Source organism: Ranitomeya imitator, chromosome 5 (genome assembly GCF_032444005.1).
Source record: "Ranitomeya imitator isolate aRanImi1 chromosome 5, aRanImi1.pri, whole genome shotgun sequence".
Taxonomy (NCBI): Eukaryota; Metazoa; Chordata; class Amphibia; order Anura; family Dendrobatidae; genus Ranitomeya; species Ranitomeya imitator.
The window spans coordinates 303,639,193-303,711,114 of NC_091286.1; the positions used below are offsets into that span (position 1 = coordinate 303,639,193).

A 71,922-nucleotide genomic window follows, 5' to 3' on the forward strand; every position below is an offset into this window, starting at 1 on the left:
GCTCCAACACCGCCAGTTGCTGCTCAGAAGTGCGGTCTGCACAGTCAACACTTGCTGCCGTGTTATTGGGTTTCAGTAACGTCAGCTGATCCCCTGCTGTGTATCCGGCAATTTGTCCTGCTATCTCCATGCTCCAACTACAACCGATATTAAACTGCCTCTAATGTAGGCCTCAGCCTACACTCTGCTTCTCCTGTAATCCATGGGCTCCAACACTGCCAGTTGGTGCTCGGAAGTGTTGTCTGCATAGAGAAAAACACTAGCTCCTGTGTTAGTGGGGTTCAGTAACGTCAGCTGCTCCCCTGCTGTGTATCTGGCAATGTCTCCTGCTCCCTCCACATTCACAGTACATCAGATATTAAGCTTTGTCCAATTAGGCCTCGGCCTAAACCCTGATTGACCCTGGGCTCCAACAACGCCAGTTGCTGCTCGGAAGTGCCATCTGCACAGAGAAAAACACTAGCTCCTGTGTTAGTGGGGTTCAATAACGCCAGCTGCTCCCCTGCTGTGTGTCCAGCAATGTCTCCTCCTCCCTCTACATTCACAATACATCAGATTAGGGTTGAGCGAAACGGATCGTTCATTTTTAAAAGTCGCCGACTTTTGGCAAAGTCGGGTTTCATGAAACCCGACCCGACCCCTGTGTGGGGTCGGCCATGCAGTACGCGACTTTCGCACCAAAGTCGCGTTTCAATGACGCTAAAAGCGCCATTTCTCAGCCAATGAAGGTGAACGCAGAGTGTGGGCAGCGTGATGACATAGGTCCTGGTCCCCACCATCTTAGAAAAGGGCATTGCAGTGATTGGCTTGCTGTCTGCGGCGTCACAGGGGCTATAAAGAGGCGTTCCTGAAGACCGCCATCTTACTGCTGCTGATCTGAGCTTAGGGAGAGGTTGCTGCCGCTTCGTCAGAAGCAGGGATAGCGTTAGGCAGGGTCCATTAACCACCAAACCGCTTGTGCTGTAGCGATTTCCACTGTCCAACACCACCTTTTGTTTGCAGGGACAGTGGAAGCTACATTTTTTTTTCCTCAGCGCTGTAGCTCATTGGGCTGCCCTAGAAGGCTCCCTGATAGCTGCATTGCTGTGTGTACGCCGCTGTGCAAACCAACTGCTTTTTTCAAAGCACAAATCCTGCTGTTCCTTCCTTTCTGCACAGCTATCTTGTTTGTTTGTCCACACTTTTTATTGAATTTGTGCATCAGTCCACTCCTTATTGCTGCCTGCCATACCTGGCTGAGATTACTGCAGGGAGATAGTAATTGTAGGACAGTCCCTGTTTTTTTTTTTTTTTCTCCCTAAAAAAATAAGTTGTGGGAGATTAAGATTGGCATTTCTGCTAGAGTGCCATCCCTGTGTGTGCCATCTCTCTCACATAGTGGGCCATAGAAAGCCTTTGTATTTTTCTGTTTTTTTTTGTGGGGTTTATAAATTCTCCCTGAAAAAAAAAAACAGTGGGAGATTAATATTGGCCTTTGGGCTTGTGTGCCAGTCCTGAGTGTGCCATCTCTCTCTCAAATAGTGGGCCATAGAAAGCCTATTAATATTTTTTGGGGTGGGGGCTTCTAAATTCTCTCTGAAAAAATAATAAAAAAAATCAGTGGGAGATTAATATTGCCCTTTCTGCTTGTGTGCCACTCCTGACTCCTGGGTGTGCCATCTCTCTCTCTCTCAAATAGTGGGCCATAAAAAAGCCTATTTTTTTATTTTTTGGTTTCTAAAGTCTCCCTGAAAAAATCAAAAAAAATCAGTGGGAGATTAATATTGCCCTTTCTGCTTGTGTGCCACTCCTGACTCCTGGGTGCGCCATCTCTCTTTCTCAAATAGTGGGCCACAGAAAGCCTATTTTTTTTATTTTTGGGTTTCTAAATTCTCCCTGAAAAAACAAAAAAAAAACAGTGGGAGATTAATATTGCCCTTTCTGCTTGTGTGCCAGTCTTGACTCCTGGGCGTGCCATCTCGCTCTCTCAAATAGTGGGCCATAGAAAGCATATTTTTGTTTTTTATTTGGTTTCTAAATTCTCCCTGAAAAAATCATTTTTTTTAATTTGGTTTCTAAATTCTCCCTGAAAAAATCATTTTTTTTTTATTTGGTTTCTAAAGTCTCCCTGAAAAAATAAAAAAAAATCAGTGGGAGATTAATATTGCCCTTTCTGCTTGTGTGCCAGTCTTGACTCCTGGGTGTGCCATCTCTCTCTCTCTCTCAAATAGTGGGCCATAGAAAGCCTATTTTTTTTATTTTTTGGTTTCTAAATTCTCCCTGAAAAAATAAAAAAAAATCAGTGGGAGATTAATATTGCCCTTTCTGCTTGTGTGCCACTCCTGACTCCTGGGTGTGCCATCTCTCTCTCAAATAGTGGGCCATAGAAAGCCTATTTTTTTATTTTTTGGTTTCTAAATTCTCCCTGAAAAAATAAAAAAAAACCAGTGTGTTAGGTGTCGAGTTCCCGCTTCTGCACAAGGGGAATCTCGAGCCATCTCCGCTGCAGTCTCCCATTCTTATCCAGCCACAGTGGAGTCTGCTCAGCAGAGACGTCGGTCCCAGCATCTTGCTCAGTCTCACTCTGTACAAAGAGTTACTGCTGCTTTTCCTGCTTCTGCCATTGAAGTCAGTGTTGGGCAGCGGCGAGCAGATGCTTTTGGGGCTAAGTCCTGCTTTTCTCTTTCTGAGCATGCCCAGGGCAAGATCTCCCATTGGAGATCGAGGGTCACATGCTCAGGTACTGCAGCACATCCCATTGGTCCTCCAGGAAGGTCCTGAAAGGGCAAAACTTTGGTAGCAGCTTCCCATTGGTCCTTTATTGGAAGGTCCTGAACGTGCTGCAACTATATAAGCTGCGCATGACCGCACGGCCATGCGCTAGTGTACATTTGTAAATGTGTGTGTGTTGTGAGTGAAAGTCGGTCTTTAAATAACCCTCCCTATTGGATGACTGTTCGCGGAAGGTGTATGTTTGCTATCTAGCGCCCGACTTAGCCATCGGCACGTAAACACACAATACAGCGTCTTATTGCTGTGACCGCCAGTGCGGCGCCTTGTGCTTTCACAGCGCTTTCCTGACCCAAGCCTGGGTGGTTAGTGGCGTTCGCCAGTGCGACACTGCATGCACTCTCGTGCTTCTATTGCTGTCACTCTGACACCTCAGTAGTGGTGTTGAGCGCATGAGGTCTATGTACTCAAATCCTGTGTCTTGGGATTGAGTTCTGAGACTCGTTGCTTGCGCTCTTGGTGCGGTACCACGGCCCTGTGACGTAACAGGGTTCGCTTTCTTCACACAGGGTGAGGTTAGCCCATGCGTGTATTCACTTTGTACCGCCATATAGTCTGTCATTACTTGGCAGCAGGTTCCATCTCTGCACGGTGGACCCCAGGCTGCGAACGCATCATACTCTATCTGTCTTATTATTTGGTGCGTTCCGCTAGCCCTAACATTACACTAGTGCCAGGGTCTGGCTAGTAATGACAGACAAACAGCAATCCTTGCGGTATATCCAGCAGCTGGAGGGTAGATTGGCGGCTCTCGAGAGCTCAACCTCAGCTGTGGATGTTACCGCAGTTGCTGTACAGGCTGCTAGCGTGGTTGCAGCAACCTTGTCCATTGCCACCCCTGTTCTGACATTATCTCGCCTCCCGCTGCCAGAAAAATTTTCTGGTGATAGCAAATTTTGTAGGGGATTCGTGAGTCAGTGCTCTATTCACCTCGAGCTCCTGGCTGCACGTTTTCCCACAGAGCGGGCTAAGGTGGGATTTATAGTGTCTCTCTTGTCGGAAAGGGCGTTGGAATGGGCTACGCCGCTGTGGGAGCGTGGCGATCATGTGGTGCAGAGTGCTCCGCTGTTCCTGAGCACTCTGAAACAGGTCTTTTTAGGACCTCAAGTCACCCATGATACTGCGCTCCAACTGCTGGCATTAACTCAGGGTGAGTCCTTGGTCAGTCATTTTGCCGTCCAATTCCGCACTTTAGCTTCTGAGCTGGACTGGTCGGATAAAGCCCTTATCCCCATATTTTGGAGGGGCCTGGCTGATCACGTTAAGGACGCTCTGGCCACTAGGGAGATTCCTGCCACACTGGAGGAGTTAATAACTGTCTCCACTCGAATTGACCTCCGTTTTAACGAGCGGAGGTTAGAGCGAGCCCAGTGTAGGCAGAGGTTTCGGCTGGCTCCTACCTTCGCCAAACCTCTGGAATCTCCGGTCCTGGTTCCTGAGTCACATGAGGCCATGGAAGTGTCACAATCGGGATCTAAGTCCCGGACCGCTTGTGCACTCAAGGTCTGTCATGTTTGCCAGCAGTCAGGACATCTAGCCACCAGATGTCCTCAGCGGTCGAGGAAACGTCAGCGTCTAGTGGTAGTAGGTGGAGGTACACTAGACACGGCGACGTTTGCCTCTAAATTGTCCTTTAAGGGGACAATTATTATAGGCTCATTCTCCCACTCGGTAGAGCTCTGCGTGGATTCTGGGGCGGAGGGCAATTTTATGTCTTCTGCCTTCGCCCAACGTCACGCAATACCCCTGGTTATGCTAGCTCAACCAGTAACGGTACGAGTGGTGAATGGGTCGACACTGCCCTCACAGATAACACACCAGACCATCCCTTTTACTCTGTCCATGTCGCCATCTCATCAGGAAATTATATCTCTGCTTGTCATTCCTGAGGGAATTGATGAGGTCCTGTTGGGAATACCTTGGCTACGGTACCACTCTCCTCATATCGAGTGGTCCTCAGGCAGAATTCTGGGATGGGGCGAATCTTGTGGGGGTAGGTGTCAGAGGGAGTGCGTTCAGGTTGCTACTACAGAGGTACCCGCAGATCTATCCTCTCTCCCCAAGCAGTATTGGTCTTATGCAGACGTGTTCTCCAAAAAGGCGGCGGAGATCCTTCCGCCCGATCGCCCCTATGACTGTCCTATTGATCTCTTGCCTGGTGCTGAGCCTCCCCGGGGTCGAGTCTATCCGTTATCTCTCCCGGAGACGGAGGCAATGTCACAGTACATCCAGGAAAATCTGGCAAGAGGATTCATTAGGAAGTCAGTGTCACCTGCTGGGGCAGGGTTCTTCTTCGTGCAGAAGAAGAATGGGGAATTGCGCCCATGCATAGACTACAGGGATCTTAACGCCATCACCATTAAGAATAAGTATCCTTTGCCCTTGATATCTGAGCTCTTCGAAAGGCTTCGGGGAGCAAGGGTATTTACTAAATTAGATCTGCGGGGTGCTTACAACCTGATTCGCATCCGTGAGGGGGACGAATGGAAGACGGCTTTTAACACCAGGGATGGGCACTATGAATATCTGGTGATGCCCTTCGGGCTCTGTAATGCCCCAGCCGTTTTCCAAGACTTTGTGAACGACATCTTCCGGGATATGCTTTCCACCTCGGTCGTAGTCTATCTGGATGATATTCTCATCTACTCTCCAGATATTGACTCCCACCGGAGAGATGTTTGCAAAGTCTTCGACCTCCTACGGGCAAACTCCCTCTATGCCAAGTTGGAGAAGTGTATGTTTGAGCAGGAGTCCTTACCTTTCCTAAGCTACATCATCTCTGCCCAGGGATTGGCTATGGATCCTGCCAAACTACAGGCTGTGATGGACTGGCAGGAACCCCATTCTCTTAAAGCGGTGCAGCGCTTTATGGGGTTCATTAATTATCGCCAGTTCATTCCGCACTTCTCAACTTTGGTAGCTCCCTTGGTTGCCCTCACCAAGAAGGGGGCAAATCCCAAATTGTGGTCTGAGGAGGTCTCCAAGGCCTTTAACTCCATAAAGTCACACTTCGCTAGTGCTCCCATCCTACATCGCCCCGATGTTGATAAGCCATTTATCATGGAGGTGGATGCTTCTTCTGTTGGTGCTGGAGCAGTCCTCTTCCAAAAGGATGCTCAAGGTCGGAAGCATCCTTGCTTCTTCTTTTCTAAGACCTTCTCACCAGCAGAGAGGAATTATTCCATCGGGGACAGGGAGTTGCTAGCCATGAAGTTGGCTTTCTTGGAGTGGAGACATCTCTTGGAGGGCGCACGTTTTCCCTTCCAAGTCTTCACAGACCATAAACATTTGGTGTACCTGCAGACAGCCCAGCGGTTGAATTCTCGCCAGGCCAGATGGTCCTTATTCTTCTCCCGGTTTCATTTCACCCTCCATTTTCTTTCTGGGGAGAAGAACATTCGGGCCGACGTTCTCTCTCGCTCCGTTGTGTCATCTGCGGAGGAGGAAGAGGAGCCTCGGCTTATTGTCCCCACCGAGAGCTTGAGAACTGTGGCCCCGGTTTCGCTAGAGTCTGTGCCTCCGGGCAAGACTTTTGTACCATCCAGTTTGCGACCGGAGGTTCTCTCTTGGGCACACTCGTCCAGGGTGGGTGGACATTTTGGTTCCAAAAGGACATCTGAGTTACTGGCGAGGACATACTGGTGGCCGCATATGGCTCGTGATGTCGCAGAATATGTTCGGGCGTGTGTCTCTTGCGCCAAGAACAAGTCCCCTCGGCAACGGCCAGCTGGTTTGCTTTACCCTCTGCCGGTGGCGGACAGGCCCTGGGAGATGGTCGGGATGGACTTTGTGGTGGGCTTACCCAAGTCTCGTAACTGCACCATTATCTGGGTGATCACCGACCATTTTTCCAAAATGGTGCACTTGGTGCATCTTCCATGGCTACCTTCTGCACGGGCGTTGGCTGTCTTGTTCATCAAACATATCTTTCGCCTACACGGTATGCCAGACAAAATTGTTAGTGACCGGGGTCCCCAGTTTGCGTCTCGATTCTGGAGAGAGCTTTGTCGTCTACTCAGTATTGAGTTGAATCTCTCTTCGGCATATCATCCCGAGACGAATGGGTTGGTAGAGAGGGCCAACCAGACCTTGGTCACATATTTACGACATTTTGTTTCTGCCAGGCAGGATGACTGGGCATCCTTGCTACCGTGGGCAGAGTTTGCACTTAACAACGCCGTAGCCGACTCCACCGGTCAGACTCCATTCCTCCTAAATTACGGCCAGCATCCGCATGTCCCTGTGCCCATGCCTGTGTCTTCTGCTGACTCCAGGGTGGCAGACTGGGCTGTGGAGGCACGGGACATTTGGGACCGCATTCAGGATGCCATTCAGGCCTCCAAGGCGAGAATGAGGTCCTCCGCCGATGCTCATCGGCGTCCCACTCCGACCTTTGCTCCTGGCGACTTAGTGTGGCTTTCCGCCCGTAACATCAGGCTGCATGTTGAGTCCACTAAGTTTGCACCTTGCTACTTGGGTCCCTTCAAGGTCCTTGAACAGGTTAACCCTGTGGTCTACCGTCTGGCCCTTCCTCCACGCTTGGGTATCACCGACACCTTTCATGTGTCCCTCTTGAAACCCGTATACATGTCCTGGTTTTCCCAGTCATCTGCCGGGACATCGGGTTCGTCTACGGACGATTACGAGGTGAACGCTATTTTGGGGTGCAAGGTGGTACGTGGCAAAAAGTTCTATCTGGTGGATTGGAAGGGTTATGGCCCAGAGGACAGGTCATGGGAGCCTGCTGAAAACATTCGGGCCCCACAGCTCATTGCTGCCTTCGAGCGTAGCGAGGCCCAAGGAGGGGAGGGTCCTAGGAGGGGGGGGTAATGTTAGGTGTCGAGTTCCCGCTTCTGCACAAGGGGAATCTCGAGCCATCTCCGCTGCGGTCTCCCATTCTTATCCAGCCGCAGTGGAGTCTGCTCAGCAGAGACGTCGGTCCCAGCGTCTTGCTCAGTCTCACTCTGTACAAAGAGTTACTGCTGCTTTTCCTGCTTCTGCCATTGAAGTCAGTGTTGGGCAGCGGCGAGCAGATGCTTTTGGGGCTAAGTCCTGCTTTTCTCTTTCTGAGCATGCCCAGGGCAAGATCTCCCATTGGAGATCGAGGGTCACATGCTCAGGTACTGCAGCACATCCCATTGGTCCTCCAGGAAGGTCCTGAAAGGGCAAAACTTTGGTAGCAGCTTCCCATTGGTCCTTTATTGGAAGGTCCTGAACGTTCTGCAACTATATAAGCTGCGCATGACTGCACGGCCATGCGCTAGTGTACATTTGTAAATGTGTGTGTGTTGTGAGTGAAAGTCGCTCTTTAAATAACCCTCCCTATTGGATGACTGTTCGCGGAAGGTGTATGTTTGCTATCTAGCGCCCGACTTAGCCATCAGCACGTAAACACACAATACAGCGTCTTATTGCTGTGACCGCCAGTGCGGCGCCTTGTGCTTTCACAGCGCTTTCCTGACCCAAGCCTGGGTGGTTAGTGGCGTTCGCCAGTGCGGCACTGCATGCACTCTCGTGCTTCTATTGCTGTCACTCTGACACCTCAGTAGCGGTGTCGAGCGCATGAGGTCTATGTACTCAAATCCTGTGTCTTGGGATTGAGTTCTGAGACTCGTTGCTTGCGCTCTTGGTGCGGTACCACGGCCCTGTGACGTAACAGGGTTCGCTTCCTTCAGACAGGGTGAGGTTAGCCCATGTGTGTATTCACTTTGTACCGCCATATAGTCCGTCATTACTTGGCAGCAGGTTCCATCTCTGCACGGTGGACCCCGGGCTGCGAACGCACCATACTCTATCTGTCTTATTATTTGGTGCGTTCCGCTAGCCCTAACACAGTGGGAGATTAATATTGCCCTTTCTGCTTGTGTGCCAGTCTTGACTCCTGGGTGTGCCATCTCTCTCTCTCAAATAGTGGGCCATAGAAAGCCTATTTTTTTTTTTATTTGGTTTCTAAATTCTCCCTGAAAAAATCATTTTTTTTAATTTGGTTTCTAAATTCTCCCTGAAAAAATCATTTTTTTAATTTTGTTTCTAAAGTCTCCCTGAAAAAATAAAAAAAAATCAGTGGGTGATTAATATTGCCCTTTCTGCTTGTGTGCCACTCCTGACTCCTGGGTGTGCCATCTCTCTCTCTCAAATAGTGGGCCATAGAAAGCCTATTTTTGTTTTTTATTTGGTTTCTAAATTCTCCCTGAAAAAATCATTTTTTTTAATTTGGTTTCTAAAGTCTCCCTGAAAAAATAAAAAAAATCAGTGGGAGATTAATATTGCCTTTCTGCTTGTGTGCCAGTCTTGACTCCTGGGTGTGACATCTCTCTCTCTCAAATAGTGGGCCATAGAAAGCCAATTTTTTTTTTTTTTGCTTTCTAAATTTTCCCTGAAAAAACAAAAACAAAACAGTGGGAGATTAATATTGCCCTTTCTGCTTGTGTGCCACTCCTGACTCCTGGGTGTGCCATCTCTCTCTCTCAAATAGTGGGACATAGAAAGCCTATTTTTTTTATTTTTTGGTTTCTAAATTCTCCCTGAAAAAATAAAAAAAAAACAGTGGGAGATTAATATTGCCCTTTCTGCTTGTGTGCCAGTCTTGACTCCTGGGCGTGCCATCTCTCTCTCTCAAATAGTGGGCCATAGAAAGCCTATTTTTGTTTTTTATTTGGTTTCTAAATTCTCCCTGAAAAAATCATTTTTTTTAATTTGGTTTCTACAGTCTCCCTGAAAAAATAAAAAAAAATCAGTGGGAGATTAATATTGCCCTTTCTGCTTGTGTGCCAGTCTTGACTCCTGGGTGTGCCATCTCTCTCTCTCAAATAATGGGCCATAGAAAGCCTATTTTTTTATTTTTTGGTATCAAAATTTTCCCTGAAAAAACAAAAACAAAACAGTGGGAGATTAATATTGCCCTTTCTGCTTGTGTGCCACTCCTGACTCCTGGGTGTGCCATCTCTCTCTCTCTCTCAAATAGTGGGCCATAGAAAGCCTATTTTTTTATTTTTTGGTTTCTAAATTCTCCCTGAAAAAATAAAAAAAAACAGTGGGAGATTAATATTGCCTTTTCTGCTTGTGTGCCAGTCTTGACTCCTGGGCGTGCCATCTCTCTCTCTCAAATAGTGGGCCATAGAAAGCCTATTTTTTTCTATTTGGTTTCTAAATTCTCCCTGAAAAAATCATTTTTTTTATTTGGTTTCTAAATTCTCCCTGAAAAAATCATTTTTTTTATTTTGTTTCTAAAGTCTCCCTGAAAAAAATTAAAAAAAATCAGTGGGAGATTAATATTGCCCTTTCTGCTTGTGTGCCACTCCTGACTCCTGGGTGTGCCATCTCCCTCTCTCAAATAGTGGGCCATAGAAAGCCTATTTTTTTATTTTTTGGTTTCTAAATTCTCCCTGAAAAAATAAAAAAAAAACAGTGGGAGATTAATATTGCCCTTTCTGCTTGTGTGCCAGTCTTGACTCCTGGGCGTGCCATCTCTCTCTCTCAAATAGTGGGCCATAGAAAGCCTATTTTTGTTTTTTATTTGGTTTCTAAATTCTCCCTGAAAAAATCATTTTTTTAAATTTGGTTTCTAAATTCTCCCTGAAAAAATCATTTTTTTAAATTTGGTTTCTAAAGTCTCCCTGAAAAAAAAAAAAAAATCAGTGGGAGATTAATATTGCCCTTTCTGCTTGTGTGCCAGTCTTGACTCCTGGGTGTGCCATCTCTCTGTCTCAAATAGTGGGCCATAGAAAGCCTATGTTAGGACTGGCGGAACGCACCAAGACAGATGGTATAGATGCGTTTGCAGTCCGGGGTCCACCGTGCAGGTGTAAACCTGCTGCTAGCAATTAGCAGACTATATGGCGGTACACTAGAGTATACACGCGTGGGTTAACCTCACCCAGTGTGAAAGAATCAATCCTGTTAAGGCACAGGACCGCGGTACCGCACCTAAAGCGCGAGCAAGTAGTCAGCGAACACAACCCCAACTGGGATTGAAGTCCGATTAGACCCTTGCTGGCGCAACACCGCAACTGGGTGTGAAATGAAACAGAAGAGCATGCAGTGCCGCACTGACGAACGCCACTAACCACCCAGGATTGGGTAAGGAAAGCACAGAGGAAGTGCACGGCGCCGTACTGGCGGTCACAGCAACTGGACGCTATAATGTGTGACTAGTGCTGTAGGATAAGTCGGGCGCTAGGTAGCAGCCATACACCTTCCGCGAACAGTCATACTATAGGGTAGGGGTATCCAAGGACGACTTGCACTCACAACATACACACATTAGCAATTGTTTGACAATACTAGCGCATGGCCGTGCGGTCATGCGCAGTTTATATAGCAGCAGCACAGGAAGTGGCCACAGCACTTTTGCCCTTCTAGGACCTGCCAAGAGGACCAATGGAATGTGCTGCAGAGCCTGAGCACATGACCATCGATCTCCAACGGGAGACCTTACGCTGGGCATGCTCAGTACGTGCAGACAAGGACTTAGTCCCAGAGAAGTCTGCTCGCTGCTGACCAGCACAGACTTTAATAGCAGAGACTGGAGAAGCAGCAGTAACTCTCAGAACAGAGTGAGAATGAGCAAGACGCTGGGACCGACGTCCTTGCTGAGCAGACTCCACTGCGGCTGGACAAGAATTGGAGACCGCAGCGGAGGTGGCTCGAGATTCCCCCTGTGCAGAAGCGGGAACTCGACCCCTAACATGCCCCCCCCTCCTTGGGCCTCGCTACGTTCGAAGGCAGCAATGAGCTGCGGAGCCCGAATGTGCTCAACAGGCTCCCAGGACCTGTCCTCGGGGCCATAACCCTTCCAGTCCACCAAATAAAATTTTTTACCATGCACCACCTTGCACCCCAAAATAGCGTTCACCTCATAATCGTCCAAAGACGAACCCGATGTCCCAGCAGATGACTCGGAGAACCGGGACATATACACGGGTTTCAAGAGGGACACATGAAAGGTGTCGGTGATACCCAGGCGTGGCGGAAGGGCCAAGCGATAGACCACAGGATTAACCTGCTCGAGGACCTTGAAAGGACCCAAGTAGCGAGGTGCAAATTTAGTGGACTCAACTCGCAGCCTGATGTTACGGGCGGAGAGCCACACCAAGTCACCAGGAGCAAAGGTCGGAGCGGGGCGCCGATGAGCATCGGCGGAGGACCTCATTCTCTCCTTAGAGGCCCGAATGGCATCCTGAGTGCGGTCCCAAATATCCCGTGCCTCCACAGCCCAGTCTGCCACCCTGGAGTCGGCGGAAGACACGGGCATGGGCACAGGTACCCGTGGATGCTGACCATAGTTGAGGAGGAATGGGGTTTGTCCAGTGGAGTCGACTACGGCGTTGTTCAGTGCAAACTCTGCCCATGATAGCAAGGATGCACAGTCATCCTGCCTGGCTGAAACAAAATGTCGCAGGTATGTGACCAAGGTCTGGTTGGCCCTCTCTACCAACCCATTTGTCTCGGGATGATAAGCGGAAGAGAGATTCAACTCAATACTGAGAAAACGACACAGCTCTCTCCAGAACCGAGATGCAAACTGGGGACCCCGGTCACTGACAATTTTGTCAGGCATACCATGTAGGCGGAAGATGTGCTTAATGAACAACGCAGCCAAGGCCCGTGCAGAAGGTAACCGTGGTAGCGGCACCAAATGCACCATTTTCGAGAAATGATCGGTGATGACCCAAATGATGGTACAGCTGCGAGACTTGGGCAAACCCACAACAAAGTCCATCCCGACCATCTCCCAGGGCCTATCTGCCACCGGCAAGGGATAGAGCAACCCAGCTGGCCTTTGACGCGGAGATTTATTTTTGGCGCAGGAGACACACGCCAGAATATAATCCCTGACATCCCGGACCATATGCAGCCACCAGTACGTCCTCGCCAGTAGCTCAGATGTCCTCTTTGTCCCAAAGTGTCCACCCACTCTGGACGAATGAGCCCAAGAGAGAACCTCTGGTCGCAAATTAATGGGCATAAAAGTCTTGCCCGGAGGCACAGACTCAAGCGAAACCGGTGCTACGGTTCTCAGGCTCTCAGAGGGAATTGACATAAGGGAGCGAGAGAGAGCATCAGCACGAATATTCTTCTCCCCGGCGAGAAAATGAAGAGAAAAGTGGAACCGGGAAAAGAACAAGGACCATCTGGCTTGGCGAGAATTTAGCCGCTGGGCTGTCTGTAAGTAGACCAAATTTTTGTGGTCAGTGTAAACCTGGAAGGGAAACCGCGCACCTTCCAGAAGATGTCTCCACTCTGAAAAGGCCAACTTCATTGCTAGCAGCTCCCTATCCCCGATGGAGTAGTTTCTCTCTGCTGGCGAGAAAGTCTTAGAGAAGAAGAAGCATGGATGCTTCCGACCTTGAGCATCCTTCTGGTAGAGGACTGCTCCAGCACCAACGGACGAGGCATCCACCTCCATTAGGAATGGCTTATCCACATCGGGACGATGTAAGATGGGAGCACTAGCAAAGTGGGACTTAATAGAAGTGAAGGCCTTGGAGACCTCTTCCGACCACAATTTAGGATTCGCTCCCTTCTTGGTGAGGGCTACCAAGGGAGCTACCAGAGTTGAGAAGTGGGAAATGAACTGGCGGTAATAGTTAATGAACCCCATAAAGCGCTGCACCGCTTTAAGAGAATGGGGCTCTTGCCAGTCCATCACAGCCTGTAGTTTGGCAGGATCCATAGCCAATCCCTGGGTGGAGATGATATAGCCCAAGAACGGCAAAGACTCCTGCTCAAACATACACTTCTCCAACTTAGTGTAAAGAGAGTTTGCCCGTAGGAGGTCGAAGACTCTGCCAACATCTCTCCGGTGGGAGTCAATATCTGGAGAAAAGATGAGAATATCATCCAGATAGACTACAAGTGAGGTGGAAAGCATATCCCGGAAGATGTCGTTGACAAAGTCTTGAAAAACGGCTGGGGCATTACAGAGCCCGAAGGGCATCACCAGATACTCATAGTGCCCATCTCTGGTGTTAAACGCCGTTTTCCATTCGTCCCCCTCACGGATGCGAATCAGGTTGTAAGCACCCCGCAGATCTAATTTAGTAAATACCCTTGCTCCCCGAAGCCTATCGAAGAGCTCAGATATCAAGGGCAAAGGATACTTGTTCTTAACGGTGATAGCGTTAAGACCCCTGTAGTCTATGCATGGACGTAGCTCCCCATTCCTCTTCTGCACGAAGAAGAACCCTGCCCCAGCAGGTGACACTGACTTCCTGATAAACCCTCTTGCCAGATTCTCTTGAATGTACTGAGACATGGCCTCCGTCTCCGGGAGAGATAATGGATAAACTCGACCCCGGGGAGGCTCCGCACCAGGCAAGAGATCGATAGGACAGTCATAGGGGCGATGGGGCGGAAGGGTCTCCGCCGCCTTCTTGGAGAACACGTCTGCGTAAGACCAATATTGCTTGGGGAGAGAGGATAGATCTGCGGGTACCTCAGTAATAGCAACCTGAACGCACTCTCGGTGACACCTACCCCCACATGATTCACCCCATCCCAGAATTCTGCCTGAGGACCACTCGATGTGAGGAGAGTGGTACCGTAGCCAAGGTATCCCCAACAGGACCTCATCAATTCCCTCAGGAATGACGAGCAGAGAAATAATCTCCTGATGGGATGGCGACAGGGACAGAGTAACAGGGATGGTCTGATGTGTTATCTGTGCGGGGAGTGTCGACCAATTCACCACTCGTACCGTTACTGGTTGAGATAGCATAACCAGGGGTATTGCGTGACGTTGGGCGAAGGCAGAAGACATAAAATTGCCCTCCGCCCCAGAATCCACGCAGAGGTCTACCGAGTGGGAGGATGAGCCAAAGGTAATTTTCCCCTTAAAGGACAATTTGGAGGCAAACGTCGCAGTGTCTAGTGCACCTCCACCTACTACCACTAGACGCTGACGTTTCCTCGACCGCTGATGACATCTGGTGGCAAGATGTCCTGACTGTTGGCAAACATGGCAACCCTGGAGTGCATGAGCGTTCTGGGACTTAGATTCTGCTCGTGACACCACCTTAGGTTCCTGGAACTCAGGAGCCTGGACTGGAGATTCCAAAGGTTTGGCGAAGGTGGGAGCCAGCCGAAACCTCTGCCTACACTGGGCTCGCTCTAACCTCCGCTCGTGAAAACTGAGGTCAATGCGAGTAGATACTGCTATTAACTGCTCCAGTGTGGCGGGAATCTCCCTAGTGGCCAGAGCATCCTTAACGTGGTCAGCCAGCCCCCTCCAAAATATAGGGATAAGGGCTTTATCCGACCACTCCAGCTCAGATGCCAGAGTGCGGAAATGGACGGCAAAAAGGCTGACCAAGGACGAGCCCTGAGTCAGTGCCAACAGTTGGAGCGCCATGTCATGGGTGACACGAGGTCCTAGAAAGACCTGTTTCAGAGTGCTCAGGAATAACGGAGCACTCTGCACCACATGATCGCCACGCTCCCAAAGCGGCGTAGCCCACTGCAACGCCCTGTCCGACAATAAGGAAATTATAAAGCCCACCTTAGCCCGCTCTGTAGGGAAACGAGAGGCCAGAAGCTCGAGATGTATTGAGCACTGACTCACGAAACCCCTACAGGACTTACTGTCACCAGAAAATTTCTCTGGTAGCGGGAGGCGAGATAGCGTCGGTACAGGAGCGGCAGTGGCAAGGTAGCTGCAGTCACACTTGCAGCCTGAACAGCGACAGCAGTAACATCCACAGCTGAGGTTGAACGCTCAAGGGCCGCCAACCTTCCCTCCAGCTGCTGGATGTACCGCTGTAAACGCTGGTCGTCCGCCATTTTACTAGCCAGACCCTGGCGCTAGTATTCTGTTAGGACTGGCGGAACGCACCAAGACAGATGGTATAGATGCGTTCGCAGTCCGGGGTCCACCGTGCAGGTGTAAACCTGCTGCTAGCAATTAGCAGACTATATGGCGGCACACTAGAGTATACACGCGTGGGTTAACCTCACCCAGCGTGAAAGAAGCAATCCTGTTAAGGCACAGGACCGCGGTACCGCACCTAAAGCGCGAGCAAGTAGTCAGCGAACACAACCCCAACTGGGATTGAAGTCCGATTAGACCCTTGCTGGCGCAACACCGCAACTGGGTGTGAAATGAAACAGAAGAGCATGCAGTGCCGCACTGACGAACGCCACTAACCACCCAGGCTTGGGTAAGGAAAGCACAGAGGAAGTGCACGGCGCCGTACTGGCGGTCACAGCAACTGGACGCTATAATGTGTGACTAGTGCTGTAGGATAAGTCGGGCGCTAGGTAGCAGCCATACACCTTCCGCGAACAGTCATACTATAGGGTAGGGGTATCCAAGGACGACTTGCACTCACAACATACACACATTAGCAATTGTTTGACAATACTAGCGCATGGCCGTGCGGTCATGCGCAGTTTATATAGCAGCAGCACAGGAAGTGGCCACAGCACTTTTGCCCTTCTAGGACCTGCCAAGAGGACCAATGGAATGTGCTGCAGAGCCTGAGCACATGACCCTCGATCTCCAACGGGAGACCTTACGCTGGGCATGCTCAGTACGTGCAGACAAGGACTTAGTCCCAGGAAGTCCGCTCGCTGCTGACCAGCACAGACTTTAATAGCAGAGACTGGAGAAGCAGCAGTAACTCTCAGAACAGAGTGAGAATGAGCAAGACGCTGGGACCGACGTCCTTGATGAGCAGACTCCACTGCGGCTGGACAAGAATGGGAGACCGCAGCGGAGGTGGCTCGAGATTCCCCCTGTGCAGAAGCGGGAACTCGACCCCTAACAGCCTATTTTTTTATTTTTTGGTTTCTAAATTCTCCCTGAAAAAATAAAAAAAAATCAGTGGGAGATTAATATTGCCCTTTCTGCTTGTGTGCCACTCCTGACTCCTGGGTGTGCCATCTCTCTCTCTCAAATAGTGGGCCATAGAAAGCCAATTTTTTTTATTTTTTGGTTTCTAAATTCTCCCTCAAAAAAACAAAAAAAATCAGTGGGAGATTAATATTGCCCTTTCTGCTTGTGTGCCACTCCTGACTCCTGGGTGTGCCATCTCTCTCTCTCAAATAGTGGGCCATAGAAAGCCTATTTTTTTTATTTTTTGGTTTCTAAATTCTCCCTGAAAAAATTAAAAAAAAAACAGTGGGAGATTAATATTGCCCTTTCTGCTTGTGTGCCAGTCTTGACTCCTGGGCGTGCCATCTCTCTCTCTCAAACAGTGGGCCATAGAAAGCCTATTTTTGTTTTTTATTTGGTTTCTAAATTCTCCTTGAAAAAATCATTTTTTTAGTTTGGTTTCTAAATTCTCCCTGAAAAAATCATTTTTTTTATTTTGTTTCTAAAGTCTCCCTGAAAAAATAAAAAAAAATCAGTGGGAGATTAATATTGCCCTTTATGCTTGTGTGCCAGTCTTGACTCCTGGGTGTGCCATCTCTCTCTCTCAAATAGTGGGCCATAGAAAGCCTATGTTTTTTATTTTTTGGTTTCTAAATTCTCCCTGAAAAAACAAAAAAAAAACAGTGGGAGATTAATATTGCCCTTTCTGCTTGTGTGCCACTCCTGACTCCTGGGTGTGCCATCTCTCTCTCTCAAATAGTGGGCCATAGAAAGCCTATTTTTGTTTTTAATTTGGTTTCGAAATTCTCCCTGAAAAAATCATTTTTTTTAATTTGGTTTCTAAATTCTCCCTGAAAAAATCATTTTTTTAATTTGGTTTCTAAAGTCTTCCTGAAAAAATAAAAAAAAATCAGTGGGAGATTAATATTGCCCTTTCTGCTTGTGTGCCACTCCTGACTCCTGGGTGTGCCATCTCTCTCTCTCAAATAGTGGGCCATAGAAAGCCTATTTTTTTTATTTTTTGGTTTCTAAATTCTCCCTGAAAAAAACGAAAAAAATCAGTGGGAGATTAATGTTGCCCTTTCTGCTTGTGTGCCACTCCTGACTCCTGGGTGTGCCATCTCTCTCTCTCAAATAGTGGGCCATAGAAAGCCTATTTTTTTATTTTTTGGTTTCTAAATTCTCCCTGAAAAAATAATAAAAAAACAGTGGGAGATTAATATTGCCCTTTCTGCTTGTGTGCCAGTCTTGACTCCTGGGCGTGCCATCTCTCTCTCAAATAGTGGGCCATAGAAAGCCTATTTTTGTTTTTTGTTTGGTTTCTAAATTCTCCCTAAAAAAATAATTTTTTTAATTTGGTTTCTAAATTCTCCCTGAAAAAATCATTTTTTTTATTTGGTTTCTAAAGTCTCCCTGAAAAAATAAAAAAAAATCAGTGGGAGATTAATATTGCCCTTTCTGCTTGTGTGCCAGTCTTGACTCTGTCCTTTGCCTGTAGGACAGTATTGCAAGAGAGCTTGGCTGAGTAGATTACACAAGAAGGAAAACACACAGCAAGTCAGCAGGATCTAGGAGCAACATGGCAGATGTGACAACCTACATGGTGAGCTGCAGCATGTGCTACATGTTCACAGATCGACCAGAAGAAGAATCCAATTTCACCTGTCAGAAGTGTAGACTAGTGGCCCTTTTAGAAGAAAAGGTGCGGGGTCTGGAAGAAAGAATAGCAACTTTGAAACTCATCAAAGAGAATGAAGACTTTCTAGACAGAACAGAAGCATCTCTACTGGTCACAGAAGGTGCAAAAAGTGTCAGAGAACCTCCAAAAGCAGATGAGTGGAAGCATGTGACCAAAAGAAGCAAGAAGACCATGGAGAAATCACCAACCACACAACTGAAGAACCGATATCAAATCTTTGTAGAGGATGAAGATGGCACACCTAAGAATGAAGCAATACCAGCAAGCAAAAAAGAAAAGGGCACACAGCAACAAGTGACAGCAAAAAGTACAGCCAAGAAGCAACGAAGAGTGGTGGTGGTGGGAGACTCACTACTGAGAGGCACCGAAGCAGCCATCTGCAGACCGGACATAACTGCAAGAGAAGTATGCTGCCTTCCAGGTGCGATGATCAAGGATGTGACCGATAGGATACCAAAGCTCTTCAGCTCCAAGGACGTCCACCCATTTCTTCTGATACATGTTGGCACCAATGACACGGCAAGGAAGGACCTACCGACAATCTGCAAGGACTTTGAAGAGTTGGGGAAGAAAGTAAAGGAACTGGATGCACAGGTAGTTTTTTCTTCTATCCTTCCAGTAGACGGGCATGGCACCAGGAGATGGAACAGGATCCTTGATGCAAACAACTGGCTAAGACGATGGTGCAGACAACAAGGATTTGGATTCCTGGACCACGGTGTGAATTACTGGTATGATGGACTCCTCGCCAGAGACGGACTACACCTCAACAAACCTGGGAAACACACATTCGCCAGAAGACTCGCTACACTCATCAGGAGGGCGTTAAACTAGAAGAAGAGGGGACGGGAAGAAAAACATTAGACTCGAACAAAGACGACCCAGGAAAACATACTCAGAAGGGAGGTAAGAACATTTCTAAAACAATCCACAGTGAGGAGATTGGAACAAAACAAAATCCTCTAAACTGCATGCTCGCAAACGCCAGAAGCCTGACAAACAAGATGGAAGAACTAGAAGCAGAAATATCTACAGGTAACTTTGACATAGTGGGAATAACCGAGACATGGTTAGATGAAAGCTATGACTGGGCAGTTAACTTACAGGGTTACAGTCTGTTTAGAAAGGATCGTAAAAATCGGAGAGGAGGAGGGGTTTGTCTCTATGTAAAGTCTTGTCTAAAGTCCACTTTAAGGGAGGATATTAGCGAAGGGAATGAGGATGTCGAGTCCATATGGGTTGAAATTCATGGAGGGAAAAATGGTAACAAAATTCTCATTGGGGTCTGTTACAAACCCCCAAATATAACAGAAAGCATGGAAAGTCTACTTCTAAAGCAGATAGATGAAACTGCAACCCATAATGAGGTCCTGGTTATGGGGGACTTTAACTACCCGGATATTAACTGGGAAACAGAAACCTGTGAAACCCATAAAGGCAACAGGTTTCTGCTAATAACCAAGAAAAATTATCTTTCACAATTGGTGCAGAATCCAACCAGAGGAGCAGCACTTTTAGACCTAATACTATCTAATAGACCTGACAGAATAACAAATCTGCAGGTGGTTGGGCATTTAGGAAATAGCGACCACAATATTGTGCAGTTTCACCTGTCTTTCACTAGGGGGACTTGTCAGGGAGTCACAAAAACATTGAACTTTAGGAAGGCAAAGTTTGAACAGCTTAGAGATGCCCTTAATCTGGTAGACTGGGACAATATCCTCAGAAATGAGAATACAGATAATAAATGGGAAATGTTTAAGAACATCCTAAATAGGCAGTGTAAGCGGTTTATACCTTGTGGGAATAAAAGGACTAGAAATAGGAAAAACCCAATGTGGCTAAACAAAGAAGTAAGACAGGCAATTAACAGTAAAAAGAAAGCATTTGCACTACTAAAGCAGGATGGCACCATTGAAGCTCTAAAAAACTATAGGGAGAAAAATACTTTATCTAAAAAACTAATTAAAGCTGCCAAAAAGGAAACAGAGAAGCACATTGCTAAGGAGAGTAAAACTAATCCCAAACTGTTCTTCAACTATATCAATAGTAAAAGAATAAAAACTGAAAATGTAGACCCCTTAAAAAATAGTGAGGAAAGAATGGTTGTAGATGACGAGGAAAAAGCTAACATATTAAACACCTTCTTCTCCACGGTATTCACGGTGGAAAATGAAATGCTAGGTGAAATCCCAAGAAACAATGAAAACCCTATATTAAGGGTCACCAATCTAACCCAAGAAGAGGTGCGAAACCGGCTAAATAAGATTAAAATAGATAAATCTCCGGGTCTGGATGGCATACACCCACGAGTACTAAGAGATCTAAGTAATGTAATAGATAAACCATTATTTCTTATTTTTAGTGACTCTATAGCGACAGGGTCTGTTCCGCAGGACTGGCGCATAGCAAATGTGGTGCCAATATTCAAAAAGGGCTCTAAAAGTGAACCTGGAAATTATAGGCAAGTAAGTCTAACCTCTATTGTTGGTAAAATATTTGAAGGGTTTCTGAGGGATGTTATTCTGGATTATCTCAATGAGAATAACTGTCTAACTCCATATCAGCATGGGTTTATGAGAAATCGCTCCTGTCAAACCAATCTAATCAGTTTTTATGAAGAGGTAAGCTATAGACTGGACCACGGTGAGTCATTGGACGTGGTATATCTCGATTTTTCCAAAGCGTTTGATACCGTGCCGCACAAGAGGTTGGTACACAAAATGAGAATGCTTGGTCTGGGGGAAAATGTGTGTAAATGGGTTAGTAACTGGCTTAGTGATAGAAAGCAGAGGGTGGTTATAAATGGTATAGTCTCTAACTGGGTCGCTGTGACCAGTGGGGTACCGCAGGGGTCAGTATTGGGACCTGTTCTCTTCAACATATTCATTAATGATCTGGTAGAAGGTTTACACAGTAAAATATCGATATTTGCAGATGATACAAAACTATGTAAAGCAGTTAATACAAGAGAAGATAGTATTCTGCTACAGATGGATCTGGATAAGTTGGAAACTTGGGCTGAAAGGTGGCAGATGAGGTTTAACAATGATAAATGTAAGGTTATACACATGGGAAGAGGGAATCAATATCACCATTACACACTGAACGGGAAACCACTGGGTAAATCTGACAGGGAGAAGGACTTGGGGATCCTAGTTAATGATAAACTTACCTGGAGCAGCCAGTGCCAGGCAGCAGCTGCCAAGGCAAACAGGATCATGGGGTGCATTAAAAGAGGTCTGGATACACATGATGAGAGCATTATACTGCCTCTGTACAAATCCCTAGTTAGACCGCACATGGAGTACTGTGTCCAGTTTTGGGCACCGGTGCTCAGGAAGGATATAATGGAACTAGAGAGAGTACAAAGGAGGGCAACAAAATTAATAAAGGGGATGGGAGAACTACAATACCCAGATAGATTAGCGAAATTAGGATTATTTAGTCTAGAAAAAAGACGACTGAGGGGCGATCTAATAACCATGTATAAGTATATAAGGGGACAATACAAATATCTCGCTGAGGATCTGTTTATACCAAGGAAGGTGACGGGCACAAGGGGGAATTCTTTGCATCTGGAGGAGAGAAGGTTTTTCCACCAACATAGAAGAGGATTCTTTACTGTTAGGGCAGTGAGAATCTGGAATTGCTTGCCTGAGGAGGTGGTGATGGCGAACTCAGTCGAGGGGTTCAAGGGAGGCCTGGATGTCTTCCTGGAGCAGAACAATATTGTATCATACAATTATTAGGTTCTGTAGAAGGACGTAGATCTGGGTATTTATTATGATGGAATATAGGCTGAACTGGATGGACAAATGTCTTTTTTCGGCCTTACTAACTATGTTACTATGTTACTATGTTACTATGTTACTCCTGGGTGTGCCATCTCTCTCTCTCAAATAGTGGGCCATAGAAAGCCTATTTTTTTTATTTTTTGGTTTCTAAATTCTCCCTGAAAAAACAAAAAAAAACAGTGGGAGATTAATATTGCCCTTTCTGCTTCTGTGCCACTCCTGACTCCTGGATGTGCCATCTCTCTCTCTCAAATAGTGGGCCATAGAAAGCCTATTTTTTTATTTTTTGGTTTCTAAATTCTCCCTGAAAAAATAAAAAAAAAACAGTGGGAGATTAATATTGCCCTTTCTGCTTGTGTGCCAGTCTTGACTCCTGGGTGTGCCATCTCTCTCTCTCAAATAGTGGGCCATAGAAAGCCTATTTTTTTTATTTTTTGGTTTCTAAATTCTCCCTGAAAAAACAAAAAAAATCAGTGGGAGATTAATATTGCCCTTTCTGCTTGTGTGCCACTCCTGACTCCTGGGTGTGCCATCTCTCTCTCTCAAATAGTGGGCCATAGAAAGCCTATTTTTTTTATTTTTTGGTTTCTAAATTCTCCCTGAAAAAAACAAAAAAAATCAGTGGGAGATTAATGTTGCCCTTTCTGCTTGTGTGCCACTCCTGACTCCTGTGTGTGCCATCTCTCTCTCTCAAATAGTGGGCCATAGAAAGCCTATTTTTTTATTTTTTGGTTTCTAAATTCTCCCTGAAAAAATAATAAAAAAAACAGTGGGAGATTAATATTGCCCTTTCTGCTTGTGTGCCAGTCTTGACTCCTGGGCGTGCCATCTCTCTCTCAAATAGTGGGCCATAGAAAGCCTATTTTTGTTTTTTGTTTGGTTTCTAAATTCTCCCTAAAAAAATAATTTTTTTAATTTGGTTTCTAAATTCTCCCTGAAAAAAATCATTTTTTTTATTTGGTTTCTAAAGTCTCCCTGAAAAAATAAAAAAAAATCAGTGGGAGATTAATATTGCCCTTTCTGCTTGTGTGCCAGTCTTGACTCCTGGGTGTGCCATCTCTCTCTCTCAAATAGTGGGCCATAGAAAGCCTATTTTTTTTATTTTTTGGTTTCTAAATTCTCCCTGAAAAAACAAAAAAAAACAGTGGGAGATTAATATTGCCCTTTCTGCTTCTGTGCCACTCCTGACTCCTGGATGTGCCATCTCTCTCTCTCAAATAGTGGGCCATAGAAAGCCTATTTTTTTATTTTTTGGTTTCTAAATTCTCCCTGAAAAAATAAAAAAAAAACAGTGGGAGATTAATATTGCCCTTTCTGCTTGTGTGCCAGTCTTGACTCCTGGGTGTGCCATCTCTCTGTTAGGAGTCGAGTTTCCTCTGCTGCACAGGAGGAATCTCGATCTGTGTCTGCTGCGGTCTCCCATTCTGCATCGGCCGCAGTGGGGTCTGCTCAGTGGAGGCGTTGCTCCCAGCGTCTTGCTGGGACTGATTCTGTGCAGAGGGTTACTGCTGCCTTTTCTGGCTCTCCTGTTGTACCCTGCACTGATCTGCGGCGAGCAGGCTTCTCTGGGACTAAGTCCTTATTTTCACACTCTGAGCATGCCCAGGGCAAGATCTCCCGTTGGAGATCGAGGGTCACATGCTCAGGTACTGCAGCACATTCCATTGGTCCTCCAGGAAGGTCCTGAAAGGGCAAAACTTCGGTAGCAGCTTCCTGTGCTGCAACTATATAAACTGCGCGTGACCGCACGGCCATGCGCTAGTATTGTCTTGTAAATATGTGTGTGTGTTGTGAGTGAAAGTCGCTCTTTAAATAACCCTCCCTATTGGATGACTGTTCGCGGAAGGTGTATGTTTGCTATCTAGCGCCCGACTTATCCAACAGCACGTAACACACATTACAGCTACCAGTTGCTGTGTCCGCCAGTACGGCGCCATGCGCTTGCTCTGCGCTTTCCTGACCCAAGCCTGGGTGGTTAGTGGTGTCCGTCAGTGCGGCACCGCACGCACTCTTGTGCGTTTATATTATTATTTATGTTCCTCTGACACCCCAGTTGCTGTGTCGAGCGCATGGGGTCTTCTGAACTCAAATCCTCAGTCTCGGGTTTGATATTAGTGACTCCTTGCTTGCGCTCTATGTGCGGTACCACAGTCCTGTGACGCAACAGGGTCGCTTCCTTCACACAGGGTGAAGCTAACCCATGTGTGTATTCTTATAGTACCGCCATATAGTCCGTCTTTACTAGCAGCAGGGTTTTTACCTGCACGGTGGACCTCGGACTGCGAACGCACCTAGTTCCATTTCATCTTGTACTTGGTGCGTTCCGCCAGTCCTTAACATAATACTAGCGCCAAGGTCTGGCTAGTAAATGGCGGACATTCAGCAATCTTTGCGGTATATCCAGCAGCTGGAGGGTAGGTTGACGGCTCTCGAGAGCTCAACCTCAGCTGTGGATGTTACCGCAGTTGCTGTACAGGCTGCTAGCGTGGCTGCAGCAACCTTGTCCACTGCCACCCCTGTTCCGACATTATCTCGCCTCCCGTTGCCAGAAAAATTTTCTGGAGATTGCAAAACTTGTAGGGGATTCGTGAGTCAGTGCTCTATCCACCTCGAGCTCCTGGCTGCACGTTTTCCTACAGAGCAGGCTAAGGTGGGATTTATTGTCTCTCTCTTGTCGGACAGGGCGTTGGAGAGGGCTACGCCGCTGTGGGAGCGTGGTGATCATGTGGTGCAGAGTGCTCCGTTGTTTCTGAGCACTCTGAAAAAGGTCTTTTTAGGACCTCAAGTCACCCATGACACAGCGCTCCAACTACTGGCATTAACTCAGGGTAAGTCCTTGGTCAGCCATTTTTCCGTCCGCTTCCGTACTTTAGCTTCTGAGCTGGAGTGGTCGGATAAAGCCCTTATCCCCATATTTTGGAGGGGCCTGGCTGATCACGTTAAGGACGCTCTGGCCACTAGGGAGATTCCTGCCACACTGGAGGAGTTAATAACTGTCTCTACTCGTATTGACCTCCGTTTTAACGAGCGGAGGTTAGAGCAAGCCCAGTTTAGGCAGAGGTTTCGGCTGGCTCCCACCTTCGCCAAACCTTTGGAATCTCCAATCCAGGCATCTGAGTCCGCCCGTGCACATAGGGTCTGTCATGTTTGCCAGCAGTCAGGACATCTTGCCTCCAAGGGTCCTCAACGGTCGGGGAAACGTCAGCGTCTAGTGGCAGTTGGAGGAGGTACACTAAACACGGCGATGTTTGCCTCAAAGTTGTCCTTCAAGGGGACAATTACCATAGGCCCATCCACTCTTATGGTCGAGCTATGCGTGGATTCTGGGGCAGAGGGTAATTTTATGTCTTCCTCTTTTGCCCAGCATCACGCAATACCCTTGGTGATGCTCGCCAAGCCTGTAACCGTTCGAGTGGTAAATGGGTCAACACTACCCTCACAGATTACCCACCAAACCATTCCTTTCACGCTTTCTGTGTCTCCATCACATCAGGAGATAATCTCCCTATTAGTCATTCCTGAGGGAATTGATGAGGTCCTGTTGGGGATACCATGGCTTCCCTACCATTCTCCTCATATTGAGTGGTCCTCTGGGAGAATTTTGGGATGGAGTAAATCCTGCGAGGGTAGATGTCAGAGGGAGTGCGTTCAGGTTGCTACTACACAGGTACCCGCAGATCTTTCCTCTCTCCCCAAGCACTATTGGCCCTATGCAGACGTGTTCTCCAAAAGAGCTGCGGAGACCCTTCCGCCTCACCGCCCCTATGACTGTCCTATTGACCTCTTGCCTGGTGCTGAGCCTCCCCGGGGTCGAGTCTATCCGTTATCTCTCCCGGAGACGGAGGCAATGTCTCAGTACATCCAAGAGAATCTGGCAAGAGGATTCATTAGGAAGTCAGTGTCACTGGCAGGGGCTGGGTTCTTCTTCGTACAGAAGAAGACTGGAGACTTACGTCCATGCATAGACTACAGGGGTCTTAACGCCATTACCGTTAAGAACAAGTACCCATTACCCCTGATATCTGAGCTGTTTGATAGGCTACGGGGAGCGAGGGTATTTACAAAGTTAGATCTGCGGGGTGCTTACAACCTGATTCGCATCCGTGAGGGGGATGAATGGAAGACGGCTTTTAACACCAGGGATGGGCACTATGAATATCTGGTGATGCCCTTCGGGCTCTGTAATGCCCCAGCCGTTTTCCAAGACTTTGTGAACGACATCTTCCGGGATATGCTCACCACCTCGGTCGTAGTCTATCTGGATGATATTCTCATCTTCTCTCCTGATATTGACTCCCATCGGAGAGATGTTCGCAAAGTCTTCGACCTCTTACGGGCAAACTCCCTCTACGCCAAGTTGGAGAAGTGTGTGTTTGAGCAGGAGTCCTTGCCTTTCCTTGGTTATATCCTCTCTGCCCAGGGTTTGGCTATGGATCCTGCCAAGCTACAGGCTGTAATGGACTGGCAGGAACCCCATTCTCTTAAAGCGGTGCAGCGCTTTATGGGGTTCATTAATTACTATCGCCAGTTCATTCCACACTTCTCAACTTTGGTAGCTCCCTTGGTTGCCCTCACCAAGAAGGGAGCAAATCCCAAGTTGTGGTCAGAGGAGGTCTCCAAAGCTTTTCTCTCGATCAAGTCACACTTCGCTAGCGCTCCCATCCTACATCGCCCCGATGTTGATAAACCATTTATCTTGGAGGTGGATGCCTCATCCGTTGGTGCTGGAGCAGTCCTTTTCCAAAAGGATGCTCAAGGTCGGAAGCATCCTTGCTTCTTCTTCTCCAAGACCTTCACACCAGCGGAGAGGAATTATTCCATCGGGGATAGTGAGTTGCTAGCCATGAAGTTGGCTTTTTCAGAGTGGAGACATCTCTTGGAGGGAGCTCGCTTTCCCTTCCAAGTCTTCACTGACCACAAGAACTTGGTATATCTACAAACGGCCCAGCGGCTGAATTCTCGCCAGGCTAGATGGTCCCTGTTCTTCTCCCGGTTCCATTTTACTCTCCATATTCTCTCCGGGGAGAAGAACGTTCATGCTGACGCTCTCTCCCGCTCCGTTGTGTCATCGGAGGAGGAGGAGCCTCGGCTTATTGTCCCTTCTGAGAGCCTGAGAACTGTAGCTCCGGTTTCGCTAGAGTCTGTGCCCCCGGGCAAGACTTTCGTACCAGCTAACTTGCGACCGGAGGTTCTCTCTTGGGCTCACTCCTCCAGAGTGGGTGGGCATTTTGGGACCAAGAGGACATCTGAGCTTTTGGCGAGAACATACTGGTGGCCGCATATGGCCCGAGATGTCAGGGACTATATTCAGGCGTGCGTTTCTTGCGCCCAGAATCGGTCTCCTTGGCAACGGCCTGCTGGGTTGCTTTACCCTCTACCGGTGGCAGACAGGCCCTGGGAGATGGTCGGGATGGACTTTGTGGTGGTCTTACCCAAGTCGCGTGGCTGCTCCATTATTTGGGTTGTCACCGACCATTTCTCTAAGATGGTGCATTTGGTGCCGCTTCCTCGGTTACCCTCAGCACGGGCCTTGGCGGTGTTGTTCATTAAGCACGTTTTCCGATTGCATGGTATGCCTGATAAGATTGTCAGCGATTGGGGTCCCCAGTTCGCATCTCGGTTTTGGAGAGAGCTCTGCCGTTTACTCAGCATAGAGTTAAACCTCTCCTCTGCATACCATCCCGAGACGAATGGGTTGGTGGAGAGAACCAACCAGACTCTGGTGACATATTTGCGACATTTCGTCTCTGCTAGGCAGGATGACTGGGCATCTTTGCTACCTTGGGCAGAATTTGCCTTGAACAACGCCGTAGCCGATTCCACTGGTCAAACTCCTTTTCTCCTTAATTACGGCCAGCATCCGCGTGTCCCTGTGCCTATGCCCGTGTCATCCACCGATTCTAGGGTGGCAGACTGGGCGGTGGAGGCACGTGACATCTGGGACCGCACACAGGATGCCATCCGGGCCTCCAAGGAGAGAATGAGGGTTTCGGCTGATACACACCGGCGCCCCGCTCCGGTCTTTGCTCCTGGCAACTTAGTGTGGCTCTCCGCCCGTAACATCAGGCTGCGAGTTGAGTCCACTAAGTTTGCTCCTCGCTACATTGGCCCGTTTAAGGTTCTGGAACATGTCAACCCTGTGGTCTACCATTTGGCTATTCCTCCACGCCTTGGTATCACCGATACTTTTCACGTTTCCCTCTTAAAGCCCGTTCATTTGTCCCGGTTTTCTGAGTCACCTGCTGGGACATCGGGTTCATCCACGGATGAGTTTGAGGTGAATGCTATTGTGGGGTGCAAGGTGGTACGTGGCAAGAAATTTTATCTGGTGGACTGGAAGGGTCACGGCCCAGAGGATAGAACCTGGGAGCCTGTGGAGCACATTCGGGCTCCGCTGCTTATTGCAGCTTTTGAGCGTAGTGAGGCTCAAGGAGGGGGGGCCCTAGGAGGGGGGGTAATGTTAGGAGTCGAGTTTCCTCTGCTGCACAGGAGGAATCTCGATCCGCATCTGCTGCGGTCTCCCATTCTGCATCGGCCGCAGTGGGGTCTGCTCAGCGGAGGCGTCGCTCTCAGCGTCTTGCTGGGACTGATTCTGTGCAGAGGGTTACTGCTGTCTTATCTGGCTCTCCTGTTGTACCCTGCACTGATCTGCGGTGAGCAGGCTTCTCTGGGACTAAGTCCTTATTTTCACACTCTGAGCATGCCCAGGGCAAGATCTCCCATTGGAGATCGAGGGTCACATGCTCAGTTACTGCAGCACATTCCATTGGTCCTCCAGGAAGGTCCTGAAAGGGCAAAACTTCGGTAGCAGCTTCCTGTGCTGCAACTATATAAACTGCGCATGACCGCACGGCCATGCGCTAGTATTGTCTTGTAAATATGTGTGTGTGTTTTGAGTGAAAGTCGCTCTTTAAATAACCCTCCCTATAGGATGACTGTTCGCGGAAGGTGTATGTTTGCTATCTAGCACCCGACTTATCCAACAGCACGTAACACACATTACAGCTACCAGTTGCTGTGTCCGCCAGTATGGCGCCGTGCGCTTGCTCTGTGCTTTCCTGACCCACCCCTGGGTGGTTAGTGGCGTCCGTCAGTGCGGCACCGCACGCACTCTTGTGCCTTTATATTATTATTTATGTTCCTCTGACACCCCAGTTGCGGTGTCGAGCGCATGGGGTCTTCTGAACTCAAATCCTCAGTCTCGGGTTTGAGATTAGTGACTCCTTGCTTGCGCTCTATGTGCGGTACCGCGGTCCTGTGACGCAACAGGGTCGCTTCCTTCACACAAGGTGAAGCTAACCCATGTGTGTATTCTTATAGTACCGCCATATAGTCCGTCTTTACTAGCAGCAGGGTTTTTACCTGCACGGTGGACCTCGGACTGCGAACGCACTTAGTTCCATTTCATCTTGTACTTGGTGCGTTCCGCCAGTCCTTAACACTCTCTCTCTCAAATAGTGGACCATAGAAAGCCTATTTTTTTATTTTTTGGTTTCTAAATTCTCCCTGAAAAAATAAAAAAAAAACAGTGGGAGATTAATATTGCCCTTTCTGCTTGTGTGCCAGTCTTGACTCCTGGGCGTGCCATCTCTCTCTCTCAAATAGTGGGCCATAGAAAGCCTATTTTTTTTTTTTATTTGGTTTCTAAATTCTCCCTGAAAAAAATCATTTTTTTTATTTGGTTTCTAAATTCTCCCTGAAAAAATCATTTTTTTAAATTTGGTTTCTAAAGTCTCCCTGAAAAAATAAAAAAAAAATCAGTGGGAGATTAATATTGCCCTTTCTGCTTGTGTGCCAGTCTTGACTCCTGGGTGTGCCATCTCTCTCTCTCTCAAATAGTGGGCCATAGAAAGCCTATTTTTTTTTTTTATTTGGTTTCTAAATTCTCCCTGAAAAAATCATTTTTTTTAATTTGGTTTCTAAATTCTCCCTGAAAAAATCATTTTTTTATTTGGTTTCTAAAGTCTCCCTGAAAAAATAAAAAAAAATCAGTGGGAGATTAATATTGCCCTTTCTGCTTGTGTGCCAGTCTTGACTCCTGGGTGTGCCATCTCTCTCTCTCAAATAGTGGGCCATAGAAAGCCTGTTTTTTTTTTATTTGGTTTCTAAATTCTCCAAGAAAAAATCATTTTTTTTAATTTGGTTTCTAAATTCTCCCTGAAAAAATCTTTTTTTTTAATTTGGTTTCTAAAGTCTCCCTGAAAAAATAAAAAAAAAAATCAGTGGGAGATTAATATTGCCCTTTCTGCTTGTGGGCCAGTCTTGACTCCTGGGTGTGCCATCTCTCTCTCTCAAATAGTGGGCCATAGAAAGCCTATTTTTTTTCTATTTGGTTTCTAAATTCTCCCTGAAAAAATTAAAAAAAATCAGTGGGAGATCAATATTGACATTTGTGCTTGAGTGACAGTCCTGCGTGTGTGGCATCTCTCTCATTTGGTGCCACCGAAAACAGAGTGTGTAACATTGTGCCTGATTTTCCTTGCGGTCTCACCCACCTGTAAAGGGATATCTAAATAATACTGAAGTTATAGCTCACCGTGTAAGTTGTTTGACAGCAACAAATACCGTTACTTTGGTTAAGTATTTAAAACAATGAGGAAGTCTGGTGGAAGAGGTCATGTCCGTGGGCGTTCATTGTCAGCTGGTAATGATGGTAGTGGTAGTGGAGCATCAGGTGGTCGTGGGAAAAAAATATTGCACCTAAGTCTGGAGCTGTGGAGCCAGGTTCGTGATCTGGCTACAGAAGGCCTCCAACGCTCCCTTTTCTGGGAGTAGGAAAACCGCTTTTAAAGCCGGAGCAGCAAGAGCAAGTTTTGGCTTACCTTGCAGACTCAGCCTCTAGCTCTTTTGCCTCCTCTTTTGAAACTGGTAAATGTAAAAGCAGCGCGTCGTTAGTGGATGTTCACGGTCAGGGACAAGTCGCTTCCTTGTCCTCTTCAGCAAAAACAACAACAGAGAAGGTTGCAGCAGGCGACACAACGGGTTACTCCATGGAGCTCTTTACACATACCGTCCCTGGCTTAGAAAGTGAAGCAGTTAACAGGCCATGCCCATTACAAGTTGAATCTGACATGGAGTGCACTGATGCACAGCCACAGCCAGACTACTATGCTGGTCCTTTGACTCAGACCACAACATTGCCCTCGCAGGGTACTGATCCAGAATCAGACCCTGATGAGACTATGTTGCCCCGTCACGAACGCTCTACCACCGACTTACACGGTGACACAGACAAAGTTGCGCACGAGCTAGAAGAGAAGGTTATAGATGACCCAGTTGTTGACCCCGATTGGCAGCCATTGGGGGAACAGGCTGCAGCGGCAGTAGTTCTGAAGCGGAGGAGGAGGGGCCGCAGCAGGCATCAACATCGCAACAGGTTCCATCTGCCGGGCCCGTAGATGGCCCAAAATGCGTGGCAAAGCCAAAACCTGTTGGAGGACAGCGTGGCCATCCGGTTAAAGCTCAGTCTGCAATGCCTGAAAAGCGATCCGAGGCTCGAAAGAGTGCAGTCTGGCATTTTTTTAAACAACATCCAATTGATCAGCGCAAAGTCATCTGTCAAAAATGTTCAACTACATTAAGCAGAGGTCAGAATCTGAAAAGTCTCAATACAAGTTGCATGCATAGACATTTAACCACCATGCATTTGCAAGCCTGGACTAATTATCAAACGTCCCTTAAGGTTGTAGCACCCTCGGCCAATGAAGCTAGTCAGCAACGCTACATCCCTGCCGTCACTGTAAGGCCACCATTTTCCGCACCACCTGCAGTATCTGTGCAGGTTTCTTTGCCAGGCCAAAGCAGTCAGGGTCAGGGAATCAACAGTTTCGTAGTAGGAAACACTGCATCTAGGGCACAGGCGGAAACAATACCGTCTCCAACCGTCTCTCAGTCTGCCATGTCCACCGGCACACCCGCTAGTTCCACGATCTCTAGCTCTCCAGTCCAGCTCACCCTACATGAGACTCTGGTTAGAAAAAGGAAGTACTTATCCTCGCATCCGCGTACACAGGGTTTGAACGCCCACATAGCTAGACTAATCTTGTTAGAGATGATGCCCTACCGGTTAGTTGAAAGTGAAGCTTTCAAAGCCCTGATGGACTACGCTGTACCACGCTACGAGCTACCCAGTCGACACTTCTTTTCGAGAAAAGCCATCCCAGCCCTCCACCAGCATGTTAAAGAGCGCATTGTCCATGCACTCAGGCAATCTGTGAGTACAAAGGTGCACCTGACAACAGATGCATGGACCAGTAGGCATGGCCAGGGACATTACGTGTCCATCACGGCACACTGGGTGAATGTGGTGGATGCAGGGTCCACAGGGGACATCAATTTCGGGACAGTTCTGCCTAGCCCACGGTCTAGGAAACAGTTGGCTGTAGGTGTTCGCACCCCCTCCTCCTCCTCCTCTTCGTCCTTCTGCAGAAGCGAGAGGTCGTCCACAGACCGCAGTCACCAAACCACTCCATCCGCAGCTGCCACTGTTGCACACCAGTTGTCCCATTATGGGGCAGCTACTGGCAAGCGTCAGCAGGCTTTATTGGCTATGAAGTGTTTGGGCGACAACAGACACACCGCGGAAGTTCTGTCCGAGTTCTTGCAGAGAGAAACGCAGTCGTGGCTGGGCACAGTAGATCTTGAGGCAGGCAAGGTAGTGAGTGATAACGGAAGGAATTTCATGGCTGCCATCTCCCTTTCCCAACTGAAACACATTCCTTGCCTTGCTCACACCTTAAACCTGGTGGTGCAGTGCTTCCTGAAATGTTATCCGGGGTTATCCGACCTGCTCCTCAAAGTGCGCGGACTTTGCTCACATATCCACCGTTCGCCCGTACACTCCAACCGTATGCAGACCTATCAGCGGTCTTTGAACCTTCCCCAGCATCGCCTAATCATAGACGTTGCAACAAGGTGGAACTCAACACTGCACATGCTTCAGAGACTGTGCGAACAGAGGCGGGCTGTTATGTTTTTGTGGGAGGATACACATACACGGGCAGGCAGTAGGATGGCAGACATGGAGTTGTCAGGTGTGTAGTGGTCGAAGATACAAGACATGTGTCAAGTCCTTCAGTGTTTTGAGGAATGCACACGGTTGGTTAGTGCAGACAACGTCATAATAAGCATTAGCATCCCCCTAATGCGTCTGCTGATGCAAAGTTTGAAGCACATAAAGGAGAAGGCATCTGCAGCCGAGGAAGAGGAAAGCCTTGATGACAGTCAGCCATTGTCTGGTCAGGGCAGTGTACAGGAGGAGGTAGCGGGCGAACAGGAGGAGGAGGACGAGGAGGACGATGGGGATGAGTATTTTTTTAATGAGGAAGCTTCTCCGGGGCCACTGGAAATTGGTGGCGTGGCAAGGCCGGGTTCTGGGTTTCTGAGGGACACAAGTGACGTAGATTTGCCTGAAACTGCCCCTCAACCAAGCACAACCGCAGATTTGACAACTGGAACTTTGGCACACATGGCGGATTATGCCTTACGTATCCTCAAAAGGGACACACGCATTACGAAAATGATGAACGATGACGATTAGTGGTTGGCCTGCCTCCTTGATCCTCGGTATAAAGGCAAATTGCAAAATATAATGCCACATGACAACTTGGAACTAATATTAGCAACCAAACAATCAACTCTTGTTGACCGTTTGCTTCAGTCATTCCCAGCACACAGCGCCCGTGATCGTTCCCACAAGAGCAGCAGGGGGCAGCAGACCAGAAGTGTTAGAGGTGCAGAAATCCGAAGTGGCGTTGGACAGAGGGGTTTTCTGACCAGGTTGTGGAGTGATTTTGCTATGACCGCAGACAGGACAGGTACTGCTGCATCAATTCAAAGTGACAGGAGACAACATTTGTCCAGTATGGTTACTAACTATCTTTCATCCCTTATCGATGTTCTACCTCAACCGTCATTCCCATTTGATTACTGGGCATCCAAATTAGACACTGCGCCTGTCTGCGGTCCCTCCTTCCACTAGTCCTCCACTGACCTGTCTACTGCTGCCCGTGTACCCCTGGAACCAATGTTAAAGTGCCTACAGCCCTAATTTATTATGTTAGGCCTTAGAAGCCTGTCTGCGGTCCCTCCTTCCACTAGGCCTCCACTGACCTGTCTACTGCTGCCCGTGTTCCCCTGGAACCAATTTTAAAGTGCCTACAGCCCTAATTTATTCTGTTAGGCTTACTACGACTGTCTGCGGTCAGTAGTGTATAATAGCCAGGTTTCGTCAAACTCAATCTGACAGGTGCCCCGCCCCTATCAAAGTGTATCAAAGTGTGTAACCCCTCCCCTCCCCTTGTCTGACGGCTGGTATCCAGCTGTCCCTCCTTGTTTGATTCCCCCTTTTGATATAGTTTAATATAGTTTAATTTGTTGTAGTTTTGATATTATTCCCGTATTTTGTGGAATAACACATGTTTATAATTATAGCCTAGTCGTGTATTTATTTTACACGTGGTTTATAACACCTTTTTCATTTGTTTTATAATAGATTTTATACGTAGCCCCGAGTTTGATTCTGTAAGCTTTTGTTTTATTCACAGTGTATCCATATAGTGAATAGGGCTGATGTTTCTGTATGCAATCCTACAGCCTGTTATGTGAAAAGTATTCTCAAACACTAACTAAATGGTAAACATTACCTAAATTAGGTTAACTGTGGGTCAGAGGCTTATAGCACCTAGGTCAGGCAATTGTTGTTGTATTTGCGTACCCCATAAATGTTTATTCTCACAAACAGAAAAGTTATTGTGTCCTGAAGATGGCATCTGAGGTTATTTGTTTTTTGTATTAGCTTTCTCAGAAAACAGCTGTGTTATCTGAGGGTCAGATATTTTTGTACAAACTCATGCTGTTTGGTGATCTTTGTGAAGCAGAACTTTGTTTTATAACACATTTGTACTTGTATTGTACCTGAATTGATATTTGCTTTCTCTTTTTTGTGTCCTGAAGATGGCATCTGCAAAGTTATTTGTTATCTACTGAGGCCATTGCAAGTTGTGTTTATTCACATTGTAGCAGGTTTTATCCTTGTGGCTGCCTTATATACACAGAAGAGATATGCACCAATGTCACAACACAAGTTATAATATGACCCAATGTTACAACACAAGTAAGAAGCGTCGTGTTTTATACGAATAAAAGTCATTTAGGACTTATGTTATCATGTTTTTGCACTTTATTAATATGCTGTCCACATAGGTCAGTGATTTTTGCACTTTATTAATATGCAGGTCACATAGGTCAGTGATTTTTGCACTTTATTAACATACAACACACAAGAAATAGACATTTAGAACTTATTTATGATTAATATGCGATTATTAGGCATTTAGGACTTATGTTATCATGTTTTTGCACTTTATTAATATGCTGACCACATAGGTCAAGGATTTTTGCACTTTATTAATATGCGGTCCACATAGGTCAGTGATTTTTGCACTTTATTAACATACCACACAAGAAATAGACATTTAGAACTTATTTATGATTAATATGCGATTATTAGGCATTTAGGACTTATGTTATCATGTTTTTGCACTTTATTAATATGCGGTTATTAGTCATTTAGGACTTATGTTATCATGTTTTTGCACTTTATTAATATGCTGACCACATAGGTCAGGGATTTTTTGTACTTTATTAATATGCGGACCACAAACACTTCTGCACCCACGGGCACTTCTCAACCAACCATGCATCCGGTACTCATCAGTCACTGTGAAATAATGCAAAAATACATCTGTGCGCGGCTGTCGGCATCAACATTGTGCTATTATAAGTTTATGGTTCTGTAAAGAACACGCAACACATACAGAACTCACACACACACACAAATACACACAGCACACAACACGCACACATTTCTCAAAATGCCATACACTTCAGAATATATTTGCAATTCACTACGCATGTAACACATATTTCTTCGCCCCACACGCATTTAACAGTCTTTCATATGTATCGCAGAAAGATTTTAGTTCCAACTGCGGGTCAGCGGCTTAAAGAAAAGTTATTGTGGCCTTGATTCTGGGGTAACACATGTTTATAAATATAACCTAGTCGTGTATTTATTTTACACATGGTTTATAACACATTTCATTTGTTTTTGTTGTTTGATTGTCATGTAAGAAGCGTTGTGTTTTATACGAATATAAAAGTGACACATTCCCATATATTATTACAGCTTTCATTAATTCTACATTATTTTAGCACATATTAATTTTACACTATTAATTTTACAGGAGCCTGTGCTGCCTATAATTTGACACCTTTTTATACAAAGACATCTAACATATACAGACTTTTAATATTTTTGTGTAAAATCGCGGTCAGACAGGCACAAACACACACACACACAAATACACACAGCACACAACACGCACACATTTCTCAAAATGCCATACACTTCAGAATATATTTGCAATTCACTACGCATGTAACACATATTTCTTCGCCCCACACGCATTTAACAGTCTTTCATATGTATCGCAGAAAGATTTTAGTTCCAACTGCGGGTCAGCGGCTTAAAGAAAAGTTATTGTGGCCTTGATTCTGGGGTAACACATGTTTATAAATATAACCTAGTCGTGTATTTATTTTACACATGGTTTATAACACATTTCATTTGTTTTTGTTGTTTGATTGTCATGTAAGAAGCGTTGTGTTTTATACGAATATAAAAGTGACACATTCCCATATATTATTACAGCTTTCATTAATTCTACATTATTTTAGCACATATTAATTTTACACTATTAATTTTACAGGAGCCTGTGCTGCCTATAATTTGACTCCTTTTTATACAAAGACATCTAACATATACAGACTTTTAATATTTTTGTGTAAAATCGCGGTCAGACAGGCACAAACACACACACACACAAATACACACAGCACACAACACGCACACATTTCTCAAAATGCCATACACTTCAGAATATATTTGCAATTCACTACGCATGTAACACATATTTCTTCGCCCCACACGCATTTAACAGTCTTTCATATGTATCGCAGAAAGATTTTAGTTCCAACTGCGGGTCAGCGGCTTAAAGAAAAGTTATTGTGGCCTTGATTCTGGGGTAACACATGTTTATAAATATAACCTAGTCGTGTATTTATTTTACACATGGTTTATAACACATTTCATTTGTTTTTGTTGTTTGATTGTCATGTAAGAAGCGTTGTGTTTTATACGAATATAAAAGTGACACATTCCCATATATTATTACAGCTTTCATTAATTCTACATTATTTTAGCACATATTAATTTTACACTATTAATTTTACAGGAGCCTGTGCTGCCTATAATTTGACTCCTTTTTATACAAAGACATCTAACATATACAGACTTTTAATATTTTTGTGTAAAATCGCGGTCAGACAGGCACAAACACACACACACACACACACACACACGCACACAACACAGAACCACACACAACAAACACACAGAACCCACACACACACACACACACACACAAGAAATAGACATTTAGGACTTATTTATGTTATTATCTTTATGCACTTTGAATGTGCTGTCTATAATTTGACTCTATCCTTGTTTTGTTGAAAATAACTGGACATACATAAGAAACCGGGCAATATATCTTTATAGAAATAACACTTCTGCACTCTTTGTGTATTTCTATCAGTTTTATTCAGGCATTTATAACACAACATGTTTGATATTGGTAATTTGATTCTGGGAACACATTTTAAGTTACTGCTGCACATGTATTACTGTTTTTCTTGTTTTTTTGTGTAAAATTTCGTTGTTGGCTTACAAAGACATTTCTTTGAGAAATGTGTAGCATAACCAATTACCCATCACGGCCACTAGATGGCAGAATATCATATTAATTATTCTGGGATAACATTTCTCTTTGGGCATTTCTATCAGTTTTATTTATGCTTTTATAACACAACATGTCTGCTATTGTTAATTTGATTCGGGGATAACACATGTTTATAAAAATAACGCTATAGCAAGCGGTAATGTCAAATTCTGAAAATAGCCATTTTATATTGAATTACTAACATTTTTCTATTTTAGCGCTGACACAGCCACATATATTATTCCAGCTTTCTTTAATTCTGCATTATTTTATCACATGATGAAAATAGTCATTTTATATTGAATTACTGCAGCTCGCGGCGCGTTACCACTGGACTCGTTTCTCAATTAATTTCCCAGCTGACGACGCTATCTATAATTCTGCGTATACCTTAGGCGTGTATTTACATGACAGTGTAATTATTTCTCACAATAAAACAACAGCTCAAATTTTAAGTTAGCTAACAGCATAATGATGACAAATGCATCTTTGCGGAATCTGATAACGACACGCTGAACAAAGGACGGAGCCTGACAAATACACACAACACACAACACGCACATATTATGAAAAATGACAACCATTGTATGTGATTTAAAAGACTTTAGTTAGATTTATCAGGGGTGATTTAGTTTGAAAGCACGCAACTCCTCGGTAATGTCATGTGTTGGACACGCATTTAACAGTCTTTCATATGTATCGCAGAAAGATTTTAGTTCCATCTGTGCGAGTTTGCTTTGAGCGTACTGCGCAGACATGTCAGTAAACATTTTGACATGGTCAGCATTCCACGAAGGACGACCTGTGTAAGGTGTATGTACAGCAACTTTCTGCTTTCTACCTACACGGCGTCGGGATACGGTTCGTTTCTTTAGAGGTAATACAGGGGCAAAAACGCTAGAAAAGTCTGCAAGAGCAGTATCTGCAGATTGCACAGTCTGGCACACAGGTATATTGAGGGGCTCTGTGGGTGACCACATACCCTCGGAGAGCTGTTCAATTTCTCTGTTTTCAGGCGTAACTTGGGGTATGGCGCTTGTGCTATTGGCGGGCCGAGTTATGCGGGGCCTAGCGTTCGGCGCTGCACGTTTCTCTCTTGAAACGTTCGTATATTTCTGATGTGAAATCTTGGGGCTTGTATTCCCGGGTTGTTTTGGGGCAGCGTAGCATTCATCACGATCCACAACACAGATGGGCGAGAGAGATGTTGTTCGCACCGCCGTATTAGCTCTTTGTGGTTGATTCTCTTCAGTGTCGTAATTACGCCGGTGCAAAACTCGTTGTTGAAGAGGCGACGTATCTAAAAGAAAAGATACAAGTGGCGGTTAGCCGCGAAACGGCGCAAAATTGGAAAAGCTAAACGGCGACGCATAGCTATGATCATACGTAATATTTGAAAAGTTAATGGGGACAGGTAGCCATGAAATCATTGTAACAATATTTACATAAACCTGTATAGAGCAGTCCAGATATATACTTACAAGTATGAAGCGGGAATTGTCCCACATCAGCTCCTGGTTTAACGGGAGGCGCAATGCTCAAACTCGCAGAGGCGGGAATATTCTCTTTTTCAAGCTGTATTTTCCGGGCAACTAGATTAGCGGGCGTAAGTAAAAATATAACGATTAGCGAACACAGAATTGATTTTCTACACAAAACTGCAGCGGTGAGAAGAATATATATATATATATATATATATATATATATATATATTCAAAAATGAATTTTCTGACAGTTAGCTAGCAGCTGTAAGTAAATATGAGTATTACACAAAAGTGAGAATCGACTGTATTTCAAGTGAACAGATACCTTTTCTATTCTTGAAACATCGGCGTAACGAGTTGCCGCGTCTTTTAGGCGCATCGGGTTTCGCTGAAGTTGCAGGGTTCTTGACATCTATGATCTCCACGTCTGAACCCAGCGTATCGCGTGGTTCGGGAACACACCAGTTTTCAGCCATAGCGTCAGATGTCTCCGTGTCAGTATCTGTATGAGAAATTGCGCGTAGTTCGTGTTTACATACAAAGGATTAAAGCAACTGATATAGTATAATATAGTTTTATGGTATAAACATATTTGCGGTGTAAATTAATATAGCAAGACTTATGCCGCTATATATTAATAATTCAGTATTATATTGATGGCTACCGCTATTATTTGTTTTATTAATTTAATCATATATTTATTATGCCATAATTTGTGTAATACAATAGTTAATAGATGCTATAGTTTTACGCCATAAACAGTATATATTAACATAGATAATATATATATATATATATATATATATTTAGCTTTCTTACATGTGATACATGAAAGATAAATATCTTTGTACCGTGTTACAATGACATTTTTCCCTATCTAAAAGCAAAAAGGTGCTCCTAATTACCCATGATGAGATGAAGAGCAGGCCCATTATCGGCTATCGGCGCCACGGCTTCAATGCGCGCATAATTCTGCGTTATGAAATTATTGCGCCAATCGGGCGACATACACGGCTCTTAAATAAGAAAGAATGCATGAATATATAATTAATATAATTTACTTATAATATAATGACACAATCAGAATGAGTCAATACTCTGTACATTATACGCGTATAATACCGAGTTAATACATGCATTAATTGCATGTATGACTGTGTTCTGGGTGTTAACAGAAGGCGTGTGATGTGGCGTAACTGGGTGTGTTTCTGGGTGTTAACACCTGAGTTGCTTTCTGACACTCAGGATAAATACAGCTGCCTGTCCCACTACAGTACAACAGACATCCACCAGAAGTCCGACTAGGATAAAAAGCAGAGCTATTCTAAATGTAAGTATATAAGACAGTTGTGTTATTATTCGCAAATGCATAATTATATTTAACTATGCATCTCTAAACCATAATTAAGGATGTTATTTGTTTAATAAGTTAGTGTTATACTGGCAGCTAACTGCATATTTAGTAGCGATGTATAATATAGTTTTTTACTGTATAAGCAATATTTGTGGGACATAATTAATATAGAAAGGCTTATGGATGGGGCATAACAACCATTGTTATCTGACATGTGCGCGCAATTAGTCACGGGTGCCGTATAATGCTGTTTCCTGTAGGTGTGTTCACGGTGGGTGGTAATTTCTCTCTGAACAGTTGCGCTACTCTCTGAAAAGTAGGTGTTTACTGTTTTATTTGCGGTCTAATATTATCAATGCCTGTAAAGCATATTTTTGTAACGTAGTTTTAAACTGTATTTATTGGCGGCGCAGTTATAGATAAAACTTATCCCCTATTTATTTAAGATGGAAGCCCAATACCCTCGCGAGCAATGCAGCCCCCTTCTTGCAAGCACACAATTAGGTATTATACGCGTATAATGTACAGAGTATTGACTCATTCTGATTGTGTCATTATATTATAAGTAAATTATATTAATTATATATTCATGCATTCTTTCTTATTTAAGAGCCGTGTATGTCGCCCGATTGGCGCAATAATTTCATAACGCAGAATTATGCGCGCATTGAAGCCGTGGCGCCGATAGCCGATAATGGGCCTGCTCTTCATCTCATCATGGGTAATTAGGAGCACCTTTTTGCTTTTAGATAGGGAAAAATGTCATTGTAACACGGTACAAAGATATTTATCTTTCATGTATCACATGTAAGAAAGCTAAATATATATATATATATATATATATATTATCTATGTTAATATATACTGTTTATGGCGTAAAACTATAGCATCTATTAACTATTGTATTACACAAATTATGGCATAATAAATATATGATTAAATTAATAAAACAAATAATAGCGGTAGCCATCAATATAATACTGAATTATTAATATATAGCGGCATAAGTCTTGCTATATTAATTTACACCGCAAATATGTTTATACCATAAAACTATATTATACTATATCAGTTGCTTTAATCCTTTGTATGTAAACACGAACTACGCGCAATTTCTCATACAGATACTGACACGGAGACATCTGACGCTATGGCTGAAAACTGGTGTGTTCCCGAACCACGCGATACGCTGGGTTCAGACGTGGAGATCATAGATGTCAAGAACCCTGCAACTTCAGCGAAACCCGATGCGCCTAAAAGACGCGGCAACTCGTTACGCCGATGTTTCAAGAATAGAAAAGGTATCTGTTCACTTGAAATACAGTCGATTCTCACTTTTGTGTAATACTCATATTTACTTACAGCTGCTAGCTAACTGTCAGAAAATTCATTTTTGAATATATATATATATATATATATATATATATATATATATTCTTCTCACCGCTGCAGTTTTGTGTAGAAAATCAATTCTGTGTTCGCTAATCGTTATATTTTTACTTACGCCCGCTAATCTAGTTGCCCGGAAAATACAGCTTGAAAAAGAGAATATTCCCGCCTCTGCGAGTTTGAGCATTGCGCCTCCCGTTAAACCAGGAGCTGATGTGGGACAATTCCCGCTTCATACTTGTAAGTATATATCTGGACTGCTCTATACAGGTTTATGTAAATATTGTTACAATGATTTCATGGCTACCTGTCCCCATTAACTTTTCAAATATTACGTATGATCATAGCTATGCGTCGCCGTTTAGCTTTTCCAATTTTGCGCCGTTTCGCGGCTAACCGCCACTTGTATCTTTTCTTTTAGATACGTCGCCTCTTCAACAACGAGTTTTGCACCGGCGTAATTACGACACTGAAGAGAATCAACCACAAAGAGCTAATACGGCGGTGCGAACAACATCTCTCTCGCCCATCTGTGTTGTGGATCGTGATGAATGCTACGCTGCCCCAAAACAACCCGGGAATACAAGCCCCAAGATTTCACATCAGAAATATACGAACGTTTCAAGAGAGAAACGTGCAGCGCCGAACGCTAGGCCCCGCATAACTCGGCCCGCCAATAGCACAAGCGCCATACCCCAAGTTACGCCTGAAAACAGAGAAATTGAACAGCTCTCCGAGGGTATGTGGTCACCCACAGAGCCCCTCAATATACCTGTGTGCCAGACTGTGCAATCTGCAGATACTGCTCTTGCAGACTTTTCTAGCGTTTTTGCCCCTGTATTACCTCTAAAGAAACGAACCGTATCCCGACGCCGTGTAGGTAGAAAGCAGAAAGTTGCTGTACATACACCTTACACAGGTCGTCCTTCGTGGAATGCTGACCATGTCAAAATGTTTACTGACATGTCTGCGCAGTACGCTCAAAGCAAACTCGCACAGATGGAACTAAAATCTTTCTGCGATACATATGAAAGACTGTTAAATGCGTGTCCAACACATGACATTACCGAGGAGTTGCGTGCTTTCAAACTAAATCACCCCTGATAAATCTAACTAAAGTCTTTTAAATCACATACAATGGTTGTCATTTTTCATAATATGTGCGTGTTGTGTGTTGTGTGTATTTGTCAGGCTCCGTCCTTTGTTCAGCGTGTCGTTATCAGATTCCGCAAAGATGCATTTGTCATCATTATGCTGTTAGCTAACTTAAAATTTGAGCTGTTGTTTTATTGTGAGAAATAATTACACTGTCATGTAAATACACGCCTAAGGTATACGCAGAATTATAGATAGCGTCGTCAGCTGGGAAATTAATTGAGAAACGAGTCCAGTGGTAACGCGCCGCGAGCTGCAGTAATTCAATATAAAATGACTATTTTCATCATGTGATAAAATAATGCAGAATTAAAGAAAGCTGGAATAATATATGTGGCTGTGTCAGCGCTAAAATAGAAAAATGTTAGTAATTCAATATAAAATGGCTATTTTCAGAATTTGACATTACCGCTTGCTATAGCGTTATTTTTATAAACATGTGTTATCCCCGAATCAAATTAACAATAGCAGACATGTTGTGTTATAAAAGCATAAATAAAACTGATAGAAATGCCCAAAGAGAAATGTTATCCCAGAATAATTAATATGATATTCTGCCATCTAGTGGCCGTGATGGGTAATTGGTTATGCTACACATTTCTCAAAGAAATGTCTTTGTAAGCCAACAACGAAATTTTACACAAAAAAACAAGAAAAACAGTAATACATGTGCAGCAGTAACTTAAAATGTGTTCCCAGAATCAAATTACCAATATCAAACATGTTGTGTTATAAATGCCTGAATAAAACTGATAGAAATACACAAAGAGTGCAGAAGTGTTATTTCTATAAAGATATATTGCCCGGTTTCTTATGTATGTCCAGTTATTTTCAACAAAACAAGGATAGAGTCAAATTATAGACAGCACATTCAAAGTGCATAAAGATAATAACATAAATAAGTCCTAAATGTCTATTTCTTGTGTGTGTGTGTGTGTGTGTGTGGGTTCTGTGTGTTTGTTGTGTGTGGTTCTGTGTTGTGTGCGTGTGTGTGTGTGTGTGTGTGTGTGTTTGTGCCTGTCTGACCGCGATTTTACACAAAAATATTAAAAGTCTGTATATGTTAGATGTCTTTGTATAAAAAGGAGTCAAATTATAGGCAGCACAGGCTCCTGTAAAATTAATAGTGTAAAATTAATATGTGCTAAAATAATGTAGAATTAATGAAAGCTGTAATAATATATGGGAATGTGTCACTTTTATATTCGTATAAAACACAACGCTTCTTACATGACAATCAAACAACAAAAACAAATGAAATGTGTTATAAACCATGTGTAAAATAAATACACGACTAGGTTATATTTATAAACATGTGTTACCCCAGAATCAAGGCCACAATAACTTTTCTTTAAGCCGCTGACCCGCAGTTGGAACTAAAATCTTTCTGCGATACATATGAAAGACTGTTAAATGCGTGTGGGGCGAAGAAATATGTGTTACATGCGTAGTGAATTGCAAATATATTCTGAAGTGTATGGCATTTTGAGAAATGTGTGCGTGTTGTGTGCTGTGTGTATTTGTGTGTGTGTGTGTTTGTGCCTGTCTGACCGCGATTTTACACAAAAATATTAAAAGTCTGTATATGTTAGATGTCTTTGTATAAAAAGGAGTCAAATTATAGGCAGCACAGGCTCCTGTAAAATTAATAGTGTAAAATTAATATGTGCTAAAATAATGTAGAATTAATGAAAGCTGTAATAATATATGGGAATGTGTCACTTTTATATTCGTATAAAACACAACGCTTCTTACATGACAATCAAACAACAAAAACAAATGAAATGTGTTATAAACCATGTGTAAAATAAATACACGACTAGGTTATATTTATAAACATGTGTTACCCCAGAATCAAGGCCACAATAACTTTTCTTTAAGCCGCTGACCCGCAGTTGGAACTAAAATCTTTCTGCGATACATATGAAAGACTGTTAAATGCGTGTGGGGCGAAGAAATATGTGTTACATGCGTAGTGAATTGCAAATATATTCTGAAGTGTATGGCATTTTGAGAAATGTGTGCGTGTTGTGTGCTGTGTGTATTTGTGTGTGTGTGTGTTTGTGCCTGTCTGACCGCGATTTTACACAAAAATATTAAAAGTCTGTATATGTTAGATGTCTTTGTATAAAAAGGTGTCAAATTATAGGCAGCACAGGCTCCTGTAAAATTAATAGTGTAAAATTAATATGTGCTAAAATAATGTAGAATTAATGAAAGCTGTAATAATATATGGGAATGTGTCACTTTTATATTCGTATAAAACACAACGCTTCTTACATGACAATCAAACAACAAAAACAAATGAAATGTGTTATAAACCATGTGTAAAATAAATACACGACTAGGTTATATTTATAAACATGTGTTACCCCAGAATCAAGGCCACAATAACTTTTCTTTAAGCCGCTGACCCGCAGTTGGAACTAAAATCTTTCTGCGATACATATGAAAGACTGTTAAATGCGTGTGGGGCGAAGAAATATGTGTTACATGCGTAGTGAATTGCAAATATATTCTGAAGTGTATGGCATTTTGAGAAATGTGTGCGTGTTGTGTGCTGTGTGTATTTGTGTGTGTGTGTGAGTTCTGTATGTGTTGCGTGTTCTTTACAGAACCATAAACTTATAATAGCACAATGTTGATGCCGACAGCCGCGCACAGATGTATTTTTGCATTATTTCACAGTGACTGATGAGTACCGGATGCATGGTTGGTTGAGAAGTGCCCGTGGGTGCAGAAGTGTTTGTGGTCCGCATATTAATAAAGTACAAAAAATCCCTGACCTATGTGGTCAGCATATTAATAAAGTGCAAAAACATGATAACATAAGTCCTAAATGACTAATAACCGCATATTAATAAAGTGCAAAAACATGATAACATAAGTCCTAAATGCCTAATAATCGCATATTAATCATAAATAAGTTCTAAATGTCTATTTCTTGTGTGGTATGTTAATAAAGTGCAAAAATCACTGACCTATGTGGACCGCATATTAATAAAGTGCAAAAATCCTTGACCTATGTGGTCAGCATATTAATAAAGTGCAAAAACATGATAACATAAGTCCTAAATGCCTAATAATCGCATATTAATCATAAATAAGTTCTAAATGTCTATTTCTTGTGTGTTGTATGTTAATAAAGTGCAAAAATCACTGACCTATGTGACCTGCATATTAATAAAGTGCAAAAATCACTGACCTATGTGGACAGCATATTAATAAAGTGCAAAAACATGATAACATAAGTCCTAAATGACTTTTATTCGTATAAAACACGACGCTTCTTACTTGTGTTGTAACATTGGGTCATATTATAACTTGTGTTGTGACATTGGTGCATATCTCTTCTGTGTATATAAGGCAGCCACAAGGATAAAACCTGCTACAATGTGAATAAACACAACTTGCAATGGCCTCAGTAGATAACAAATAACTTTGCAGATGCCATCTTCAGGACACAAAAAAGAGAAAGCAAATATCAATTCAGGTACAATACAAGTACAAATGTGTTATAAAACAAAGTTCTGCTTCACAAAGATCACCAAACAGCATGAGTTTGTACAAAAATATCTGACCCTCAGATAACACAGCTGTTTTCTGAGAAAGCTAATACAAAAAACAAATAACCTCAGATGCCATCTTCAGGACACAATAACTTTTCTGTTTGTGAGAATAAACATTTATGGGGTACGCAAATACAACAACAATTGCCTGACCTAGGTGCTATAAGCCTCTGACCCACAGTTAACCTAATTTAGGTAATGTTTACCATTTAGTTAGTGTTTGAGAATACTTTTCACATAACAGGCTGTAGGATTGCATACAGAAACATCAGCCCTATTCACTATATGGATACACTGTGAATAAAACAAAAGCTTACAGAATCAAACTCGGGGCTACGTATAAAATCTATTATAAAACAAATGAAAAAGGTGTTATAAACCACGTGTAAAATAAATACACGACTAGGCTATAATTATAAACATGTGTTATTCCACAAAATACGGGAATAATATCAAAACTACAACAAATTAAACTATATTAAACTATATCAAAAGGGGGAATCAAACAAGGAGGGACAGCTGGATACCAGCCGTCAGACAAGGGGAGGGGAGGGGTTACACACTTTGATACACTTTGATAGGGGCGGGGCACCTGTCAGATTGAGTTTGACGAAACCTGGCTATTATACACTACTGCGGTCCCTCCTTCCACTAGGCCTCCACTGACCTGTCTACTGCTGCCCGTGTACCCCTGGAACCAATGTTAAAGTGCCTACAGCCCTAATTTATTATGTTAGGCCTACTACGCCTGTCTGCGGTCCCTCCTTCCACTAGTCCTCCACTGACCTGTCTACTGCTGCCCGTGTACCCCTGGAACCAATGTTAAAGTGCCTACAGCCCTAATTTATTATGCTAGGCCTTCGAAGCCTGTCTGCGGTCTCTCCTTCCACTAGGCCTCCACTGACCTGTCTACTGCTGCCCGTGTTCCCCTGGAACCAATTATAAAGTGCCTACAGCCCTAATTTATTATGTTAGGCCTTCGAAGCCTGTATGCGGTTCCTCCTTCCACTAGTCCTCCACTGACCTGTCTACTGCTGCCCGTGTTCCCCTGGAACCAATTTTAAAGTGCCTACAGCCCTAATTTATTATGTTAGGCCTTCGAAGGCTGTCTGCGGTCCCTCCTTCCACTAGTCCTCCACTGACCTGTCTACTGCTGCCCGTGTTCCCCTGGAACCAATTTTAAAGTGCCTACAGCCCTAATTTATTCTGTTAGGCCTACTATGCCTGTCTGCGGTCCCTCCTTCCAGTAGGCCTCCACTGACCTGTCTACTGCTGCCCGTGTACCCCTGGAACCAATGTTAAAGTGCCTACAACCCTAATTTATTATGTTAGGCCTTCAAAGCCAGTCTGCGGTCCCTCCTTCCACTAGTCCTCCACTGACCTGTCTACTGCTGCCCGTGTTCCCCTGGAACCAATTTTAAAGTGCCTACAACCCTAATTTATTATGTTAGGCCTTCGAAGGCTGTCTGCGGTCTCTCCTTCCACTAGGTCTCCACTGACCTGTCTACTGCTGCCCGTGTACCCCTGGAACCAATGTTAAAGTGCCTGCAGCCCTAATTTATTATGTTAGGCCTTCGAAGCCTGTCTGCGGTCCCTCCTTCCACTAGTCCTCCACTGACCTGTCTACTGCTGCCCGTGTTCCCCTGGAACCAATTTTAAAGTGCCTACAGCCCTAATTTATTCTGTTAGGCCTACTATGCCTGTCTGCGGTCCCTCCTTCCACTAGTCCTCCACTGACCTGTCTACTGCTGCCCGTGTACCCCTGGAACCAATGTTAAAGTGCCTACAGCCCTAATTTATTATGTTAGGCCTTCAAAGCCTGTCTGCGGTCCCTCCTTCCACTAGGCCTCCACTGACCTGTCTACTGCTGTCTGTGTTCCCCTGGAACCAATTTTAAAGTGTCTACAGCCCTAATTTATTATGTTAGGCCTTCGAAGCCTGTCTGCGGTCCCTCCTTCCACTAGTCCTCCACTGACCTGTCTACTGCTGCCCGTGTTCCCCTGGAACCAATGTTAAAGTGCCTACAGCCCTAATTTATTCTGTTAGGCCTACTACGCCTGTCTGCGGTCCCTCCTTCCACTAGGCCTCCACTGACCTGTCTACTGCTGCCCGTGTACCACGGGAACCAATGTTAAAGTGCCTACAGCCCTAATTTATTATGTTAGGCCTTCGAAGCCTGTCTGCGGTCCATCCTTCCACTAGGCCTCCACTGACCTGTCTACTGCTGCCCGTGTTCCCCTGGAACCAATTTTAAAGTGCCTACAGCCCTAATTTATTATGTTAGGCCTTCGAAGCCTGTCTGCGGTCCCTCCTTCCACTAGTCCTCCACTGACCTGTCTACTGCTGCCCGTGTTCCCCTGGAACCAATTTTAAAGTGCCTACAGCCCAATTTTTTTATGTTAGGCCTTCGAAGGCTGTCTGCAGTCCCTCCTTCCACTAGGCCTCCACTGACCTGTCTACTGCTGCCTGTGTACCCCTGGAACCAATGTTAAAGTGCCTACAGCCCTAATTTATTATGTTAGGCCTTCGAAGCCTGTCTGCGGTCCCTCCTTCCACTAGTCCTCCACTGACCTGTCTACTGCTGCCCGTGTTCCCCTGGAACCAATTTTAAAGTGCCTACAGCCCTAATTTATTCTGTTAGGCCTTCGAAGCCTGTCTGCGGTCCCTCCTTCCACTAGTCCTCCACTGACCTGTCTACTGCTGCCCGTGTACCCCTGGAACCAATGTTAAAGTGCCTACAGCCCTAATTTATTATGTTAGGCCTTCGAAAGCTGTCTGCCGTCCCTCCTTCCACTAGGCCTCCACTGACCTGTCTACTGCTGCCCGTGTTCCCCTGGAACCAATTTTAAAGTGCCTACAGCCCTAATTTATTCTGTTAGGCCTACTACGCCTGTCTGCGGTCCCTCCTTCCACTAGGCCTCCACTGACCTGTCTACTGCTGCCCGTGTACCCCTGGAACCAATGTTAAAGTGCCTACAGCCCTAATTTATTATGTTAGGCCTTCGAAGCCTGTCTGCGGTCCCTCCTTCCAATAGTTCTCCACTGACCAGACCAATGCTGGCCGTGTACCCCTGGAACCCAGCTGAAAGTGCATGCAGCCTTCTTTTTTTCTTTGTTTTATATTTAGAAAGCCCAGATGAACTACGCTGTACCACGGTTCAAGCTACCCAGTCGACATTTCTTTTGCGAGAAAAGCCATCCCAGCCCTCCACCGGCATGAAAAAGTCTGCATTGTCATAGCACTCAGGCAATCAAACAGTAGAAAGGTGCACCTGACAAGAGACGCATGGACCAGTAGGCATGTCCACAAAAAGTTACGTGTCCATTACGGCGCACTGGGTTAATGTGTTGGATGCATGGTCCACAGGGGACAGCCCACAAAGTCTGTCTGCAGTCCCTAATTCAAATTGTCCTCCGCTGACCACACCACTGCTCCCCGTGTACCCCTGGAACCAATTTTAAAGTGCCTACAGCCTAATTTTGTTATGTTAGGCCTACTACGCCTGTCTGCGGTCCCTCCTTCCAATACTCCTCCACTGACCACACCACTGCTGCCCGTGGACCCCTGGAACCTATTTTTAATTGCATAGAGCATCCTTTTTTTAATAGTAGGCGTACAAAGTCTGTCTGTGGTCTACTATTGAAATTGTCCTCCACTGACCAGAGCAATGCTGCCTGTGTACCCCTGTAACCTTTTTTAAACTGCAGTGAGCCACATTTTTGGTTTAAGGCCTACTACCTGTGTCTGTCTGCGCCACTCAATACAGCTGTCCTCCTTTGAAAAAAGCAGAGCGTCAATAGTCTTGTTTTCAGCCTCTAGGAATTTGAAAACTGCATTGGGGCTACTACTTTGGTAGGGCCTACTAACGGTGTCTGCCGCTCCAAGGTGTGCCCCAGGTTTCCTCTCCATTGCTTGGGTCTTCCGACTCTCGTTTAGTAGTTGTTGAAAACTACACTGCATTAGGCCTACAAATTGGGTATGTGGTGTAGAGACGGTGTGTTCCACTCCAAGGTGTTCCCCAGGTTTCGTCCACATTGCTTCGATCTTCCGACTCTCGTTTAGTAGTTGTTGAAAACTACACTGCATTAGGCCTACAAATTGGGTATGGGGTGTAGAGACGGTGTGTTCCACTCCAAGGTGTTCCCCAGGTTTCCTCTCCATTGCTTCGGTCTTCTGACTCTCGTTTAGTGGTTGTAGAAAACTACACTGCATTAGGCCTACAAATTGGGTATGGGGTGTAGAGACGGTGTGTTCCACTCCAAGGTGTTCCCCAGGTTTCGTCTACATTACTTCGGTCTTCCGACTCTCGTTTTGTAGTTGTAGAAAACTACACTGCATTAGGCCTACAAATTGGGTCTGGGGTGTAGAGACGGTGTGTTCCACTCCAAGGTGTTCCCCAGGTTTCCTCTCCATTGCTTCGATCTTCCGACTCTCGTTTAGTAGTTGTAGAAAACTACGCTGCATTAGGCCTACAAATTGGGTATGGGGTGTAGAGACGGTGTGTTCCACTCCAAGGTGTTCCCCAGGTTTCCTCTCCATTGCTTCGATCTTCCGACTCTCGTTTAGTAGTTGTTGAAAACTACACTGCATTAGGCCTACAAATTGGGTAAGGGGTGTAGAGACGGTGTGTTCCACTCCAAGGTGTTCCCCAGGTTTCCTCTCCATTGCTTCGATCTTCCGACTCTCGTTTAGTAGTTGTTGAAAACTACACTGCATTAGGCCTACAAATTGGGTATGGGGTGTAGAGACGGTGTGTTCCACTCCAAGGTGTTCCCCAGGTTTCCTCTACATTGCTTCGGTCTTCCGACTCTCGTTTAGTAGTTGTTGAAAACTACACTGCATTAGGCCTACAAATTGGGTATGGGGTGTAGAAACTGTGTGTTCCACTCCAAGGTGTTCCCCAGGTTTCCTCTCCATTGCTTCGATCTTCCGACTCTCGTTTAGTAGTTGTTGAAAACTACACTGCATTAGGCCTACAAATTGGGTATGGGGTGCAGAGACGGTGTGTTCCACTACAAGGTGCTCCCCAGGTTTCCTCTCCATTGCTTCGATATTCCGACTCTTGTTTAGTAGTTGTTGAAAACTACACTGCATTCGGCCTACAAGTTGCGTCTGGGTTGTAGAGACGGTGTCTTCCGCTCCAAGGTGTTCTCCAGGTTTCCTCTCCATTGCTTCAATCTTCTGGCTCTCGTTTAGTAGGTGTTGAAAACAACACTGCATTCGGCCTACAAGTTGGGTCTGGGGTGTAGAGACGGTGTCTTCCACTCCAAGGTGTTCCCCAGGTTTCCTCTCCATTGCTTCGATCTTCTGGCTCTCGTTTAGTAGTTGTTGAAAACAACACTGCATTAGGCCTACTAGTTGGGTTGGGGCCTTCTATCTGTGTCTGCCGCTCCTTGCTGTTCTCCTCCAGTGAACAAAGCTGTGCTGCCGGTTTACTACTGTTGCCAATTTTGAACTGCATTTAGAATACTTACTGATTTGGGCCTACTCTCTGTGTCAGCCTCTCATTCCAGTTGTCCTCTACTGAACAAAACAATGCCCCCTGGTTAGTCCTGTTACCAATTTTGAACTGCATTTAGCCCACTTTATTCTTTGGGCCCATATCTGTTTCCCCCTCATCCTGCCCATTGCCCAGCCAGTGATAGATGAGTCTGCTGGTACATTGACCCATAATGCAACATTCCCCGTGCACGCTACACTGCAAGATTGTGACCCTGCTGAAAGTCAGGTCCCCCTTCCCGCATACCATACCACCTTACACGGGGACAAAGAGGAAGGTGCAGATGAAGGTGCAGGTTCCTTCATCAGGTGGGCGGAGGAATACTCGTTGTCGACGTCACTGGCACAGGGCCCCTCATAGTACGCAAAAGTGTTGCTGCCGGTGGGAGGCGCCCCCGCCGTGCAAACACACCGCTGTACTTTGAGGGGCCCTGTGCCAGTGCCAATGCCAACGAGTGGGCCCCCCCTGCTTGCTCAGGATCACAGCACTTGCAAAGTTGAAATACTTACCTCTCCATGCTCCACTGCCGTGACGTGGTCCAGATTTACTGGGCCCACTAATTACTTGAACCAGCCCTACCCCCCACAACTTTAGCCAAATGACCCCCAATTTCAAATGCCTTCCAATTATTATAAGGTAAATTACGATTGACAAGCTTCAGTAGCAAGAATGGATGTTTTTGCCAATACAATGGGCTCTGTACATGTTTTACTGGCCTCTACTCACTGCCGACTATGCTCCCCCTTTGACTTGCATTGGGTTTCGTGTTTCGGTCGATCCCCGACTTTTCGCGATAATCGGCCAATTCCACTCGACTCGACTTTTGAGATAGTCGGGTTTCGCGAAACACGGCTCGACTCTAAAAAGATCAAGGTCGCTCAACTCTACATCAGATATTAAACTTGCTCCAATTAAGCCTCGGCCTTCACCCTGGTTGACCCTGGGCTCCAACACCGCCAGTTGCTGCTCAGAAGTGCCATCTTTACAGAGGAAAAACAAAGGCTCCTGTGTTAGTGGGGTTCAGTAACGCCAGCTGCTCCCCTGCTGTGTGTCCGGCAACGTCGCCTCAGCCTACACTCTGTTTCTCCTGTAATCCATGGGCTCCAACACTGCCAGTTGGTTCTCGGAAGTGTTGTCTGCATAGAGAAAAACACTAGCTCCTGTGTTAGTGGGGTTCAGTAACGTCAGCTGCTCCCCTGCTTTGTATCCGGCAACGTCTCCTGCTCCCTCCACATTCACATTACATCAGATATTAAACTTGCTCCAATTAGGCCTCGGCCTACACCCTGATTGACCCTGGGCTCTACAACTGATATTAAACTTGCTCCAATTAGGCCTCGGCCTACAGTATGCTTCTCCTGTAATCCCTGGGCTTCAACACCGCCAGTTGCTGCCCGGAAGTGCTCTCTGCACAGTCAACACTTGCTGCCGTGTAATTGGGGTTCAGTAATGTTAGCTGATCCCCTGCTGTGTATCCGGCAATTTCTTCTGCTCCCTCCACACTCACACTACTCCAGAAATTAAAGGGAACCTTTCCTCTTCCCAGGAGTTTGTAACTAAAAGAGCCATCTTGTGCAGCACTAATGCTGCACAAGGAAAAGTTGGCTCTTTTAGTTATGCTCCTTGCACACGCTGAACTAAACACTTACAAAATATGTCCCCTCATACCGTGAAAGTCCTGGAGGCGGGACTTTCCTTCCTAATCAGACAGGGCACAGCTGTCATTCATACCCCCTTGGCACCGTGCGCCGCCTCCTGAGCGTTGTTTGAATCTGTCCCGGAGCCTGCGATGTTATGTTATCCCTTGGCCATGTGCAGTTAGCGTTGCCCATCTTCTGACATAGCATGCGCTTAGGGATCAGCTGACGCCGCACAGTCTAAAGAAGGCAGAAGGAGATGAGTGAGAGGCCAAGATATGCACTGCGCATGCCCATGAATCCCAGCCCCGCAGTGTGAATGAATCAGAACACACTGCGGGGCGGGATATCGGGCAGAGCGGGCGCACAGAATCAGTCAGCCTGCCAACAAATGATGTCAGAAGACGGGCAGCACTAACTGCTCATGCCCAAGGGATATCATAAAAGTGCAGGCTCCGGGACAGATTCAAACAATGCTGAGGAGGCGGCACCTGATGCCAAGGGATTATGAGTGAAAACTGTGCTGTGTCTCATTATGAATGAATGTCCCACCTCCGGGATGGCTTCACGGTATGAGAGGGCACATTTTATAAGTGTTATCCTCAGCGTGTGCAAGGAGCATAAGTAAAAGAGCCACCTTTTCCTTGTGCAGCATTAGTGCTGCACAAGGTGGCTCTTTTAGTTACAAATGCATGGGGGGTTACAGGTTCCCTTTCAACTTGCTCCAATTAGGCCTCAGCCTACACTCTGTTTTTCATGTAATCCCTGGGCTCCAACACCACCAGTTGCTGCTCAGAAGTGTCTTTGGCACGGGTATTCCCTCCTTCCCAGCTTGGTTTCAGCATGCCAGCTGTTTCCGGGTAGTGTCAAGGTCACTTTGCCTCCAATACATTGTCCTATGGGGTTGTAGTCGGGTTAGCCAACTCTATGGTGCATGCAGTTTTGGTGTTTCCTATGTGGGCTGCGGGAACTGGCAATCAAGGCTGGTTCCGTAGTGCCAATACGACAAGCTCCCCCTGTAGGACTGTGGATTTTCGGTAACTACGGCCAGCTCGCGGCCTAGCAATTTTATTTTCCTGTGGACCTTCTGCTGCCTATCAGAGTTCCAGCACCATTAGCTGGTTCTTTGGAAGACAATCTTGAATAGGTCCCCATCCTGGCTCCAGCACCGTCAGCTGGTTCCAGGCAGAGCCTTTGGCTTAGGTGCCTCCTTCTGGGTATCCGAGTTCCACCAACGTCTGGTGGTCCTTGGTAGTGCTTTCTGGCATGGGTACCTCCTGCTTAGTAACCAGGTTCCAGTATCATCAGCTGGTCCTCGGTAGTTCCATTGGCTCTTGTACCTTCGGCTACCCATTCGGGTTCCAGTACCGTCAGCTGGTTCTCGGCAGTGTCTTTGGCTCTTGCACCTTCTACTCCCCATCCTGGTTCCAGTACTGTCAGCTAGTTCCAGGCAGAGCGTTTGGCTTAGGTGCCTCCTTCTGGGTATCCGAGTTCCACCAACGTCTGGTGGTCCTTGGTAGTGCTTTCTGGCACAGGTACCTCCTGCTTAGTAACCAGGTTCCAGTACCGTCAGCTGGTCCTCGGTAGTTCCATTGGCTCTTGTACCTTCGGGTAGCCATCCGGGTTCCAGTACCGTCAGCTGGTTCTCGGCAGTTCCTCAGCTTTCTTGTACCTTCTGCTACATTTCCAAGTTCAAGACCCTAAAGACAACGACCCTGAAGACCACCCCGAAGAAGACGACGACCCCGGAGATGATGACCCTTGAGACGACGACCCTGGAGATGACGACCTTGAAGACCAAGAAGCAGAAGAACAAGAAGCTGCAGAACAAAAAGCAGAAGAACATTAAGCATAAGACTAAAAATCAGAGCAAAAGATATTATCTAAATTATAAGCAGAAGAAGACAAAGCAGTGTATGGGGATGAGTCCATTCCTCCTCTTGGTGCCCCTGGAAAAAACCTGCTGCTGCATGCAAAACTGAACGTGGACAAATCCTGTTGTAAATCTTTTGTGACAGGCAGAACTGAAGGTGTAATCTTCAAACTTTTATAGATAACAACTACAGGAATGCCTGTCACAAATAAGAATATGATGAAGAAGAAGAAGAAGAATATGAAGAAGATGAAGAAGTAGAATATGAAGAAGAATAATGGTTGAATAAGAAGAATATGAAGAATGTAAAAAAAAGAATAATAGGAAGAAGGTGAAGAAGAAGAAGATGAATAAGGTGAAGAAGAAGTTGATGAAAAAGATGCTGCTGCTGAGGATGATGAAGATGAAAGTGTGGGAGAAGTAAAAAAGAAGGTGAAGAGCATGGAAGTTAAGAAACATAAATATCTGAGAAAATATAAAAAATCTTAACATAGTCAATATCTTTGTAACTCCGAACGTCTTAAAAACAAAAATTAATTCCTGCTATTCCATTTGATTGGGCTAAACCTTTAATGTCTTAATGTCTCCTCCACCTCCCCCAATACATCCTACATTATTCTTAGTTTTCCTTCATGTAGAATTAAGCTACAAGGAAAGAAAGGGTTTATTTTAATTCCGATATTTTTGTCCCATTGACTTGCATTGGTATCGGATATCGGTATCGGTGATATCCGATATTTTTTGGATATTGGCTGATCTAATCCGATACCGATATTTCCGAATATCAGAAGGTATCGCTCAACACTAGTCAAAAATATTCGGAGACCACCGGATTGTGCTTGGGAAAATCCGAGCAACGAGTATACTCGCTCATCACGACTGGTTACACTTCCAGTGATGGACTCCAAATTAAAAGCACAATTAGCCAGCTGTTGTGAACTCTGCTCTTGGTTGTTGGTCGGTGGTTGTTGATGGTAATGCAGTTATTCCTGAGCAGCAGTCTTGGACAGGTGTTTCTGCTAATTGCAGGACTCATTAGTCCTTGCCAGTAGTCAATGTTCCTTTGGAAGTGTTGGTCCTCTGCCTGGCCCCTCCTGCTTTCTGCCAATTCAGCTAAGATAAGTGTTTTCTTCATGTTTTTAGACACACTGCTGTGTGTTTATTTTCTGTGCTTATCTTGTTTCTATTTTGTTCCTGCTAGACTGTGCCTGATGTTTTTCTCAGTCTAGTTGGACTTGCTGGAGTCGCAGATATACTCTCCACATCTTTAGTTAGGTGGTGGAGTTTTTGTATTTTTCTGCTGTGGATATTTTGTAGTGTTTTATGCTGACCGCATAGTATCCTTTACTATCCTTTCCTATCTAATTAGAAGTGGCCTCCTTTGCTTATTCCTGTTTTCTGTCTGCGTGTGTCTTTTCCTCTCCTACTCACAGTCATTATTTGTGGGGGGCTACCTATCCTTTGGGGGTCTACTCTGACGCAAGAGAGTTTTCCTATTTCCATCTTTAGGGATATTTAGTCCTTAGGCTGTGTCGAGGTGTCTAGGTCTGGTTAGGCACACCCCACGGCTACTTCTAGTTGCGATGATAGGATCAGGGATTGCGGTCAGGAAAGTTACCACTGCTCCAGCGAAGGTCATTTCATGCTGCTCCAAGGCCACCTGATTATAACAGTACTACTGGCCAACAATGAGTTAATTGCAACTCAGAAGAAGGGAGGAAAGATCTTGAGCCATTTTTTTTTCTTCAGTCTGTTTTGTCTTATCCTCCTTTATCTCTGGGTGGCTGAAGAGCCTTGTGCTAGCATGAGTGTTCAGGAATTAGCTTCTCGTGTAGACCAGCTTGCTGCTAGAGTACAGGGTATTTCTGATTACATTGTTCAGACTCCTACTTTAGAACCGAAGATACCTAATCCTGATTTGTTTTTTGGTGACAGGTCCAAATTTTTGAGTTTTAAAAACAACTGTAAACTGTTTTTTGCATTGAAACCTCGATCCTCCGGTGATTCCATTCAACAAGTTAAAATCATCATTTCCCTGCTGCGTGGTGATCCACAGGATTGGGCATTTTCCCTGGAATCTGGGGATCCTGCTTTGCTTAATGTAGACTCCTTCTTTCAGGCGTTAGGATTACTGTATGATGAATCTAATTCGGTGGATCAAGCTGAGAAGACCTTTTTGGCCCTGTATCAGGGTCAAGAGGCGGCAGAATTGTATTGTCAGAAATTCAGAAAATGGTCTGTATTGACTAAATGGAATAATGATGCTTTGGCGGCAATTTTCAGAAAGGGTCTTTATGAATCCATTAAAGATGTTATGGTGGGGTTTCCCACACCCTCCAATCTGAGTGATTCTATGTCTCTGGCCATTCAGATTGATCGGCGCTTGCGGGAGCGCAGAACTGTGCGCGCTGTGGCGTTATCCTCAGAGCAAAGTCCTGAGCCAATGCAGTGTGATAGGATTCTGTCTAGAACGGAATGACAAGGTTTCAGACGTCAGAATAGGTTGTGTTATTATTGTGGCGACGCTTCCCATGTCATTTCTGTCTGCCCTAAGCGGACCAAGAGGATCGCCAGTTCATTTACCATCAGTACTGTACAACCTAAATTTCTGTTATCTGTGTCCTTGATCTGTTCATTGTCATCATTTTCTGTCATGGCGTTTGTGGATTCAGGCGCCGCCTTGAACTTAATGGACTTTGAGTTTGCCAGGCGTTGTGGTTTTCCCTTGCAGCCTTTGCAGAACCCTATTCCTTTAAGGGGCATTGATGCTACACCCTTGGCTATAAATAAGCCCCAGTTTTGGACACAGGTGACCATGCGCATGGCGCCAGCCCATCAGGAAGATTGTCGATTTCTGGTGTTGCATAATTTGCATGATGCTATCGTGCTGGGTTTTCCATGGTTGCAAGTACATAATCCTGTTTTGGATTGGAAGTCCATGTCTGTGACTAGTTGGGGTTGTCAGGGGGTTCATAATGATGTTCCTCTGATGTCTATCGCCCCTTCTCCCTCTTCTGAAATTCCGGAGTTTTTGTCTGATTTTCAGGATGTATTCGATGAGCCCAAGTCCTGTTTCCTTCCACCACACAGGGACTGCGATTGTGCTATTGACTTGATTCCAGGCTGTAAGTTTCCTAAGGGCCGATTTTTCAACCTGTCTGTACCTGAACATACCGCCATGCGGAGCTATATTAAAGAGTCTTTGGCGAAAGGGCATATTCGGCCATCTTCTTCACCGTTGGGAGCGGGGTTCTTTTTTGTTGCTAAAAAAGATGGTTCCTTAAGACCCTGTATTGATTATCGCCTCTTGAATAAGATCACGGTCAAGTTTCAATATCCTTTACCTTTGCTTTCCGATTTGTTTGCTAGGATTAAGGGAACTAGTTGGTTTACTAAGATTGACCTTCGGGGGCTTATAATCTTGTTCGTATTAAGCAGGGTGATGAATGGAAAACTGCGTTTAACACGCCCGGGGGCCATTTTGAATACCTTGTGATGCCATTCGGACTCTCTAATGCTCCATCTGTTTTTCAGTCCTTCATGCATGATATCTTCCGGGATTATCTTGATAAATTCCTGATTGTATATTTGGACGATATTTTGATTTTTTCCGATGATTGGGAGTCTCATGTGCAGCAGGTCAGGATGGTATTTCAGATCCTTCGAGACAATGCCTTGTTTGTGAAAGGGTCTAAGTGTCTTTTTGGGGTGCAGAAGGTTTCCTTTTTGAGCTTTATTTTTTCTCCCTCATCTATAGAGATGGATCCGGTTAAGGTTCAGGCCATTCATGATTGGATTCAGCCCACATCCGTGAAGAGCCTTCAGAAATTTTTGGGTTTTGCTAATTTTTATCGCCCTTGACTGATTTGACGAAGAAGAGCGCTGATGTGGCGAATTGGTCCCCTGCAGCTATCTCTGCCTTTCAGGAACTTAAGCATCGTTTTACTTCTGCTAGACTGTGCCTGATGTTTTTCTCAGTCTAGTTGGACTCGCTGGAGTCGCAGATATACTCTCCACATCTTTAGTTAGGTGGTGGAGTTTTTATATTTTTCTGCTGTGGATATTTTGTAGTGTTTTATGCTGACCGCATAGTATCCTGTACTATCCTTTCCTATCTAGGTAGAAGTGGCCTCCTTTGCTTATCCCTGTTTTCTGTCTGCGTGTGTGTTTTCCTCTCCTATTCACAGTCATTATTTGTGGGGGGCTACCTATCCTTTGGGGGTCTACTCTGAGGCAAGAGAGTTTTCCTATTTCCATATTTAGGGATATTTAGTCCGTAGGCTGTGTCGAGGTGTCTAGGTCTGGTTAGGCACACCCCACGGCTACTTCTAGTTGCGGTGATAGGATCAGGGATTGCGGTCAGTAAAGTTACCACTGCTCCAGCGAAGGTCATTTCATGCTGCTCCAAGGCCACCTGACCATAACAGCCAGCACAGCAACCACAGTATTCTGCAGTAATATGGCATCCCAACTGGTTTACACTTAGTTGAACCATCATTTGTGTAGCAACAGTACAATAACTCAAAACACACCACTAGGCTATTTAAAGATTATGTGATCAATGAGAGAAATAGAGTGCTGTATCAGAGTGAAGACAAAGCAGACAAAATGGCTATTTTTTCTAGACTGTTGGACAAACATTCCAAGTTGTGATTAAACTGCTAGACAGAATGCCAAGGATGCATGGCTGCTGCTATTAGTCTCGATCTACAGTGTGCACATTCCAATAAGAATAACAAAAAACATTGTATGATCAGGTGTGTTCAAACTTTTGGCAGGTTCTGTGTATTTGCAGATTAATAGCCTATCATGTCTCATTGGAAGTCCTATAGCTCACAACTATGGAAACTGTTGCAACTGATCTGTAAAAGCAAAACAAAGAACATTGGTAATATAGTTAAGCTACAGTGTTTCAACAAAGTGTCTGCAAATTGAGATTCTGTTTTGGATTTCATCCTAAGTCATGTGACAAGGATCGTTAAAGGGTCGACATTGACTTTTAGGATTGCAACTTCCAATAGGTGGCACTAAAGTTTTAGTCCTCTTCCTCTCTGAAGAGACAATTTGCATATTTCCCAGAGTAGCATTGCGGCTTTAAGTCTCCTCATCTCAATGTGCTTAGCATGTCAATCTCCATAAGGAGAAACGATACTTCTTGGATATCGGTCAGATGTCTCTCACTTATTGAAATTCTGGTTTGGATTTTATCCTAAGTCATATCGCAAATTTGTTCTTCAAATTTTCGCAGAGCTAAGCAAAATGCCATTGGAGTCAATGGGAGGCAAAAACAAACACATATACAAAACCTTCAAACTGTCCCAAAAGCTGCAAAAACACACAAATTAGGGACAGACACCAGGAAAGTCGTCTCAATTCACCCACACTACAAGTTTTTAAAATAGCACAGCAGCAATCAGCTATACATGAGGTATCAGAATTGACAGCTTTGAATTTAACTTAAAATTAAGATGATGTGGGTGAGGCATCAGTGTAGGCCTGCTGCGCTGGGAGCCCTTATAACACCTGCAACAGCTCAACCTGCTTTTATGCTGAGACACACACAGGTGGCACAAATATCAGTTTTGTAAACTACTATTGTAATGTAAGGATAGTAACACCGGTAGTGGAGGAAGCGGAGGCCAGCCATTCTCAGAGGCCTACTGCTACAGAAACAGACAAGAAGGAGACCAAAACAGGAGTTTTCAAATTTAAAATAATTAGAGGCAGACACCACCAAAGCGGCATCAATTTCACCAGAGTAGAAATAGTATAATAGGGAGTGACATATCTTTCCCCATAGCCAACCCAGAAAGATGGAGACCCAATCAGTACTCTCCACATTTCCAAAAATTAGTTGCAGATGCCACCAAAGTGGCATCAATTTCACCAGAGTAGAAATAGTACAATAGGAGCTGACACATATTCCACTGCAGCCAACCCAACAGATGTAGACCCAACAAGGAGTGTTCATATTTCCAACAATTACTGGCAAGCAACATCTCAAATTTAAAATAATTAGAGGCAGACACCACCAAAGTGGCATCAATTTCTCAAGAGTAGAAACAGTAGAATAAGGACCAACATGTCTTCCACTACAGCCAACCAAGCAGATGGAGAACCAAACAGGACTGTTCACATGTCCATAAAATAGTGTTAGCATCTGCAGCAGCAGCAACAGTAGGCACAGAAGCCACACTAAAGATATCCAGACTGCATTTATGCAAGGTCAATGCAGAACACTAAAAACTACATCACCAACTCTGTACAGTTTGCAATTGGGATGCAAAGGTCCTTGGAGATCCATGACATGTTTATCTTGAAGAAATTTATACACTTTCAGGGGACAGTCAGCTGTGCTTCTCTGTCAGGATACCACAAGCAATGTTGAAGATGCTTTCTGAGAGGACACTGGCTGCCGGGCTTTATAAAACCTCCAAGACATCAGAGGCGAGATCAGGCCATTCATTCATTTTTGTAGACCAAAATGTGAAAGGGTCTAAATCTCCCTGATGATATTGATATTCAGTTTTAGATACTTCTGCATAATCCTCTCCATTTCTTCACCACATGTCAGACTTGGACTCTGTTGTGCTGGTGCACGAGCTGGTCTAAAAATGTCTCAAATGACTCACAGAAATTGCTTCTGCCACATACACTACTGCTGCTGCAGCTAATGTTTTGGCATTGATGAATTGATGTGCCGAAAGTTGGCAGTTTAGAGCTGAGATGCACACCATGTGTCTCACTACTGTCTTGAGGAAAAAAGTTGTGTAAAAGTGTGTTTGGATACTTCAGCATCCGCTAGTCTCTTTCTAGAGCAGTAGTCAAAATTATTTTGAATCATAACTATATTGGGATCATGTTTCAGATAGTACAGAAAAAAATACTCCTAAATCGGACTCTTCCATGAGGTCCAAGCCCATGCTATGTTCATGGCTGGGTAACACTGATGCTTGTTTCCTCCATCCCCTCCCACCAACCGCAAACAATTGCTCACCCATCACCTCTTCCTCCTCCATTTGTTGCTCGGCTCTTGTGGATCGCCCCCCAAGGGCCGTGGGGTACTCTGTACCAGGTCCTTTGGTTCACAGGGGGATGTCACGGAGGCTGACCCAGTCTGTGGCCCTGGGATGTCCATATAAAAGGGAAAGGTCTTTACAGGGATAAAGTTTATGTTCGTGATGCCATCTTGTGGTACTCGGTCAGGGTGACCGACGCTGCTTTAAGGGGTCCGCTGGGGTGAGGTTATGGCAGCTAGATGGTATACCTTCCTACAGGTGAAGTATGTCCCCAGGGCTTCCCAGTATGTAGATGGTGCTATGGTGAATGGTGCGGTGAAGAATGAGGACACAATGTTGCAATTTCTTTACCTTTACTGAAGACTTCAGCATCCACAGTCCAGGGCACCAGATCACAGGGCAGGCAGAGTCCGGCGGGTTTGGAGGCAAGTCCAGAGTTCCATTGTCCAGGTGGAAATCAGTAGCCTTCCCTTGCGCTGCGGTGGTGTAGTCCCTTACTGCCTATGGCTTCACATCTTGGTCTCACAGATGCGATGTTTTGCTCTCTCTGTCCCCCCGTATAGGATAGGAAAAAACTCGTATGACTGGTGACTTGAGCCTGATTATAGGGTCTCTTAGATAACCCAGCTCTGTAGGTGTCACCGTGCCTCCAGTGTGTAGGTGTGGACAGGTAACCTGCAATTAGCTGTCCTGCCGGTCTCTGAAATAAGGTGTAGAGGTCCTTACTCCCTCAGTGTTCCGGTTACCGAGATTTTGCAACTCAGAAGCAGGCAGCCTGAGCGGGGCTGGTCCCCTTCTGGTATCCTCTCCTTTGCTTCAACTTCCTTCAGGCTCGCTGCAATACAATTCTGTCTTCAATGTCTCTTTCTGGGAGCTGCAGCTCTGAGGGCATGCACAGCTCCTTTAACCTTCTGTCCTCCTCAGACTCCAGTCTGGAACTCACTGACTTTCCCTACAGAGTACCAGTTATATATACATATCTATGCGGAGTGTCCTAATAAATAGGAGCAGAAGCTCCCCCTGGTGGCCTGGAGTGTGAATGTGTTGCATGTTTGTGATACCTGGATGCAGTTATTCTTTCTTGCCTCCAAACGTAGCATCACTCTCCCTGAGAGGAAAGCAATACCACTGCGACGACCAGGACCCTGGGGCGCTGCACTTGCACCTTCGCTAACAGTTTGCATAGTATCACCAGCCCCCCTCGATTGCAGTAATCCACCCTCCCTTGTCACCCACCTGTGTGTTGACATTCTGGAACTTTGAGACAATATTATGCCTTCCGCATGCTCCTCTGCTTCCTCCTCTTCCTCTGGGACCACCACCTCCTCTCGCAGGCTATTTAAAGTCTGCTCCAGCATGTAGATGACCAGAATAGTGATGCAGATGATGGCATCATCAGTGATAACCATCTTAGTAGCCATTTTGAAACTGTGCAGAGGTGTGCAGAGGTCCTTAATCTGTGTCCACTCTGTAAACGTGATATGCGCCATGTTCGCACTGCATTGGCCCAGGCTATACAAAATTACATACTGCATTAGGGCTCGATACAGCTGTTAGAGTCGCTGCAACATGTGCAGAGTTGAATTCCACAGTGTTGGCCCATCCCATATCAACCTGTTAACCGGCATGGACAATGAAATCTGCATCGATGGAAGTCGATTAACTGAGGGGTGAGAACAGCAGAAGTGAGCACACAGCTTTAGTGCTTTCTGCAGCAGCTGAATCAAGCCAGGATAGTGGCAGAGAAATCACTGTACCACCAGGTTGAGGATGTGAGCAATGCAAGGCACGTGTGCCAGCTTGCCTCAGCGTACTGCTGCACAAGGTTTGCATCATTATCGAACATGGCATTCCCTGGATGCTGGTTTAGCAGAGACAGCCATTGGTCAAACTCGGCCTGGAGAGCTGTCCACAATTCTTCAGCTGTATGACTGCGATCTCCAAGGCATATCAATGTTAACACACTGCTGTGTGACCCATAGAAGTGCATAATTGCTCGAGACGGCAATCGTCCAGACATTCTGTCCACATCGTTCCCTCCTGACTCTGCTATTTTATGTGACTCCCGAATAAAGGATTGCTTTCAAAGGGACGGTCAATGCTGCCACTTTTCAGACTGCATATAAATTTTAACACAGCTTGATTGCTGTGAGCTCTGGCTGCGTAGTGTGGAGGTGGTGGGGATTCGTTCTGCACATTTGGAACAGGCGTCTCATTAAGGCAGAGGTTGAAGGCGCAAGTGGAGGCCCTAAAAGAGATAGAAGAGGAGACAGAAGCAGTGAAGGAAGATTGAAATACATAGGCCTGTCCTTTAAGATTTGGGGATTCTAAGACTTGAGAAGCACTCTTCCCCGCCTGCCCCCACAGCCACCAGAGTCACTCAGTGCTGAGTCAGCCAGGTGTAGCACCCTTGGCCATACTTCCTCGTCCAAGGGTCTGTGGTGAAATGCAACCTGGCAGACATAGATTTAGTCAAGGAATGGATGATGATGCGGAGGGCTGCATGGCATTTCACAAACGGCTAGCGTGTGTCCGTGATCTCAATGCCCATGCACCATCATGAGCAGAAGTGGCAGAGGGTCCGCTATCATAGGTACCAAAGGATGCAGTGCGTAACACCCAAGGCTCAAAGTGGGCATGTTCCCTGTAGTCACCAAAAATATGCGACACAAAATGGCCCTCTCCAAAGCAGAGTAAGGCGGACCCAATGATAATGTTAAATAGCTCGTACAGCTACCAGTGGAACAGTCCATAGGTGAATGCGCTATGGACTGCAAAAGAGGTAACGACATTCAGCAGTTGGAACAATATATGTATATGAATATGAAAATAGATATGTCTGTGCATCCAAACCATACTTAAATGGAACCTGTGACCCCAAAAATCGAGGGTGAGCTAAGCCCACTGTCATCAGGGGTTAATCTACAGCATTCTGGAATGCTGTAGATAAGCCCCTGATGCATCCTAAAAGATGAGAAAAAGAGGTTAGATTATACTCACCTGGGTGGGCGGGCGGGCGGTCCGATCTGGTCGGGGTCGCGGTCTGGGGCCTCCCATCTTCATAGGATGACGTCCTCTTCTGGTCTTCACGCTGCGGCACTGGCACAGGCATACTTTGTCTGCCCTGTTGAGGGCAGAGCAAAGCACTACAGTGTGCAGGAGCCGGGAAAGGTCAGAGAGGACAGGCTCCTGCGCACTGCAGTACTTTGCTCTGCCCTCAACAGGGCAGATAAAGTACACCTGCGCCGGAGCCGCAGCATGAAGACCAGAAGAGGATGTCATCTGATGAAGATGGGAGGCGTTTGACCGGACCGCGGCACCCATTGGACCGGACCGGGACCGTGACCGCCCCTGGGTGAGTATAATCTAGCCCCTTTTTTACTTATCTTTTAGGATATATCAGGGGCTTATCTACAGCATTCCAGAATGCTGTAGATAAGCCCCTGATGCTGGTGGGCTTCGCTCACCTTCCATTTTGAGGGTGACAGGTTCCCTCTAAGGCAAGAGCCCAGGTGTTTTTTATATACAGGTAGATAAAACATCAGCAAAGGATATTTGTCCAGATAATAATAATTACAAGAGCCCACATTCTTCACAAATGAAGAAAGCTTTAATCATGCAGTAGAGTCATATTATATTGACAAAATGGCACTAAAACAATATGTCATCTCTTTATATAGAGAGGGACATTTGTTTCAGCAGCCAATGACACAAGTCATTGTTTCTGGACATTGTGGAAGTTTCCTGTGCCTTGATTGGCTAGCCACAATGTGCACGCAAAGTTAGAAAACAAAAGTTTCAAAGCTCGACGCTTGTCTGAGCTCTCCTCACCCCCTACTCTCATCAAACACGTGCCCCATGCTCATCATACACTACCACTATTTTAGCCAAAGTGTTCACAACTTTAGTGGCAACGCAAATATTTTCCTGTACTTTTTAATAAATGTTACCAATTTTTTTCAATTTTTTAAAATTTTGCTCGTGTTTACGATCACAAATATGAATGTGCCATATTCATGCCGAATTTATATTTGGCGATTGTTTTTAAAACATTTTCGCTCATCTTCAGCATGGGCAGCACGGTGGTGCAGTGGTTAGCACTGCAGCCTTGCAGCGCTGGGGTCCTGGGTTCTAATCCCACCCAGGACAACATCTGCAAAAAGTTTGTATGTTCTCTCCGTGTTTGCGTGGGTTTCCTCCGGGCACTCCGGTTTCCTCCCACATTCCAAAGACATACTGATAGGGATTCTAGATTGTGAGCCCCATCGGGGACAGTGATGATAATGTGTGCAAAACTGTAAAGCGCTGCGGAATATGTTAGCGCTATATAAAAATAAAGATTATTATTATCTTCATTAGTGAGGTTGATCATTTTTTTCCAACAATTATTTGTTGACTTATAGCTTGTATAAATATGCAACAGGAATTCATGATCCAAGGTAGGCATTGGGTAGCATTCACAAGCAATAAAGTTTTGTGTCAAAACAATGTGAAAGTTATTTCCATAAAATGGCACAGCACTGAAAAATAAAACCATAAACACTAAATTCCTAGCCTTTGTCCAGGCACTAACTAAACAAAATGGCCCCTGGTTACTCAAACAAAGCTGAGCTAGTTCTAGGTGAGTCAATCAAAATGGATTTTGTCCATATCAAACACTGACACTTGCAGTTTGGTGCACACGGCAGGTCCAGTTTCTTCTCAGAGAGAGATTGTAGCTTCTCTCTCTCTTCACTTCCAACACAAATTGAGTCTGCTCAGCTTCCCCTCGCTGACTGCCCAAGGTGAACACATAGTCTGGTTATATGCAGAGCTAGTTGGTGCAAATAATCAGAGCCTTTTGAGCTAGGATTAAAGGGAACCTGTCACCTGAATTTGGCGGGACTGGTTTTGGGTCATATGGGCGGAGTTTTTGGGTGTTTGATTCACCCTTTCCTTACCCGCTGGCTGCATGCTGGCTGCAATATTGGATTGAAGTTCATTCTCAGTCCTCCATAGTACACGCCTGCACAAGGCAAGATTGCTTTGCGCAGGCGTGTACTACGGAGGACAGAGAATGAACTTCAATCCAATATTGCAGCCAGCATGCAGCCAGCGGGTAAGGAAAGGGTGAATCAAACACCCGAATACTCCGCCCATATGACCCAAAACCAGTCCCGCCAAATTCAGGTGACAGAGTCCCTTTAACTATGGCCTACATGGCTTTGCTACAGTACTTTAAGGCTATGTGAGCACGTTGCGGATTTGCTTGTGTAAAATTCTGCACAATTTCTGCCTGTCTTGGTGGATTTGATGCATGGTTGATGCCGATTTGATGTGGATTTTCATGCAGATTTTCTTGCGTTTTTGTAAATCCATTGAGCTAAATAAAGACAGTATTTAAAAGAAAAAAGAATTATGATGTCATTTACTTGCTCATTCTTTTCAGCCAGATACCCTCATTAATATTAAATAAAGGCACACACGCAGTCACCAGTTTATGTATGAGCATCAACAAAATTAACCTACATATGCTGTAACAAAAAAACAACTGTCAGATATTTGCGTGAAATGCAATATTTGGTTTTTTTTTATTAAATTTGCATGGGCTCCTTCATAATTTTAATAACCAGCAGAGGGAAAGCTGAGGGCTGAGGGCAGATGTTAATATTCTGGGAAGGAGCCAATATCCATAAAGGTTCCTAGGTTATTAATATCAGCTCACAGCTGTTTGATTAGCCTTTACTGGCTAGTTCACAGGGGAACCCCAGAAAAAATTGACATGGGGTCCCCCTTAAAAATTGAACCAGCAAAGGCTACGCAGACAGCTGTGGGCTGATAGTAATAGCCTGGGAAGAGGCCATGGATATTGGGACCCCCCCCCCCCAGGCTAAAAACATGAGCTTTCAGGCACTTAGCCTTGTTCTTCCCACTTGCCCTGTAGTGGTGGCAAGTGAGGTTCAAATTTTTGGGTTTGATGTCACTTTTGTATTGTCAGGTGACATCAAGTCTAGAGGTTAGTAATGGAGAGGCATCTTTAAGACACCTATACATTACTAATCCTATAGTTACATGGTACATAAAGACATGGCCAGAATAAATATTTTATTAGAAATACCGTATATACTCGAGTATAAGCCGACCCGAGTATAAGCCGACCCCCCTAATTTTGCCACAAAAAACTGGGAAAACTTATTGACTCGAGTATAAGCCTAGGGTGGAAATGCAGCATTTACCGGTGAATTTCAAAAATAAAAATAGATCATTATTTCCCCATAGCTGTGCCATATAGTGCTCTGCACCGTTCATATTTCCCCATAGGTGTGAACCATATAGTGCTCTGCACCGTTCATTGTGCCCCATAGATGTGCCATATACGGTGCTCTGCACCGTTCACTGTGCCCCATAGCTGTGCCATATACGGTGCTCTGCACCGTTCACTGTGCCCCATAGCTGTGCTGTGCCATATACGGTGCTCTGCACCGTTCACTGTGCCCCATAGCTGTGCCATATACGGTGCTCTGCACCGTTCACTGTGCCCCATAGCTGTGCTGTGCCATATACAGTGCTCTGCACCGTTCACTGTGCCCCATACATAGCTGTGCTGTGCCATATACAGTGCTCTGCACCGTTCACTGTGCCCCATACATAGCTGTGCTGTGCCATATACAGTGCTCTGCACCGTTCACTGTGCCCCATACATAGCTGTGCTGTGCCATATACGGTGCTCTGCACCGTTCACTGTGCCCCATAGCTGTGCTGTGCCATATACGGTGCTCTGCACCGTTCACTGTGCCCCATACATAGCTGTGCTGTGCCATATACGGTGCTCTGCACCGTTCACTGTGCCCCATAGCTGTGCTGTGCCATATACGGTGCTCTGCACCGTTCACTGTGCCCCATAGCTGTGCTGTGCCATATACGGTGCTCTGCACCGTTCACTGTGCCCCATAGATGTGCCATATACGGTGCTCTGCACCGTTCACTGTGCCCCATAGCTGTGCTGTGCCATATACGGTGCTCTGCACCGTTCACTGTGCCCCATAGCTGTGCTGTGCCATATACGGTGCTCTGCACCGTTCACTGTGCCCCATAGCTGTGCTGTGCCATATACGGTGCTCTGCACCGTTCACTGTGCCCCATAGCTGTGCTGTGCCATATACGGTGCTCTGCACCGTTCACTGTGCCCCATAGCTGTGCTGTGCCATATACGGTGCTCTGCACCGTTCACTGTGCCCCATAGATGTGCCATATACGGTGCTCTGCACCGTTCACTGTGCCCCATAGCTGTGCTGTGCCATATACGGTGCTCTGCACCGTTCACTGTGCCCCATAGCTGTGCTGTGCCATATACGGTGCTCTGCACCGTTCACTGTGCCCCATAGATGTGCCATATACGGTGCTCTGCACCGTTCACTGTGCCCCATAGCTGTGCTGTGCCATATACGGTGCTCTGCACCGTTCACTGTGCCCCATAGCTGTGCTGTGCCATATACGGTGCTCTGCACCGTTCACTGTGCCCCATAGATGTTCCACATAAATTTGTGCCGCCGCTGCCGCAATAAAGAAAAAAAAACACATACTCACCTCCCTTGATTGCAGCTCCCGGCGTCTCGTTCCGGCGCCTCCATCTTCCCGGCGTCTCTGCTCTGACTGATCAGGCAGAGGGCGCCGCGCACACTGTATGCGTCATCGCGCCCTCTGCCTGATCAGTCAGAGAGCGCAGACGCCGGGAAGATGGAGGCGCCGGCCGGGAAGATGGATCGGCGCCCGGCGGCTGGAACGAGGACAGGTGAATATGCTATACTCACCTAGTCCTGGCGATCCTCGCGCTGTCCCCTCCTGTCTTCGGTGCCGCAGCTTCTTTCTCTATCAGCGGTCACCGGCACCGCTGATTAGAGAAATGAATAAGCGGCTCCGCCCCTATGGGAGGTGGAGCCGCTTATTCATTTCTGTAATGAGCGGTCCCACCTGACCGCTGAAGAGAGGAAGAAACTGCAGCGCCGAAGCCCGTGGGACGGCAGGGACAGCGCGAGGATCGCTGGGACTAGGTAAGTATACCTCAGCGCCCTCACCCCCTCACCCGCCGACCCCACCGCTACCGTGACTCGAGTATAAGCCGAGGGGGGCACTTTCAGCCCAAAAATTTGGGCTGAAAATCTCGGCTTATACTCGAGTATATACGGTAATCACACAGACTCCTTTATTGAATCTTAATTTACTATACTTACTGAACACCTAATCCCTGGCGCATTCGTATTCTGCAACAGAAATAAAATAAATCAACATATAATATTCCCTCAAAACAACAAAGTCCATGATGGTATGATAACCCATGGACAATAAGTGATAAGGCAAAGGGTTAAATTAAAAGGTTATATCTTTATTACCAAAAAAAAAGAAATTAAAACCAAATCAATAACAGGGCTAAGGAAGATCTCCACAGGGAAGGACCAACAGCATAACAGACGCAACATGTAAATGGTTACATAACCTTGCAATATAATGCAAAATACAAATATATGCTAATAGTAGACACTGTATTGTTATTTCTTGCACCCGGAGCTGCCGCCTTGGTATATTTCATATTGATATTGTGTATACTCCTTTTTGGGTACTACAGTTTGGTCCCTATAGTTAGGTTGGGGAGATTGAGCTTCTGCTTCTGTGCATATTGGTTTACTCATTACTTGCAGTCTTATTGATTTTTTTCTATATCTACTATTAGCATATATTTGTATTTTGCATTATATTGCAAGGTTATGTAACCATTTACATGTTGCGTCTGTTATGCTGTTGGTCCTTCCCTATGGAGGTCTTCCTTAGCCCTGTTATTGATTTGGTTTTAATTTCTTTTTTTTTGGTATTAAAGATATAACCTTTTAATTTAACCCTTTGCCTTATCACTTATTGTCCATGAGTTATCATACCATCATGGACTTTGTTGTTTTGATTCTATGCGAGTGTTGTTTTTGAGGCACAATAATTACTTTCTCTAGAGACATTCTGGATTAATATATAATATTCCCTGTTCACCACAGA

At 45.3% G+C, this 71,922-nt stretch overlaps 2 protein-coding genes across 2 annotated transcripts; one reads left to right on the forward strand and one right to left on the reverse strand.

Moving 5' to 3' along the window:
- Positions 1-36,398: 36,398 nt before the first annotated feature.
- On the reverse strand, positions 36,399-40,057 carry LOC138680689 (uncharacterized). The gene is made up of 3 exons (XM_069767987.1): positions 39,730-40,057; positions 39,402-39,512; positions 36,399-39,220 (listed from the first exon to the last, which is right to left on the reverse strand). Exons 1-3 carry the CDS (start codon positions 39,878-39,880, stop codon positions 38,538-38,540), a joined length of 945 nt encoding a protein of 314 aa, XP_069624088.1. The 5' UTR covers positions 39,881-40,057; the 3' UTR covers positions 36,399-38,537.
- A 430-nt stretch (positions 40,058-40,487) lies between these two features.
- On the forward strand, positions 40,488-45,390 carry LOC138637531 (uncharacterized). Its single transcript, XM_069726308.1, has 6 exons — positions 40,488-40,734; positions 41,205-41,262; positions 41,369-41,479; positions 41,883-42,059; positions 42,277-42,387; positions 42,569-45,390. The coding sequence occupies exons 2-6, from the start codon at positions 41,205-41,207 to the stop codon at positions 43,249-43,251; spliced, it is 1,140 nt and encodes a 379-aa protein (XP_069582409.1). The 5' UTR covers positions 40,488-40,734; the 3' UTR covers positions 43,252-45,390.
- The last annotated feature ends 26,532 nt before the right edge of the window (positions 45,391-71,922 follow it).

Excerpts from the sequence above, each read along its gene's own strand:
- LOC138680689 (XM_069767987.1), bottom strand. The coding sequence starts at position 39,880 with ATGGCTGAAAACTGGTGTGTTCCCGAACCACGCGATACGCTGGGTTCA. Across the intron at positions 39,513-39,729 it reads ATGTTTCAAGAATAGAAAAG|TTGCCCGGAAAATACAGCTT; the intron begins GTATCTGTTCAC and ends CCGCTAATCTAG. Across the intron at positions 39,221-39,401 it reads ACAATTCCCGCTTCATACTT|ATACGTCGCCTCTTCAACAA; the intron begins GTAAGTATATAT and ends CTTTTCTTTTAG.
- LOC138637531 (XM_069726308.1), top strand. The coding sequence starts at position 41,205 with ATGGAAGCCCAATACCCTCGCGAGCAATGCAGCCCCCTTCTTGCAAGC. Across the intron at positions 41,263-41,368 it reads TCTTGCAAGCACACAATTAG|AGCCGTGTATGTCGCCCGAT; the intron begins GTATTATACGCG and ends TTCTTATTTAAG. Across the intron at positions 42,388-42,568 it reads ACAATTCCCGCTTCATACTT|ATACGTCGCCTCTTCAACAA; the intron begins GTAAGTATATAT and ends CTTTTCTTTTAG.